Source organism: Anomaloglossus baeobatrachus, chromosome 3, assembly GCF_048569485.1.
Source record: "Anomaloglossus baeobatrachus isolate aAnoBae1 chromosome 3, aAnoBae1.hap1, whole genome shotgun sequence".
NCBI lineage: Eukaryota > Metazoa > Chordata > Amphibia > Anura > Aromobatidae > Anomaloglossus > Anomaloglossus baeobatrachus.
In genome coordinates this window covers 395172382-395244470 of record NC_134355.1, presented here as the reverse complement: position 1 = coordinate 395244470, position 72089 = coordinate 395172382, and positions in this window count along the sequence as shown.

Here is a 72089-nt window from a genome sequence, read left to right as displayed (position 1 = left end):
TTACTTTTGACCTCCTAAAATGTGGAGTGTTTGTAAAGAAATGTGTACAATTCCTACAATTTCTATCAGATATTTTTGTTCAAACCTTCAAATTAAATGTTACAATCTGCACTTGAATTCTGTTGTTCAGATTTCATTTCAAATCCAATGTGGTGGCATGCAGAGCCCAACTCGCGAAAATTGTGTCACTGTCCAAATATTTCTGGACCTAACTGTATATATATATATATATCCACATCATGACCCCATCATGGTGTATGATCCCGATCATGGATATAGCCTGGTATATATGGCCCCACCCTGGTATATATGTCCCCATCATTGCCCATTATGGTATATATGGCGCCATCATAACCTATCTTGGTATATATGCCCCATCATGGCCCTATCCTAGTATATATATAGCCCCCCATCCTGGTATATAGCACTCCATCCTCAAATATAACCCCTCATTCTGATATATAGCCACCTATCCTGGAATATAGCCCCATCATCCTATGTAGCCCATTAGCGCACCGCACACAGTAAAAAAAAAAAATGACTGTACTATGTGTTCACTTTCATAAAGAGGCATATAGAATTTTGTTTTGTATAGAGAGCTAGGATGGATGTATAGATAGCTTGATAGATGTAAAGACAGACAGGATGGATGGATAGATAGGATGTACAGATAGACAGACAGTTTTCACAGACAGACAGATAGTACAGACAGACACAGTATAGACAGAAAGATAGTATACACAGACAGACAGTATTCACAGACAGACAGATAGTATACACAGACAGACAGACAGTATACACAGACAGGCAGTATACACAGACAGACAGTATATACAGACAGACAGATAGAATGCACAGACAGACAGCTACATATTGCACACTCTACAGGACAAACATATCTTAGACATAACATATACATATAGCACATAACATATGATTCACATTATACTCACCTCCTTCTTGGCCTCCTGGAGTTCAGAGGGTCTTTAGAAGCTGCTTCTTTGTCCGCAGCAGTGCAGTCACCCCTCCCCCCTCTCTGTGTGGTGAAGACCGGAGCAGACAGGACACAGAGGAGGGGAGGACACTCTGTGCTGGAGCTTATGCACCACAGGAGCAGAAAATGACAGTGATCTGCTGCTTCTTGTGGTGCCCCATCTGCTGTCTGCCAGAAGGGGCCCTGTGCGACCGGTGGCCATGGTACCCACCTACCCTGCGCTCCCCTGGTGTCCTCCTGCGACGCTGACCAGCGTGTAAGTGGCACAGCGCATGATGTCAGTGTGATGCGTGGCCACTTACAGCAGAGTCAGTTGTCAGTGTATTCTCTGCTCCCCGTTCACATGATCGTGTGCGTGGAGAGCAATATTCATGGACTTAATCGGCAGCCAGCACATTGCAGTGCAGGGACTCGACGGAGCTGCGATGTATTAAACTTGGATGCTCAGCCTCTGACACACATCTATCTGAATCAGAGGCTGGGGCCAGTGGGCCCCCTGCACCCCTGGCCAGGTCACAGTGGTGACCTCTGCGACCGCGGTCATTACGCTTTTGGTCAGCATACTTATTGATAAACTGTGATGAAATGAAAGGACTATATTGAGATGCTTATGTATTTGATCTGGGATAGTGCTGGACACAGACAGGAAAGGGCCCCTGTGCAAAAACATTATATGGGCCCTTCTCAGTCCTAAAGCTTATCAGAATAAAGAGCTCCACCTGCTTTGGAAGTAGAAATGGCCCCCTTATCTCTTGGGCCACTATGCAGCTGCACAGGCTGCACCAATAATATGTCCACCCCGTAGCTGGGGTCAAAGAGTATTGTATGATCCTACTCAAAATTGAAAACATGATGGTGGAATTCAATCCTAATAAGGCTAGCTCTCCACATACACTTTAGATAGTTGTTGGTTAAATAATGGTTTGGTGGTAACTATCTTGCCTGACTCTCCCATACATAGGAATGCCTGCTCTGCTAATTACTCCTATGTTCTCTATGAAAAAGGTACTGTCAAACATCTCTGGTTTGAGCTTATATTAGAACAAAAGGATCGGCAAGCTAAAATAGGACATGCTGGATCCATATCTACCTCAACAACATTTGTCAGGGGAGAGTAAGAGCCCACGTACACATTAGATTGTCAGCTGAATCCAATGATTCAGGGTGGAGAGTTCGACCAATATTACTCTAATGTGTATGGGACCATTAAGTGGTGCCGCATTCCAACAGAAAAGCTGTACAACTTATAAATTCAAAGCTTGATCATGTGATATTGTTAAACTTTAGACTCGAAAGATAGATAGAGTAATGTATGCAATAAGTAAGTGTAATATGAAAGGGGTGGCAAAGTGGCTCAGTGGTTAGCACTGCAGTCCTACAGCACTATTGTCCTGGGTTCATATCCCAACCCAGGACAACATCTCCAAGGTATGTTCTCCCCGCGTTTGTGTGGGTTTCCTCTGGGTTCTCCAGTTTCCTCCCACACTCTAAAAACATACTGATAGGGAATTTAAATTGTGAGCCCCAACGGGGACAGAGTTGCCAATGTATGTAAAGTGCTGCAGAATTAGGCTTTGTGCCCACAATGCTTTTTACCTGCTTTTTCGACTGCAGCATTTAATGCCAAAATGGATGTGTTCTGCTTTTCAAGCAAAGTCTATGGGAATTTGGGTTTCTTGTCCGCACTATGCTGTTCAAAATGCTGCCTTTTTGTGGCAGAAATTTGGGAAAAAACTCTGCTTTTCAAAGAAGCAACATGTCAATTGTTTTTACCATTTGCGTTTTGAACTGCAAAGCAGAGTTTTTGCCCAAATTTCTGCCACAAAAAGGCAGCATTTTGAACAGCATAGTGTGGACAATAAACCCAAATTCCCATAGACTTTGCTTGAAAAGCAGAACACATCCATTTTGGCATTAAACGCTACAGTTGAAAAAGCAGCAAAAAAGCAGGTAAAAAGCAACGTGGGCACAAAGTCTTAATGGCACTATATAAGTGAATAATTATTATTATTATTATTATTAAATAAGAAAGTTATTTTGTAATGTTTTTTTGTACCAACATTGAAGTTTGTCTATACAAACAATTGTTCAAAGGTTATACATTTTTCAGTGTATAATGTTCACTTTGGCTTTTTTCTTTTGCTTTATTTTTGTGCCTCATAATATCTTAATTTGGAAATTCTGAATATGGAAAATGAAATTGACCACTACAAAATAATTTACAAAGAGGTAGGATTTGTAGACTGGTCAGGTATATATTGTATGAGTCACTTTAATGTCGCTTCTGAAAATTAGCTCAATCCCCTTGTCCATTTCTATTGGAAATACTACATAGCTATGTTTTATCCTCCTAGAAATGCCAGCCACTGCATCCAATTTGTAGTTTTTGTTATGTTAATCATTTCCATATCAGATTTTTCTTTGATATAGTACTTTTGAATGCAGTTGTAAATAGCCTTCTCCATTGAACAAGCTGTTCACTCTCTTAGAACAGAGCTACACTGAAAAACCCTTAAAAGAAAATAATCAAAGAACTAAGCAACAAACTACGCTGGGAAATGAAATAATAAAAGGCAACAGATGAACACCAATGAATTTAATATTTAGAGCCCATAACAAATCAGAAAATAATTCTCAAGCACAGCTGAGGCCTGAAAAAAGGATAGATTATGGTGTACAAGTGCACCATGGAGATAACAAGACTCCACTACATATGTTCATTCTGCAGTGTAGGGAGCTATAGTACAAATATATTCTACAATCCACCACCTGATAGGATTCTGGTGAAACCCCACTACAAGTAAGCATCCACTATACAGCACATTTATATGGCAGTTAAAATCATTCTTCTTATATATCTGCCATGTAGATTAAGTGTACTCTGTGAATGGCTGACCATTAACCAACACATTTCTTATTTATTACACAGATCATTAAAAAATATTGTTCCGGAATATCATGCTGAATAAAATATGGAACAATTCATTAGAGTAGGTGATCTCCTTAATCATACATTAGCATTTTTCACTGAGACTAGCTATTACAAGCTAAGGAGAATGGATGTATGGATAGTTATGCTATCTAGATTGAAGATTATTAATTGTTCTATGACTCATGCTATCCACAGTGAATGTGTTTTCATTCCTCATTTTTTCACTATCTATTAATTTATACATTGCCCTTCCTTTTTACAAGGCTTAGATGAGTCATATATAGCAGGGCCAGGAACCTATGGCTCGCGAGCCACATGTGGCTTTTTTGATGGCTGCACCTGGATCACAGACATATCTTTATTAAAAACAAAAACTGTATTTTCCAGTTTGTAAGATGCACTTTTTTTCCCCAAAAATGAGGGTGTGTGTAACAAACCACTTATGACTTACCCGGGCAGCAGTGGTGGCACAGGCCTGGCAATACTGCGGGATCATGGGGCATAGCGGCGGCAAGCCCATAATAGCCGGCAGACTATGGGCTGCTTTGAATCTCCCGCAGTTGACGAGATCGACTTTAAGAAAATGGCCATGGAGGCGGCGTGTGCACAGATAGGACTCAATGGCCATCTTCTTGAAGTTCATAGCGTCAATCTGCGCACGTGCCATGGCCATTTTTTTAAGTTGATCACATCAATGGCGGGAGATTCAAAGCAGCACACCGGCAGATCAATGGTGCCCGCCACCATGACACGAGCCCACAGCAGTATTGCCGACCCTCCATCACTGACCCTCTTGAGCCACGACGCCCCCTCTTCCGTGCTCGCAGCATCGCCTACCCTGCCTCCTGGGACCTTCTGAGCCGATCAACCACCGCTTGTCCACCCTGGTGAGTATAGCTCTCACAGAATTACATTTTAAAATATGTGGTTTTCATGGCTCTCAGCCTAAAAGGTTCCCGACCCCTGATATATAGGGTGTTGGACACACCCAATTACAATTCTACTGTCCTCTGCAAAAAGTATTACCCAACTGGCAGGGAAGAATAATATGTGCCTTGTTCATTTCTTAATCACTTAAGAGCTGAGCAATTTTAATTTTTGTGCTTTTATTTTTCCCTCGCTTTTTTCCAATTGCCCTAATTTTTTTTCCTGCTGACAAAGCCATATGAGGGTTTGTATATTGTGCGACTAGTTGTAGTTTTAAATGACACTATTCATTATATAATACTGTACTGGTAAATGGTAAAATTGTATCAAAAAACAATTCCACAATTATTGTTGGGGATTTTAATTTTATCTGCTTTTATGTTGCAGAAAAATTGATCTGGAAATAAGATTGTTCAGGTCGGCACAATTACGATGATACCAAGCTTGAATATATTTTTTTCATTAAGTGGTGAAAAATAATTCAGTAATTTGTAAAAAAAGAAAAAAAAAATTCGCTTGAGGTACCTTTCTCCGAAAACTGTAGAATTGTCTTGTTTTGATCAAAAGTGCTTTGTATGGTCTAATTTTTTGCATGGAGACCTGATGTTTAAATTGATTTTTTTAGGGAGGTTTAAACAACACTTTCATAGTTTCCTAATGCATTTTTTGTGGAGTTGCAGCAACCAAAAACCAGCAATTCTGAAATGTATTTTTTTTTTCATATTACAGTTTTTATAGATTGAGTTAATAATAATAATAATAAGTTTTATTTCTATAGCGCCAACATATTCCGCAGCGCTTTACAATTAAGAGGGGACATGTACAGACAATATGAGACAATACAAAATAACAAAATTAAGATACCAGGAGGAGTGAGGGCCCTGCTCGTAAGCTTACAGTCTATGAGGAAATAGGGAAGACACAAAAGGTGAATGGGGGGAGAAAAGCTTGTCATATATAGTCCAGCCATGGATTTAATAGGGGATTCAAAAGCAGCTGCATGAACCCGTCGGTGAGAATTTATACGGGTACAGGGGACGAGAACTGGAAGTAAATTTTTTGAAGGGCAGAAAGGGACTAGATTAGATCAGAGCAGTGAGGTGATAGGCTAGTTAATCACTTTTACGGTATATATTATTTTTATGGAAAAAAAGTGGAAATCCAGCAACTGACCTTCTAAAATTGCAACATTTTATTATCCAAATATTAAAAAAACATCCATGGACGGTAGTATAGAAACCAGATAACCAGCAGGAGTCAAAAACAGACACGTATCCTTAGTTAACATTGAATCGAAACAATGACTAAGGAATAGTATCCGAAATGCGTCTGTTTTTGACTCCTGCTGGTTATCTAGTTTTTGTACTACCGTCTATAGATGTTTTATAATATTTGGATAATAAAATTTTGCAATTTTAGAAAGTCTGTTGCTGGATTTCCACTTTTTTTCCATTTTCCTCTGTCGGGTATTACAGTGTCTGTGCAATAGATCCTCTATGGGAGAAGGTCAGCTGAGAATTTTTCTTATATTATTTTCATAGATCGAACTTTTCTCAAATTGATACCAAATATGTGTGTTTTGTTTATTTTTTTACATCTTGTTTGATAACTGCGGAAAGAGGAGTGATTCAAATTTGTACACGTTTCTTTTTTTTACTATTTTTAAAGGGTTTTTTTACTTTATTTGTTAGTCCCTTAAGGGGACTAGAACCTGTGATCGACCGATTGCTTCTACTATAGACAGCATTAACACAGCATTGATATCAGAAACACAAGAAAAAAAGAGGAGTTCATGGCTTCAAAGTTACAAATTTTTATTAAAGACCTATCAAATTTATGTAAAAAAAAATCACACAAATTACAAAGAAAAAGAAAAATTGAGACTAGCTATCAACATGAGGTGGAAAGTAAAACTGGTGTACCCAATCAGTGGTGGTATAGCTGCAGTTGTAGGGGGTCCAGAGATAAAATGTAATTATATAGTGAATCCATTAAAAATACGGGTCATAGTAGACTCCAGAGTGCAAGATTTATTTAAGGTGCATTAAAAATGGAAATAAAATTGAGCACTCATATTTAACAACTAACCCATCTGGATAATAACTCCCAACAGCATGTCCACCACAGAGAACTCCTCCAATGAACGTTTTGCATGTATATTATATCGCTTCTTCAGAGAGGTCAATCTTACTAATATTCAAGGACCTTAACTCAGAGGTCATTTCACCGCATTGGTTAGTCTTGCAGGACCTGCGGTGTGTGCTCAGTCAATAGCGGCCACTTGGTGGCACATAAACCCTGCACAGCCCCTAAACCACATTCACCTCCCGGCCATCAAAGAGAGAGGTGAGTTGTTTGCCTCCCACAGGTTGCTATGGATGACCAGACGCCCAGTGCCCTCCATTGTAGATGTGTAGAGGAGCATGGGGGGACAGAGACCAGACAAGACACAGGCATACAGCAGATAACCGGAGTCTGAGCGCAGATTCGATTCGGATCGCAAAATGAGCAAATGTCTCCTAAAAATTTCTTGCACTACATTCCATTTCTCATTGAAATAAGTGTTTAGCATCCCCCAGAAATGGAAAATCCCCAGGGTTTCAGCTACCAGTGGTAGCTGAGACCCTGGAGATTACGATTCAGGCTGATTTTTCCCAGTAACGTGATTATGGTTATACACCATATAATGGCGATCATGTTAAAATAATCATTGGTAAAAAAAATAATTTCTCTCCCATCAGACATGATCAAACATGTCAAATTTCAACACAGACCTCTAAGGGATGTCTGAGTTCAAGTTCGGTGTTTAGAGGTCAAACAGTTAGTTTTTTTTATTATTAAGAGCTAGGGAGGGCAGAGAAATCAGTGAAAAGTTAGGAAACAGTGCTCAAATGCAAGGGAATGGTAAAGAGCAGCTATAAATATTTGCCGGGTACTTAATAAATACAACTTCATCAGAGCTCAGCGCTGCGGTCAGTGTTGATGTGAGTTGTAGTACTCGGCAAATGGTAATAGTTGTTTTTTACTGTTCCCATTCATTTTAGCATTGTTTTCAAACATTTCACTATTTTCCCTGCCCTCACCAGTCCTTAATAAAATTAAAAGAAATGACATAGGGTTCCACCCTATTTTGATAACCAGTCAAAGGTAATACAGCAGCTGTGGGCTAATCAGGCTGGTAAGGGGCCAATATCTACGGCTCTTCCCTGCCTGAAAATATCAGCCCCCAGCTGTCAGTTTTACCTTGGCTGGTCATCAAAAATAAACAGAATCCCATGTCACTTTTTTAATTATTTAAATAAATAATTTTAAAAAATGGCACCGAGTCCCCCTTATTATTGATAACCATCAAGTGTAAAGCAGAAAGCTGGGAGCTGCTGGTATCAGGTTGGGAAGGCCCATGGACATTCATTAAATGCGCCAATTCTGGCACTTTGCCAAGCTCTTCCTGATTGCCCTGTAGTGGTGGCAATCAGGGTAATTGTTTGGGGTTCATGTCAGCTGTGTAATGTTAGCTGACATCAAGCCCAGGAGTTATTAATGGAGAGGCATCTATGAGACACCTCTATTAGTAACCCGGCAAGTAAAGAGTTAAAATATACACACACACACAAATAGGAAAACATATTTTATTTTACAAAATACTCCACAACTTCTTAATTCACCAATTTATTTAAAAAAAAAAAAAATTAACGGAGAAGCAGAAAGCTGGGGGTTGGTATTCTCAGGCTGGGGAGTCCCATCGTTATTGGGCCCTCCCCTGCTTAAAAGTAACACCTTGCAGCTGCCCCAGAATTGGCACATCGATTAAATGCGCTAATCCTGGCACTTACCTGGCTCCTCCAAATGAGAGCCCCCATTACAATCTGTGAAAGTAAAAAGAAATAAACACAAAAGACAGAAAAAAATTCTTTACTAAAAAAAAACACCCTCTTTCTCTAATTCATTAACATTCAAAACACCCCTGCAGGTCCGATGTAATCCACATCACAATGACCCATGACGATCCTGGCCCGCTATATCCTGAAGTCGCAGTGTGTGCAGTCACTTTAGAAAATGTGACCTAGCACTGTGGCATCCGGGACACACTGATGTAGTTGCAGCTGTGAGAGTGGTGATGTCAGCAAGTTAACCTGAGGTCCCAGTTGTCGGTTCCCATGGTACTCCAGCTGAGAAATCAGGTAAACTCACCTGAGTTAAACTCAATAAAGTCAATGAACTCACCTCATGTGAACCCATTGAACTCAATGCCTAATTATCAGATTAGGTTATGTACGCAAGTTGAATATTTGATTGCAGAAATTTCTGCTTCAAATCTGCATCTTTAGGCACAAAAGCACACCAAAAATGCAATGCAATATTGATGTCTCTTTGATTTAGAAATTTCTGCAACCAAATACTCAACGTGCACACATAGCCTCATCCAGTAGTCAGGCATTGAGATCAGAGTTCACCTGAGGTGATTTTATTGAGTTCAATGAGTTCCCTTCAGGTGAGTTTACCTTAGGTCACAGCTGGGGTACCGTGGGAACCGATAGCTTTCACCTCAGGTGAACTCACTGATGTTACCACTCTCACAGCTGCGGCTCCATCAGTATGCTCTGTACACCACAGTGATTGGTCACATTTTCTATTGTGACCATGCACCGCGACCTTAGGATGTAGCAGAGCTAGGATTGCTATGGGATGGCGTGGTGTGGATTATGCTGGACCTCCAGGAATGTAGGTTGGCTGATGTGGTACCAATATTTAGGAAAGGTAAAAAGGTGAATCCACAACTACCATCCAGTAAGTCTGACAGCATTGCCTCTTCTGGAGAATGAAGGAGCAGAGAAAAAGAAATCATAATATTTTCACTGAATTTGGCACTTAAGCAAAAATTTAGCGACTATTGGTGATTACACATCAGGACCAGCCACTTACATCAATATGAGTTAAGTTAGTGGTGTAACTTACTCCACAAATGTATACTAGCCCTAGGCTGGCAAAGTTCTCTGGCGATAGTGCACTGAGGAAAACAGATGTGTCAGATTCATTAGGTGGCTATTTCGGATTAATGAATCAGGTCAGTGTACTGCAGCAAGCACGTCATTAAGACAGGTGTGCACTACACTACTTTTAGTAAATCGCCACCATTGTTTAAAGAGAAGTGTCTCCTGCCAGAAGAGTTTAAAGAAGTTATTTATTGAACTGCTTTTTCCCTCACATGCTTGATCCTGACCTCAAAGGCAAGAAACCTGTGGAAAAAAAGCGCATAGGGTCTTACCCTGATAAACAGGGGGTATAGTGAAGAGTAATCCTACTCACCTATTAGAGTTGTGAAAGGCACAACTCCTATAACCACATATATAGATCAACGGCAGCAGTAACCCGATTGGCTGATAACAGAGAGAGATAGCGGAGATGGGTTTTTAAGAACCGCGCCAGAGATCCCAGATGTAAACTTGATCAATGTACACTTTATTTCAGCATAGGTCTACGCGTTTCAGGGGTCTCAGCCCCCTTCCTCAGGACCAGCAAGCACAAGATACATCAAATCTGCAGAGTCACATGCATACAGACAGTATATACCCAGTGGAACATCAAAGAACCGCCCTCAAAAAGAAAAAAATCGGCAGGAAAAAAACTTCAATCCCTGCAAGGAGTCACGTGGTCCAATGAAAAAACAAAAGACAATGAATTGTATCAACAGCAACAGTCTTTTCGTTAATAAAATGACCAATGTAAATCAAAAATAAAAACAATTAACATAAAACATGAATGTATCACCGATGAATAAAAAATGTATAACCATACATATATATGTGTTTAATTGTGTCCCAGTCCATATTAGAATTCACACCGCAGTGAGAGGGTATAGAACCCACACCTAATCATGGCCATCAATCTTCATGAGGACCAAGGAATGTGAAGCAGTTAGACCACACAGCCAGAACGTCGTGCGGTAAAAGTTCATGATCTAAGGAAAGTGAAGAAACCGTAGAAAAGGAAACTACTACAAAAAAATGTAAAAAATGAGAAGATCTATCCCAATATTAATTATATACGGAATAGATGATGGTGTAATGGAAAAACAACATATATATCCCATGGAATGATTTAATAGTGAGCGCAAAAATGAGTGCAATACATAAAACCAAAAAGGCATATATGCATATATGTACCCTACAAATTATCTATTAAAAAACCTATAAGTGTAGTAAACCCATATATACAGGGGTTAAAATGAAACAACAGGTTGCAACGGCCAAATGTATTGAGCCGAAGAAAAGTGTATATATCAGAGTGGATATATACACTCTGATATATACACTTGCTGGAGGGTATGAGGTTTATTCTGTTGAATAACTTCTTTACCTTTCAAGATGTATTGTACCATCAACGCTGTGGCACAGCGATGGGCTCGAGGGCTGCACCTATTTTCGCTAATTTATTCATGGGTCTGTTTGAGTTGTCACATATCTATTCCTCCGATCTGTTTAGACATGTCATCGTGTACAAAAGGTATATCGATGACCTGTTCTTTATATGGGATGATTCAGGTAAAAACCTGCACGACTTCTTGAGATGCATACTGAATAATGATTGGGGTCTTACGTTCACACCCACTATAGAAAGGGAATCTATTGATTTCTTGGATCTCACCATTGCACACGACAGAGGGACTATTCATACTAAAACTTTTTTCAAAAAGGTCGACAGCAATGGGTACATTGATTTTACAAGTAGCCACTACAACAAATGGCTTACCAATGTGCCCAGGAATCATTTTCAGAGAGTGAGGAGGAATTGCACCCTTGATAGTGACTATAAGGAACAGGCTATGATTCTTAAGGATAGGTTCCTAGATAAAAAATACCCCCCATCGCTAATCAGGAAGGCATATCAGGTGAACAAGGATCTGAGCCAGGTAGAGTTGACTACACGGATTGTTGCTTCTGGAATAAAAAATGGTCCCAATTCTGGGAATGAATTTTCCTCTCATTTCCTTACCACTTATAGTAGGGACGGTGATTTTATTAAAAACATCATCCAAAGACATTGGAATGTTCTTCGGAATGATCCATACCTGAGGGGAGTTCTGCCTACTACTCCTGGGATCACTTATCGGAGGGCGCCCACATTAAAAAACATGTTAGCCCCAAGTAGGTTAAAAGAGGAACGTCCTACCACCATGTCCTATAAACCTATAGGGGTATACAGATGTGGTATAAAGAAGTGTTTATGTTGTAATGACATACAACATGGGAGGATACATTTCGGCCTCAATCCAGGAGGGGTGGAATTTAACATTAAAAGTCACCTTACCTGTCAGACAGATCATGTTGTTTATCTAATAGAATGCGAGTGTGACAAGAGATATGGGGGCAGGACGATACAGCCGCTTCACAATCGTATCAACTCACATAGACACAACATTAAGATTGGGTTCATGTTGCATGGTCTATCTAGGCATATTAATCTGCAACATAAAAAGGCTACCAGGATTAAAGTGACCCCTATAGAGCATATTCCTCCATATGTCCATAACCGAATGGAGGTTTTAAACAGAAAAGAAACTTTTTGGATATATAAGCTTGATACTCTTAAACCAAGGGGTCTCAATGAAATCACGGATATATTTCATGAGTAATCTAGGTATTTTTATTCTAAATTATATTACTGAAAATTTTAATATTTTATTATTGGTCTTATTGTTTTGACTGTTCTTATTGTTGATGTACCTTTTATCTATATTGGCTTGATCACCGTCCATGCTATGTTATTGTCTTTTTTATTACTTAGGGGATATGTACACATAATTTATCCATATATCTAAATTATTAATTATTATTATTGTTTATTTTTATTAATGTCATGGAGGATCAGAGGCAGTTTCGTTGCCCTGATTGATTATATTGTGGTAGATTTTTTCCTTATGTTTTTATAATTTTTTTTTTTTTTTTTTTATATATATCTAAATTGGTTTTTTATCTTGGTCAGAGTTTAGTATTTTATCCAGATGGATAGTGATTCCTTCGATAGACCCCTTGCCGATTTTTTAGCAAAATTATTTTGACGGGATCTGTTGTCAGGTCCGTCAGATATAGATATATATGTGTAGTTTTGCACTGTATCTTAAATCTTAATTCTTTTCCCTTATTAGGATTCCTTTTCTTTCCAATTCCTTCTCTTCTTATTTTCTCTTTACGCTTTGAACTCTGCTCACCCTAAACTCTAGTTTATTGGTTCATTCATTGCACCGGCTTCTTGCCTTTGATCGAACGCATGCGCACCTTGGTTTTTCCCACGCTTCTGAACTCTCGTCACCCCTATCGTGCCTGTGATTATACGCATGCGCACTTGGTTTTTTTCCCACGATCCTGAACTCCAATCACCCCTACCTTTTCCTGTGGCACCCGATTCCTTTTACGGATTATTATATTCACTACACAGTTCTAATAGTAACACCATGAGTTCTTCACTCTGATATATACACTTTTCTTCGGCTCAATACATTTGGCCGTTGCAACCTGTTGTTTCATTTTAACCCCTGTATATATGGGTTTACTACACTTATAGGTTTTTTAATAGATAATTTGTAGGGTACATATATGCATATATGCCTTTTTGGTTTTATGTATTGCACTCATTTTTGCGCTCACTATTAAATCATTCCATGGGATATATATGTTGTTTTTCCATTACACCATCATCTATTCCGTATATAATTAATATTGGGATAGATCTTCTCATTTTTTACATTTTTTTTTAGTAGTTTCCTTTTCTACGGTTTCTTCACTTTCCTTAGATCATGAACTTTTACCGCACGACGTTCTGGCTGTGTGGTCTAACTGCTTCACATTCCTTGGTCCTCATGAAGATTGATGGCCATGATTAGGTGTGGGTTCTATACCCTCTCACTGCGGTGTGAATTCTAATATGGACTGGGACACAATTAAACACATATATATGTATGGTTATACATTTTTTATTCATCGGTGATACATTCATGTTTTATGTTAATTGTTTTTATTTTTGATTTACATTGGTCATTTTATTAACGAAAAGACTGTTGCTGTTGATACAATTCATTGTCTTTTGTTTTTTCATTGGACCACGTGACTCCTTGCAGGGATTGAAGTTTTTTTCCCGCCGATTTTTTTCTTTTTGAGGGCGGTTCTTTGATGTTCCACTGGGTATATACTGTCTGTATGCATGTGACTCTGCAGATTTGATGTATCTTGTGCTTGCTGGTCCTGAGGAAGGGGGCTGAGACCCCTGAAACGCGTAGACCTATGCCGAAATAAAGTGTACATTGATCAAGTTTACATCTGGGATCTCTGGCGCGGTTCTTAAAAACCCATCTCCGCTATCTCTCTCTGTTATGATCCTGACCTCAAACAGTGTTTCGACATCGGGCGAAGCTCCTTCAAGCTACTTTAAAAATGGTGTGAGAACTGTGGACAAATCCTCCTCAAGAGCCATTACTGAGATAGCAGACATACTATCATCTGTAAAATAATTGTCCTGCTAATTTTGCTGTCTTTTAGTTCATTTAAAATAACATAAAGAAGTTTATAAAATTTACAAATTTATGACAAACTCCTAATTGTTAAGAAAAAAAAAGTTAATGTTATCCAAAAACAGGCATAAAACTGCGAAGTCTTCTTTAACAAATTGTACATTTTCTACATCAATATAAAAGTGCAAATTACTGTGATAATAGCTATTACAGAAAAACACTTAGCATAATTTGAGCTGGTGTAAGGCTGAAAATAAACTGCATTGTGTGTAATGTTGATAGTAATTGGGAAATAAATGTAGAAATGATTTCTCATTGCCTGGAGCATAGCATTAGCTTTTAAGTATGCAAAAGCATTAATAATTTCTTTATCAATCCAGAGGAAAACCTTAATCAACAGAGCTTCATGCTACAGCTAGCCTACCATTTTTCCAAGTAAAGACTACCAGAGCAAATGTATGAAAAAAGCAACCTCAAGGCCAGGGCTCAAAATGAGATCGGTATATAATGTGTTTCTGTTTTTTCATCACAGATATTTGGAGTGCTCAGAGAAAGCTCCAGAAATGAAGGAGTATAAGTACTGCTTCATTTCAGTGTTTTTATTATGTGGTTTATCACATTCTCCTTAGAAAATGATGGCACTGGTTACACTTCTTGATTATCTAGATTGTAGGAGTTGTGACCTGTCATATATTTGTCATTGGAAAGTAGCAGTGTGTGTGTGTCTTTATTTCTGAAAGGGATCTTGGAAGGAAGACATACTTATGACTGTTCACACTACTTAATGATAAAATATGGGGAAGATTATAGTGATTATTCTTCTTTTTAAAAGGTTTTTCTGCAGCACCAGACTGGAGATTTTTGTGCTCATTTTAACCCCTTAGATGCCACCGTCAGTAGTGACCAAGGCATTTTAGTTGCCAGATAGAAGAAGGAGTAATCATGGGCTACCAATGGGGTAGCCTAACATCCATGGTCTAGCGCAGGCTAGCTTGTTTGTCAATTATATGCGCCTGTGAAGCTCTGCCATTGACAAAACTTCATAATAAAGTGAAGATGAGAAGATCTGATATGAGTTGAATGAGCCAAATCTATAAAGAGACATCAGATAGTAAAAAATGGAGGATATAGTAAAAAGAACAGCAACCAATAATCACCTAATAACTCACCTCCACTACTCATTGTCCCCAATATGGTCCTTAGCATCTCTTCTTACCATTGTTGCACAACAAATCCCTGGGAGACTCCATGCCATGCTGGTACTTCTGGCCACAACTAGGCCTGGGATAATTCTGAGCATACAAAGCCTAGAATGCATGTTGTAAGGTTGAGGCGCACATCTTGACATAGTCACTTTGCTGCAACCTTTCAAAGTGCATGCGCAGAGAAAACCTGGGACAGGTTGCAACCAGATTATCTGGCAGAAACCTGGTGCTGCAGTGTATGATGGAGGCAAGAAAATGCACCAAGGAAAATAAGGGAGAGATTATGGAGCTGAGGTGGCCGGCAGATAAGGAGTAAAGTGAGTGTTCCTTCTGCTGGACCTTTTGCTGGCCCTTTCTTTTTCTGAACCAGTTGCCATCTTGCTGAATTGGCTTGGTATTAATTGAAAAAATATCTGCATTCTGGAGAATGTAGAGTTTTGTAAAATTTAAGTAGGATTCAATTCCACACCAATAAATTAGCCCAATTATTTACTAGAATGGTGATAAAATGACAATATACTGCAACACATAAGTATTGGAGTGTACTGTGCAAGCAATTACTGGCTCAAGTGTGATGCCCTGGCAAAACCAGGTAGTCACAAAAGTGTACATCCTCCTTGTCACCACCAAAAACCCACAGTCAGGCACAACACACAGCCATAAAAGCCTAGCCACCCCCTCATGATAATAAGCACACACCAGTGGGTGGGATCAGGCAGATGAGAACACCCACCTAGGGGTCATAAGGTGTCAGAGGCGGGAACACGTCAGTTGGAGTTTAGGTCAGAGTTTAAGTGGAGTTGAAGTTCTGGTGTGGAAGTGGAGACTGCAGACAGCAGCGTAGTCAAGGGTAGGGGCCCTTGGACTACCCGGCTAGGTGGCAGACAGTGAGCAGGGCCACAGGCGACGGAGATCCGGTCACGGGGAGACCTAAAGTGGACTGGGGCAGGGTCATAGCCCGCCGGTGCCAACAGCAGTGAATCCGGTCTGAAGGCCGTGCACAGTCGATGTGCCTGGACCCTAGGACGAGGAAGGTTGCAAGCCCCCTTGTTAATTCACCAGCAAAGGATGAGGTTTCAGGTCTTGTTCTCCCGATCCCAGAGAGCAAAACGGAAGCCCAATGCAGGGGATAGGGTGTCCGTCAGAACCCACAGAATTCCCAAGGGTCAGGTTTTGCGGGCTATAGCTCCAAAACACATACAAAACCGGGAGTGGACTTCTCTGTTCCATGCGAAGTCGTCTAAAAAGAGAGACAAACAAAGAGTGCAGGAGGACGGGACACCTGTTCACTAACCAGGGTGTGGGACCCGAATACACCCTCCAACGGCAGCCAGTCACTGGCAACTTGGTTTACTACTGGACTTGTGTGCAATTACTGAACTGTGAGTACACCATTGACCCCTGGTCCAATCCGGCATACCACCTCCAGCAGTCATCACTCCCGTGTACCGATACAGGGCCCCGGGACTACACCTTCCCTACCCGTGGAGGGGATCCCATCTAGCTGCCCTGTTCCACCAGCCCCGGGAGCCCCATCGCCAGGCAGCGGCGGTGTCACCATCCCTCACCACGACCCACGGGTGGTGTCACAGACAAAATCCCATGTAAATACCCCCTTTACGACGGTTGTGAGGACGGACGGCTGTGCGAGCCCGTGTCCGGTCATCACTCGAGCCGCAGCAGTAACTAAGATCCGAGCAGCCCCAGAAGCAGCAGCACTCCCCACCCGCAACACAAGTTCCCAGGAGATTAAGAAAAGGTTAAAAAGAGTTTAAAACTTTTTAAAAAACATTACACCTTCTCAACCTTTCATGTACCAATATGTCATGGTTGGGAAGGTGTTGATGATTTATGAAACATAGGTACGTCATGGTGATCATGCAGACACTGTGTCAGAGGGCACAGTGCTCACTTGGAGGTATCTACTGTTTCTGACAGTAGGGCACCAGCACTTGTTGCCACGGGGGATTTTGCAGCCCCCACAACTACGGTTGCTGCAATTGACTGTTCTATTCTGTGATTTAAATGCTTCGGCAAAATAAATTGCCTGAAACATTGAAATCCAGCTATGATCGGTGCTAGAACAGCACTAATTATAGGCTGGAGCTAGGCGACAGCAGCATCACCTCCCAGTGACTGCTCTGGGCTCCCTCATTCTAGCTTGGAGACGTGTGCAGAGTGGTCACTGTGTCATTCTGCTGCAGATCTGTTGGGCCTTTTGGTGCCATATATGATTTTTAGACTGTGCTACCACTTCCTTATGCTGTTGATAGTGCTGACTCGACAAGAAGAAAGAAGAAAGATCTTCCTTTCTTGTTCCTGACCTGTTACTGTGTCCTGCTTTTTCCAGTCCACCTAAATCCCACCCAAATCCCTATTTCCCCCTTTTCCTCGCTTCCCTCCCTTCCTAAACCCTACCTGACCCATAAACACCTTCTGCCTCTAAGTGCTGATTAGTACTTGATTGCTTGATTTTTGGCAGTTTTTTTCCTTTGCACAAGCTCCATACATGTGTCCTGCAAGTGCCGAATAATGATCAGTGATGCACTTCACTAATCCATGCTCAATTTTGGCCAGGACTTTTTTTTAAAGGGAACCGGTCACCAGATTTGTCCCCTATAAGCTGCGCCCACCACCATGAAAGCCTTATATGCAGCATTCTAGAATATTGTGTATAAGTGACCAAGCCAATCTGTATAACATAAAACAGCTTTTATTATACTCAGTCTAACATCATCCCCCATATCTATTCCTGCAGATGCACAGTTCTTGCTGCCCTTCTGTGGGCAGAGCAAAATATTATAATCTGCAGGTCTGGGCAACGGTCAAAGAATCCTTCAGCAGGGCAGAGAGTAGTGCGAGTGCGCAGGAGCGCAATGGAGGATTCCGTGTGGATGACATAGGATGTGTCATGCACATGAAGCATGGAAGGAGGATGGGGATTGTAAGACAATAGGAGGCGCCAAACAGAGACTAGTGAGGCCCATCAGACTGGACCCACTGCAGGTTAGTATAATAAAATATTTTCTTTATGTTGTACAGATCAGCTTGGACATTTGTATAAAGAATTCTAGAATGCTGTATATTAGGGCTTACGAGTGGTGGGTGCAGCTTATAGGGGACAAATCTATTGACAGGTACCTTTTAACTGTCCATTTTTCCCCCTTTTGTACCATGTTATGGCAATCGGCCAATTAATATGGCATGACCAGTGAAATACATAGACACGATGTCGACAGAGGGAATAAAGGAAGATTATGTCAGCATGATTCCTCAATAGGGCAGTGCCAGAAGGTCATATTTATTGAAAAGCTTTAATATACAATTTAATACACTCCAACATTATTGACTGCTTTTCAATCCTTACTCAGTGATTGGTTCATAAATAGTGATGGGAGGACCGGAATTAATCCTGAATCTCTGCCCAGACACCAATCCCCATATAAGTCTATAGGACCCGAATATTGTGCCTTAACCCCTTTACCCCAGAGCATGGTTTTCACTTTAATGACCAGGCCATTTTTTGCAATTATGACCAGCGTCATTTTGACAGATTATAACTCTGGAACACTTCAACAGATCCTGGCGATTTTGATATTGTTTTCTCGTGACATATAATACTTTATATTAGTGGTAAACTTATGACGATATATTTTGCGTTTATTTGTGAAAATATTGGAAATTTGACGAAAATTTAAAAAAAGTGAAAATTTTATGCCCATAAATCCGAGAGGTATGTCACACAAAATAGTTACTAAATAACATTTCCCACATGTCTACTTTACATCGCCACAATTTTTGAAACATACTTTTTTTTGTTAGGAAGTTAGAAGGGTTCAAAGTTCATCAGCAATTTCTCATTGTTCCAACAAAATTTACAAATCCATTCCTCTAGGGACACATCACATTTGAAGTGACTTTGAGAGGCCTAGGTGACCGAAAAAACCCAAAAGTAACACCTTTATAAAAATTGCACCACTCACACTGCTGAAAACCACATCTAAGACGTTTATTAACCCTTTAGGTGCTTCACAGGAACCAAAGCCATGTGGAAGGAAAAAATGAAAACTTCACCTTTTTATACGAAAATGTTACTTTAGCCATAACATTTTTCATTTTCACAAGGGTATCAGTTAAAAATGCACCATCAAATTTATTGTACAATTTCTCGTCAGCACAAAGATACCTCATATGTGGTAAAATTCTACTATTTGGGGTGCACGGCAGGGCTTGGAAGGGTAGGAGCGCCGTTCGAATTTTTGAAAGCAAAATTAGCTGGAAACATTAGTGGACACCATGTCATGTTTGGATACCCCCTGAGATGTCTAAACAGTAGAAACCCCCCACAAGTGACCCCATTTTGGAAACTAGAGCCCTCAATAAATTTTTTTCAGATGCGTTGTGAGCACCATGAACCCCCAGGTGCTTCACAGTTTTTCCTTAAATAAAAAAAAAATAAATTTTTTCCACAAAAATGTTTTTTGAACTCACTTTTTTTATTTTCACAAGGGTAACAAGAGAAAATGGACCCCACAGATTGTTGTGTAATTGCTCCTGAGTACGCTAATACCCCATATGCGGTGGAAAACTACTGTCTGGACGCACGACAGGGCTTGGAAGGGAAGGAGTGCCATTTGACTGTTTGAACACAAAATAGTAGTAAACAGCGAATACTACGGTATATTTTTACTCTCCCTAATCTTGCTTATCTACTCTAAATTATTTTTATTTGATTGTTAGTTTACTGTACTTTTTTTTTTTTTACAACTGGATAAGTGATGTTTTCTTCTGCTTGTGGAGTGCGCATCTCCCCTCTTGTGTAGTTGCCTTTCGAATCAAGGTGTCAGCATGGCCGTCCGTCATCCAGACTCCGTCCTAAGATTTCGTTGGGCGCCAACTGATAAGGCCGGCCATAAATTTACAGTGATGCAATCTAATCATGCATCTATCTTAACCCTGTCTGCATTCCAAATTATGAGTCATTTGGTAGTAGCATGCATACTATTCTTTCATACACAGACCAGAGACATGACATGGATCTGCCTAGAAAATAATGACTGTTTAATACGTAAGTGGACAATACATTTAAAGGGAATTATTGGCTAGGAGCCAATAATACGTAGCACATCTCCTATTGGGTAATCTGTCATAGAGCTTATTCTGTGATAGGGAATATACTGTAATGTGCTTGGTTCCTCATTTATTTAAGCTATGTCAGCATGATTCACTTGTCACAAGACTCAGACTGTCTGAGTCTTATGTCTGCCAAAGAGATATATGTGTGGTACAGTTGAAACACCATCTTAAATCCTGTTTTTTTTGGATATCTTCATATAACTCTTATATACTCATAATAGTTCATAATCTTGTCCATAACAATGAGAGTCACCGATCAGTTTCAATGGTTGAAGCAAGCACACACGAATGTGGTGCTAAAAGGGGGGAGTTAAGCACAGAAAAAAAATAAATAAAAAATGAAAAAAGCCCTGTCCAAAAGTGAGCACAGATGCTGATCAGTGATGTGGGTCACTATTCAGTGTTCACTGCTATAGTAAGCATGCACAGATGTGGTGCAAAATGGGGGATAACGCAAAAAAAGGGAAAAAAGTCCAGGCCAAAAGTGGCATGGACGCTGATCAGTGAAGTTTTATGGCTGTGTATCAAAATAAGAGGCATCCCATGTGGATTTTTTTAATTATTTAAATTAATAATGCTTAAAAAATGGTGTGCGGTTCCCCCCAACTTTGATACCCAGCAGTGATAAAGCCAACAGCTGGGGGCTAGTATTCTCAGGCTGGGGAGACCCATGGCTATTGGACCCCCTAACTAAAAATAGCAGTCTGCAGCCACCCAGAATTGCCACATCCACCAAATGTAGCAATCCTGACACGTTGTCTGGATCATCCCGTTTGCCCTAGTGTGGTGGCAATTGGGGCAACATACTTGGCTAATGACAGCTCACAAATGCCACTAAGCCCAAGATTAGTAATGGATGGCGTCTAAGAGACTTTCCCATTACTAATCTGTAAGTGAAAAGAAATAAACACAAATACCAAAACAATCCTTTATATGCAATAAAATACAAAAAAAAACCCTCTTTATCCAATTTATTAACCCCCAACACCAAGTTTTTAAGCCCAAACACCCACCACATGAGGTCCCACAATGATTCCCGGTCTGCTACATGCTGAAGTCACAGCACGCGGGCACAGAACATGTCCGCACACTGTGCCTTCAAGCAGAGACTGACTGAGTTGCAGCTGTGAGCAGCGATATCACTCAATTTACCTGCAGTCACAGGTGGAGGTTCCCACAGTACCCCACCTGTGACTGCAGGTAAAGTGATCTCAGATGACCTCTTTGAACTCAGTAACCTCACTTCAAGTGAACTAAGATCATAGACCTGCATCTCCTACCAGAAAACCCCCATTTTTTTTGCCAAGAGATGCAGATTTGCTGAAATTTATACACCATATTCCTACACCAAATCTGCATCTTCTGACAAAAAAACACATCAAAACATGCAGTTTTTTAACATGTACACATAACTTTTTATTCCAGAAGACTTTTTATAGTGTCTATGGATGTATCTGAGGAACTTTTTCAGGAGCCAAACTAACTCTGATTGTATCTGCAGAATTTACAGGAGTCAAAATCCCCAATTACCAGTGATTAGTAAAATCACAATTTCAAGTCCTAGAAAAATTCCCAAAACAATTGCCAGGATACCATTATTACTGGATTAACAAAATGATTACCTAACTTAGAATAATCACAATAATATAATCTTACCTGAATTCAGATGTAGTCGGTTCCTAATTTTCCTTAGACTATAAGAAGGAACCTTTCACTGTCCTTCAGTCTAGCATAACTGGCCTCTTATGGTGCCAATTGAGGGGGAGAACTTAATTAAGAAGTCTTCAGAATTCCCCCTGCATGTATCACTACTTAGCACTGGGGGAAGAGATATTAGGTTCCCCCGGACAAAGCACCATTGTTACATAGGTTGAAAAAAGATCTAGTTTAAACTTCCTCCACTAATTATGTATTTTTGTCACTAAATCATTAACAGCTGACAGTGTTTTGTGTACTGAGGAAATCATCCAGCCCTTTTTTAAAAGCTGTTATAGTATCCGCCATTACTATCTCTTGGGTTAGGACATTCCACAATCTGACTGCTCTAACTGTAAAGAACCCTTTCCTATTTAGCTGCCAGAATCGCTTTTCTTCCACTCCCAGTGTATGCCCCCTGGTCCTTAGTATTGTCTTTGGAGTAAGTCATGTGCAAATTATTTGTAGTGACCACATATGTATTTTGCATAGAAATGAGATCTCTTATGAGACATTTTTTTTTCTAAGCTAAACAAATCCAACTTTTTCAACCTCTCATCATATATTGCAATAATCTAGTTACCCGCCTTTCAACTGACTATAACTTCTAAATATTATTTTTAAAATATGGAGCCTAAAACTGGATCCCATATTCCAGATGTGGAACAAGTCCTTCTCCTGTTCTGGAGTCCTGTTCTGGAGTCCTGTTCTGTAGTTTACTTCCATTTAATGTATACGCAGCTATAGGATTACTCCATCCTAGGTTCATTACTTTACTTTTATCAACATTAAATCTCATTTGCCAAGTATCTGCCCATTCTGACATCTTATCCAGATCTTTTTGTATCTAATAAGAAAATTCCTTCCTAGATTCAGTTTCTGGTTATTTCTTACGGAGAATTTTAGTTACAAGCTTGACCATAGATATTATCGCACTTTAAATAGGAAATGACCGTATTTATTTCTTAACAGAAAGTTACTTAACACTACAAGACTTTTATTGATTATATGAATAAATATAATAATTATATATATTACAAACTTCCATAATATTCTCCCCTTTTATAAATGTCAATATAATTTCTCTATACATCTTTATATTCCAGGGTTCTCACTTCCCTTTTACAGTTTTGATTATATTGGGGGAAGGTATAATGTTTGGAATCCTTATAATCGTGTTCCATGGGCTCCATTCCTTGATATATATAGTCCTTGTTATGGCAGAGTCAATTAGTCTTTGAGCAAACGTCTATAACAAAGTCCTGCTTCAGATAAGTCAGCCAAACTATCGACCCTGACTTGTTTTTCATAGTATGTTTTCTCTGAAATGCTGCAGTTTCAGAATAAAACATGCATGACTGCAATGGTGTAGTAAGTGTCTGACTCATGCTGCCCTTGGATCATTGAGCATGAATCTGATGACTATACTCTCCATTCAAAGCTTGAAGTGGCTAAAAACACATATATGATTTCAGAAGATTGATGGACTATAGTATGTATGCCTTCAATGCAGCTTTAGAGATGACATCCATTAGCTTTCAAAGGAATAGATCGTTCAAGATATTTGAAAACAAGATGTAAATATAACAACAGAAAAGGATGTCAGGAAATGTTCAGGTCTTTTATTTTTAATTTTTATTTGATAAATCATTATAGTATACATGAAAATAAGCAACTTGGTAATATATCTTAGAAGTAGAAGAAATTAGTTTTTTTAATCTGTTTGACTAATCTTTCACTCTTATTTCATGGCTAATTCATAGAGTTAGGAGAAGACAATTGGTACTTATAAAATTCTGTGGAGGGGAGGAACTACAGGCAGATAAAGACAACCTAAGACAACAGATTTTTCTAATAAGATATAAAATAAAATGTCTTATTTTCAGGTATCCTATTGGATTAATAAGGGCTAAATCCTTTTAACAGTTTTTACCACCGTCTGTGTCACTTGTGGCTACTGACTATGCTGGAAACTACACCACATACAGTATTTTTGTAATTAGTAATTCGTTATAGCTTAATATAGTTTTTAATAATTTATTTGAACAATGCTTTTGAATTTTTTTAATAAATAACTACAGTTTAAAAATGCATAGCTATTAGTGATGAGTGAATATATTCAGCATTATTCATTACTCGCATGAATATTAAGGTATTCTGAATATTTGTTACTCATCAAGTATTTTGGTATTTGCCTTGTGAGCTTCAAGTCCCCTCCCCATATAGTTGGTGCCTGATTTTCAGCTACAGAACATGGGGGGATTGTCTGCCAATCACAGTAATGATGTAGCCATTTTTGCTACTGGTATTGCTGTGATTTGCAGGCACAGTGAAATAAATGACGTGCGGTCCCCATCCTATTTGTGATAATCAGCACCGATAAAGGAGACAGTTGGAGACTGATATTCTCAGGCTGGAAAGGTCCATAGATTTTGGCTCTTCCATGCCTTAAAATGGCAGCCTTGAGCCACCCCACCATTGGCACAGCCATAAGATACGCCAATTATGGCACTTTACCTGGCTCATCCTTATTGCCCTGTAGTGGTGGCAAATGGGGTTCACAGTGGGGTTGATGTCATCTGTGATTTGTCAAAAATCACAGCTGCCATCAAGCCCTGGGTTGGTAATGGAGAAGTGTCTATGAGAGCTTCCCCCATTACCCTGTAAGTAACAAGATAAAAACCACAAACACACAAAATACATTATTTTAAATAGTTAAAAAAAACACTCTCTTTCACCAATTTATTAATCTCAAAAGCACCGCCACGGGTCTGAAGTAATCCACAGGATCCCATATATCCAGAAGCTGCAGTGATGGAAAACGCAAACAATCACTGAGTCTTTTGGGATACAATGAAAACAGCGGGAGACCCAGCTGTGAACTCTGGTGACCTGACTAACATCACCGCTTCTCACAGCCAGGCACCCCCATCATACCAAGTGTAAACACCGGTGAATTAGCTGCTGGATTGCTGGACCGCTGGATTATGGAATATGGTGACACAGCAGTCTGGCAATCTGTTCACTCAATTCACTGAGGATGTGCTAATTGTGGGGCAGGTGCGGGTTGCTATTTTTAGACTTGGAAGGGCCCAAAAAACATGGATCATCCCAGCCTGAAAATACCAGTCCCCAGCCGTCTACTTTATATGTGCTGGTTATCAAAAATGGGCATGAGCCCAAGTAATTTTTTCAATTTATTTAAATAATTTAAAAAAACATGATGGGAGAGCAAGCCTAAATAAAGCACACAGCTGGGGACTGTAGTCCAGAGCTGTCTACTTTATCTACTCTGGTTATCACAAATAGGGGGACTGTAAGTCAAAGTGGTGTAATACTCTGGCAACATTGGTCCCAGAAGTGATGTGTTTCAGAGATGCATCCCGGCATCTTTAACATATTGTTCCATTCAATTTCAATAACTCGCGAGACATCATAGGGAGGGGGCGCTGGAAAGTTATTCCAATTTCCCATTGACTTGCATTAGATTGGTTATTCATAATGAATACATGAATAGTACGAAAAATTGAAGATGAATCATTTGAATCTGAATATTTCACTATTTGCCCATCAGTAATAATTATATGCTAACTGGATGACTATAAAATTGCCGGTAGTTAAAAACAAGGTATGATATACAATCTTTTCAGATGATATAATCCATTTACAACAAATTGAATTTTTGCAAATCACAATATTGAGAATAGCTATTAAAGCTATGAACTGAATGACTTTGTGCGGTACTTGAAATTATGAGCTAAGCCCTTTTCTGATATACAATTTAATGTCAGTATAAACTATCAAGTACCAGGTAGAGAGACTAAAACTGTGTTCTGTCTGGCCACTATGTGTTGGACATACTGTAGACCTACTGAGCACACTGTATTTTATAGAATCATAGAATGTTACAGTTGGAAGGGACCTTCTGGGTCATCGTGTCCATCCCCCTGCTCAATGCAGGACCGCATATGACCTTATCTTGCCACCATTCCATTTAACTATATTGAACTGTACGGCATTTGTGACGGATTCGGCATTGCGGCAGAATACCGCTGATGTGCGTGTAGCCTAACAGGTAATTTTTTCTCTGTTACATCATGTCTATGTAGCAAAGCCAATAACCTATTAATCAACAATAAGTGAGTGACACTAGGCATTCATCTTAAATATATTTGCATATACCTTCAAAATGTGATTTCACTGCATTTGGCAAACATAAAAGTATCCATTGTCTTTTCTTTTAAAGAATATAAAGACACCTTGAATCATTTACAGGTATTATGTATCTTCTTCAAATGAAGATGGGGTTTATGAATCATCTATCAACAACATAATTAAAAAATGTTTTAAAAAAAAAAAGTATTGTCCCATAGTGACCATTAAATCTTATTTATTTTGGAGGGTTTTTTATCACTCCTAAATGGATAAAGTCCAGAGATCAGGTGCCATACACAAATAATCTCATCATTTATTTTTCATAGTATTACAACATGATGCATTTTGCATGTAGTTCCAAACCACATGATTTATATTCATGTTGAAAAGTTAATCAAGCTTTGCACAAAGCGTCATTTATAAAATGACACAAAGGAATCTGAGTGGCTCTCACACATAAATACTAGTGTTAGCAGAAAAGAGTAATTAATAATGCATTTCATCTTTTCAGTGTACTATGCAAAAAGGTGAAAGCTAACTATTGTTCAAATGTACTTGAAATGCTAATAAGGTTGTGAAGGGTTTATAAATTAAGCAAAGGAAGTGTTGGAGCTGATTCAATAAGCTTACTATTGCCACTCAGTCATTTGTGAGCATCTTCAGAAGGTTTATGTTTAACTTTCTTAGCATTTATTACCTATTACGCTTAACAATGAAAAAATGTAACAAGTAGACATGGCTAAAAGGTAAAAGCAAAAATAAAACCATTCATCTTAAATATATTTATTTTTACCATATACTGTGGCAGAGGTGTAGCTGGGAGTTCGACTCGGGGGGTGGCTAAACTTCTGATTGAGCCCCTAACCAAGTAACCATGTTTATCCCTCTGTTACAGTCTATGTCCCTCTATCCCACACCACCTGCACCCATTTGTCATATCCTGCACCCCCTGTCACAGCCTTTCCCCTCTATCCCACACAGCCTGCACTCCACTCTTAGTCTACGCTCCTCTATCCCATACAGCCTACACCTTCTGTCACAACTTGCACAGCCTGCACCCTTCTCTTAGTCTACACCCCTCTATCCCATACAGCCTGCACCTTCTGTCACAACTTGCACCCCTCTATCCCACACAGCTTGCACCCCTGTCACAACATGCACCCCCATAACAGCCTGTTCCCCTCAATCCCACACAGTATTCACCCCTCTATCAAACACAGTTTGCGCCCATCTATCCCACACTGCCTGCACACCTCTATCCCACAAAGCCTGCACCCCTCTATCCCACACAGCCTGTGCCCCTCTATCCCACACAGCATACGCTCCTCTATCCCACGCATCCCACACAGCCAGCGCCCCTCTCTCACAGTCTGCACCCCTTTGTCACAGTCTGCCCCCTTCTGTCACAGCCTGCACCCCTCTATCCCACACAGTCTGTGCCCCTCCACTCCACACAGCTTTCACCTCTCTGTCAGTCTGCTCCCCCTTAACAGTCTGCACCCCTTTGTCACAGCCTGTGCCCCTCTGTTACAGCCTTCACCCCTCTGTCACAGCCTGTGGCTTTTTGTCACAGCCTGCACCCCTATGTCACAGTCAGCACTTTTTTGTAACAGTCTGCACCCCTCTGTCACAGCTTGCACCCCTCTCATATAGACAGCACCTCTCTGACCCCTCTGACATAGCCTGCACCTCTGTCACAGTCTGCACTCCTGTCACAGTCTGCACCCCTCTGTCACACCCTACACCCCTCTGTCACTGCCTCCGCCCCTATGTTACAGCCTGCGCCCCTCTGTCAGAGTATGTACCCCTCTGACATAGTCTGCACTTCTGTCACAATCTGCACAGTCTGCACTTCTGTCACAGTCTGCCCCTCTCTGTCACACCCTGCACCCACCATGTCCCCCTCTTCCTTCATTACCTGTCAAATGAGTCCTCATCATTTACAGCTTTGCCTTTATCTCCCGGCTACTCCCACACATGTCATCACAGGTCCAACCCCAATAGCAGATATTTTCTTCCGTCTAGGCCAGGAGCAGATTAGAGCTTACCTGCCTCTGTAGCATGCTGATGTATTAAACCCCCTCTCCTCTCCCTCTTAAAAAATTGGCAGATTTTCTAGTTGGCAAAGAAAAACTAGTGTCTTAATATGGCCCTGGGTGTCAGTAGCTCCAGGTGGGCCCCTCTAGGTCATGGGCCCGGGGCAACAGCTCCCTCTGCCCCCCCCAGTAGTTACGCTACTGTACTGTGGTTAAGAGCTTAAATGCTCTGGTCTCTATGGACCGTGGTACCTAAGTGGTTAAACCATTATGATTGGAGTTTTTTCCAGTATGTATCAGTATAACAATATAACCCTGAGTGTGCTTAATATACTCTTATGCAAAATGTTATGTACATATATGTCACATATCAAGAATGAGTTAATAACTGGTATGGAAGACAATTTGGAAAATTTTCCACCTCCCTCCACTGGTTTAATTTATACTCAGGAGTGGACAATGACATCAGAGATGTCCCTGTAAAAGAAGTATATATGGTCACAAAATCCACAGCATTTTTGCTACAAAAATCTGTTTGTTTTTTTTTCAACTGTGGAATAAATTTGGAGCCAATCAGACACCTTCCCAGTGTCACTGTATAATGCATATGTATATGCCAGTATTTCTCAGCACTGTGGACACCATTAATCCTGATAAACAGAATGGAGAAGTTTTTTATGGTAGGTGCACTTCAATTGTGACAGAGAATCCAAAACAAAATCCAAAAAATCCCATTGTATGATTTTTGAATAATTAATTTGAATTTCATTGCATGAAATAAGTATTTGATACAGTAGAAAAACCAAACTTAACATTTGGTACAGAAACCTTTTATTTTCCATTACAGAGGTCAGATGTTTCCTTTAGTTCTTGATTAAGTCTGCATACACTGCAGTAGGGATTTTGGCCCATTACTCCATAAAGATCAAATCAAGATCTTTCAGGTTTTGGGGCTGTGACTGGGCAACATTGAGTTTCAGCTCCCTCCAAAGATTTTCTACTTGGTTCAGGTCTGGAGACTGGCTAAGCCACTCCAGGACCTTGAAATGCTTCTTATGGAGCCACTCCTTAGTTGCACTGGCTGTGTGTCTCGGGTCATTGTGATGCTGGAAAATGCAGCCAAGACCCATCATCAATGCGCTTTCTGAGGAAAGGAGGTTGTTGGTCAAAATCTAGCGAAACATGACTCCATCCATCCTCACTTCAATACAGTGCAATCATCTTGTCACCTTTCCAGAAAAGTACCCCCTAAGTATGATGTTTCAACCTCCATGCTTCACGGTTGGGAAGGTGTTCTTGAGGTTATACTCATCCTTCTTTTTCCTCCAAACACGATGATTGGAGTTAGTACCAAAAAGTGAACTTCAAATGGGTTTGGATATGTGCTAGCTTGAGCAGGGGGATCTTGCATGCCCTGCAGGATTTTAATCCATGATTGTGTAATGTGTTACTAATAATGATGGGCAGACCCGGACTCTAAAAGTCTGGATCCGCACGGTTTCAAAGGTGCCCAGGTGCTGGACCCGGGCCCGGGATTCTGGGTGTTTGATCTGGATCTGGCACTCGAGAAATTAAAGAAAATAAAGGAAAATAAAGAAAATAAGAATGAAGCAAGCACTTCATCCTTACCGAGACTCCGTTGCTGGCTGTAAACTGCTCCCTCATGGGTGTATGCTGCTCTTGCTGCCTCCCTGGGCCGCTCACTATTGCTCATCCATATGCACTGCTTTCCCCACCCACTGGCTGTCCTGGCATCTGTGATTGGTTGCAGTCAGACGTGGCCCCAGCCTGTGTGACAGCATCTGACTGCAACCAATCACAGGCGTTGTCTGCGGGTCAGTACCATGGTATAAAAGTAAATAAATAAATAAAAAAATAAAACAATGGACATAGGTTCCCCCCATATTATGATACCCAGCACAGATAAAGCATATGGCTACAGGGTGAAGCCCCTAGTTCTGCATTTTGATACCCAGCCATGATAAACCCTGACAGCTGGGGTCTGGTATTCTCAGACTGGGGAAGCCTATAGTTATTAGGCCCCCCAGCCTAAAAATAGCAACCTGTGGCTGCCCGAGATTATTGCATTAAATGGCTCAGCGCTTTACCCAGCTCTTCCCAATTGCATCGGTGCGGTGACAATGTGATGAGATGGGATGGGGTTTATGAGAACCCCATCACTAATCCTATAAGTAAAAAGAAATACACAAACACTGAGAAAAAATCCTTTATTTGGAATAAAATGCAAAAATCACCCTCTTTCACCAATTTCTTAACCCCACCACACTCCTGCAGGTCCGACATAATCCACACGAGGTCTAACGATGGATCTGGCTCTGCTACATTCGAGCCTGGAGAGATTGAAAACATGTCAGATCTCACCGGTCTCCAGGAAACACTAACAAGAAGGACCTGGCTTGCAGCAGTGATGTCACTGAATTCACCAGAGGTCATACCCAGGTTCCCACGGTATGACCACTGGTGACCTGAAGCACTCTGGCTTAAAGTATGCCCTGCACCCCACCAGCCATTTAACACTGACAGTGCTGGCCGGAGTCAGGGAGTGCAGCCTGCACCCCCCCTGCCAGCACTGTCACTGTTAAAATGCTGCACATCTATTCATGAACCAGATATTCAGGATGAGCAGATCTCTGCACCCGCAATGTTTCGTCCTCTGCTCATCCTGAGTCTCAGGGATCATGATTCATGAACCAGGAGGCTTATGATCAGCAGATCTCTGTGCCTGCAATGTTTGCTCCTCTGCTCATCCTGAAGATGTACCAGGTGGCTCAGAATGAGCAGAGGAGGAAACATCGATGGCGCAGAGATCTACTCACCCCCCCATCTAGGGGTCTTACCTCCAGACCCCCAATTCTATTATAAACAACTCTATGCCCACGTGGACTTAGAAAAAGAATGTCTATTACGTCTGGAAAACATCGGGCTGCATTTTGAACACGCACCCCCATCACGTGACAAATTACGTCATACCTGGAAGAAGCCCGTACATTTTAGCATCTACCTTTTATTTTTAGTGCACGATATAGATGCACACAGCCCCGGAAGTGAAAGTGTGACCTGGAAGCAGCTTGTCGCCATGACATCGGTGAGTACACCTCACACGCTCCTATTCCCCCATCCCTTCCACCAACAGTTTTAATTGCTGAATTCTGGTTCCCAAAGACTTATATGGGTACCAGATTCCGGACCAGAACCGGATTTTTAAAGCTGTGAGGAGCTACAGTTCATTGAGCAAACCTTGAATGAAAACGTACTGTGACATACTGAAGCAGAGGTTGATACTCTACCTTCAGAAACTGGGCTACGGGGCAGAATTCCAGCATGATGACCCCAAACACACCTCCAAGGTGATCGCTACCTTGCTAAAGAAACTTAGTGTAAAGGTGCTGGACTATCCAAGCATGTCTCAAGAGCTAAACTCTATTAAGCATCTGTGGAGCATCCTCAAATGGAAGGTGGAGGAGCGCAAGGTCTCTAATATCCACCAGCTCTGTGATGTAATCATGGAGCAGTGGAAGAAGGTTCCAGTGGCTCCTGTGAAGCGCTAGTGAACTTAATGCCCAAAAAGGTTAAAAGACAGCATTTGAAAATAATGGTGGAAAACATAAAATATTGACACTTTGTGCACAATTTGGCCATTTTCACTTAGAGAGGTACTAACATTTTTGCCACTGATTTAGACATTACTGGCTGTGTGTTGTGTTATTTAGCAAGAAAACTACATTTACACTGGTATAAACAAGGAACAATGACTACTTTACATTGTACCAAAGTGTCTTCTGTGTTGCCCCGTAAAAAGATATAATAAAACATTTTGAAAAATGTGAAAGGTGTACACACTTTTATTATACACTTTTGTTATACACTGTACATAAAGCTGTAGAAAAAAGTGATTCTCCAGCATCACATTCCATTATAATAAAAACAGCTTTTATTTCCTCATGTTAAAATCAACAACATGCACCTTGTGCTTCTTTGAACATGGAGGCAACCTCCTTGCATCCTTGCATGAATGAAGGATCTACGTGATTCAGGAATTGGGTGAGCTGAAATATTTCACATTTTCTTGTACATAAAGCAAAACCGTACAAAACAAGGGTTAAAGAACACACAAGTTCAGTTGTAAGTCTTATAATCTTAGAATCAAAATGGTGATAGATAATGTTCTGATGAATGGATGGTTGGCTTCTAGGCAACAAGAACATGATGAACTATAGATGTTGTATGACATTGTAGATTTTTAAATCACACTATCAGACAGATAAGGTGAAAGAAAGATGAACGGTAGTGCAAAGAACTATCCTATCCATTTCATCTTCTGTCAGCACTGAGAGAAACTGAATAATGTGAATATGAAATATAGGACAGACCTTCACTGGTGTAACATCTCTACCAAATAAGAACCCAATGCACACAACAACAGTATGAGAAATTTAGACATTAGCTTTCCTCTTAGAGAAAAGTCTAACCATACAAAATTCATCTGTATAGTGGAATGGCCTGTAGATAGAAAGGCATGCTTGCTTCAGACATATCAAGATACCAGTGACAAACTTATAAATCCAATAACACAACTCTAAATATTTCTTTATGATAAGCATAGAACAGTTATAAGCCCCAAAAAGACAGCTATACCAAAAAAATGTGCAACCCAAAATGTCACTTTCCTTTAACGCTACAGATTAAAAAGCTGTACTGTATTTTCTATGCCCAGTGCTTCATTGACAAAGCAACCCTTGGTTCTTCACCTAAGGACCCCTTCACACGTCAGTGAAAAACACATATTTTTCACTGATGTGATAAAGGTACATATGTCCCTCTGTGTACCATAATTTTGGCACACGTGATCTTTTGGTGTTATCTGTGATAATACACAGAGATAAGGTACTTATACTCACCTGTCTATGCTGCTGCTGTCCGTGGTGCTGAAGTCTCCTGCGATGCTGTGTCCAGCTGCTGCTGTCTCCCCGCTGCAGCTACTACCGGGTCGGCTGTGCAGTGAATATGCATGAGCATAATTAGCCAGCCTGGAAGCAGGAGACAGCAGCCACTGAAGACAGCATTGCTGGAGACGGGTAAGTTTAACAAGCTTTTTATTTTAAATGTACGTGTCTTTCTGGTACATGTTTCACAGATCACACGTGGTCCGTGGGACATCAGTGATGCAAAAAAAACCCAGACTCATCTCCGTGAGGAACATATGGACATGCGTGTATGCGGCACAGAAATACATCAGTGAGAAATCACTGATGTGTGTGCAGACCCATTTATTTTAATGGGTCTGTGTATGTCTGTGATTCTGGTACATATAAAAACTGCAAGATATGTACCGTAATCACTGACGTGTGAAGGGGGCCTAAGGATTTTCACAAGCTTAGAAAACAATTATATCATGGGCTAAAACAAATTATAGAGGTCACAAAATTCTGAGATGACTTCAATATTCACTATTATTAGATTTAAGTGAATAATTTTGATGTGAATAAAATTTGTGTTAAATTTGTTAAAATTCGCAAGGTCCAGAGAAACAGCAAAGACCAAGGGGGATTAAGAATATTTAAAGACACAAAGGGAAGTGCCAAACCTTGTGATCTTCTACAGCCGGACACCATAAGACTGGCTGTCAAGCGTTACACACCAGTGACAGTACCTCCTTCTACGAGTTGTCTCCGGACACTCAGGATCAGGTTTATCCAGATGAGAAGCATGAAATGAATGAACCAACCTTGGGGTTTTAACATCCAATGCTGGAACCCACATCCTTTCTTTTGGACCAAAACCAAATCCAGTACACCAAGTATTGAAGGGAACTATGGTCCATTATTTATAGCCAATGGCAGGAGAGATCCTGATGGATGAAAATGAATTACCTTGAAACGTATGCAAACACTACAAGCAGACACATAGTGAGCCATATCCTGAGGCAACATCGTCCACCAAAAACGACTAGAAAGGAGGTTCGAGGTTGCATTAGTTCCTGGATGACTCGTATGTACAGTATTGTGATGTTCCCCAATTATTTTGTGGCACAAATTAGGTGACACAAATAACCTCCCTGAAGGGCAAGAGACCGGGGCATCACCCTAAGTCGCCAACACCTTTCCCTCCAGGTCTGGGCACAAGGCTGAGACAACCACTCCCTTTTGCCAGATGGGTACAGGGTTCACAGAATCACTACCACTAGGGAAGCTCTGGGATAATGCATCTGCTTTGATGTTTGAACATTCTATGCAAGCTTGAACAACTAATCTATATATATATAATTGTCTTATTCTATCTGTCTGTCTGTCTGTCTTGCTCCAAAATGACATCATTACACAACCGTCGCCACAGCGCGTTCGCTAAAGAGCCTGCGACTAACGGCTCAGCCAAGGCTCCCTGCACACGTAACCAGGGTACACATCGGGTTACTAAGAAAAGTGCTTTGCTTAGTTACCCGATATTTACCCTGGCTACATGTGCAAGGAGCCAGCGCTGAGCGGTGTACGCTGGTAACCAAGGTAAATATCGGGTAACCAAGCAAAGCGCTTTGCTTAGTTACCCGATATTTACCCTGGCAACGTGTGCAAGGAGCCTAGCTGAACAGCCCGAACTACAGGCCGACAGGACGACGCCCGACACTTTTCCCTGCTCAGCTCCGCCCCCCTGCACTCCGCCCTCCACATGTATACACTGAACACACACACACCTGGATAGTTACCTGTCCCCAGCCATGCAGTCCCTGGCACTGACATCCTCAGCGCCATGGGCCCGCTCGGCTCCACCAACCCCACACTCCGCCCCCACACACATTAGGCCGCTTTCACACTTGCGTTGTGAGGCATCCATCACAGTGCGTTGTGTGACGCATGTGACGGATGCGTTGCAAATACAGTGGAACCTCGCTTGACGAGTAACCCACTTAATGAGAATTTCGCTTAACAAGCAAAGCTTTCTGTAAATTTGTAACTCTATTTACGAGAAAGCTACGCTGTACAAGCAAAATACTCACCGCACACACTTCCGGTTCCGTACATCCATTGCGCTCTGACCCGCTCTTACAGTCCACACAAACACACACATGTACGCACAAAACACACACAAACACGCACGCACGCACACACATACAGTATTATGCTCACCTTACCTTCCGTTCCATCGCCGGCCTCCTGGGTCTTGTAGTTAACCGGTGCATCGCAACGAGGGAGGAATCCTCACGGCGAACTACAAGGTCTACAGGACCCAGGAGGCCGGTGATGGAACAGAAGGTAAAGTGAGTATAATATATGTACCTTCCATTCCATCGCCGGCCTCCTGGGTCCTGTAGTTCGCTGCTCCAAGCTGTGTATCGGTAACCATCGACGATGAGGCAGGAACTTCCGCTGTCAGACACTACTTAAAGGCAGCGCGCTGACCAATCAGAGGCTCCTGCCTTTGACGTCAGTGCTCTGGGTGCGGAAGTTCCTCCCTCGTCGTCATGGTTACCCGATACACAGCCCATGCTAGAGAACAGCAAGTCCTAGCAGGCCGGTGAGGGAACGGAAGGTAAGGTGAGCATATAATATGTGCGTGTGAGTTTGTGTGTGTTTGTGTGAGTTTGTGCATGTGCGGAATAACACAATCGGGGACAAGGATGGGACATTTAACAAGTTGTGTAACGAATTGTCTGCATTGCAATGATTTCCTATGGGGAATTTTGCTTTGCTTAACAAGTAACTTGGTTAACAAGCACACTCCCAGAATGGATTGTTCTCGTTAACCAAGGTTCCACTGTAGTGTGCTAATAAAGTAACGGATTCCTGTAAATGAACGTTTTGCGTTTTGGCTTTTTTCTGTTTTTTTTTTAATGTTTCGCCGGGAAAAGGAGATTTGCGGTCGGGAGGAGAGAGGGGTAACCACAAATCCCCTGAGTGACTACAGTGAGCCACACGATCAGCTGTGCCGTCACTCAGGTGTCCGCGGGTCACCTGAATGAGGGCACAGCTGATCGCGTGGTTCACTTTAGTTGGTGTGTGGAGCTGATAGAGCGGTTCTACTGCCGCTCCTGTCAGCTTCATATAGCAGACCTGAAAGCATCGTGGGACCTCTGTGGATTACGTCGGACTTGGAGGGGTATTTGGGGGTTTAATAAAGTGGTGAAAGAGGGGTTTTTCGTCTTTTATTCCAAATAAAGGATTTTTTCAAGTGTATGTGTTTATTTTCTTTAACTTACAGGTTAATCATGGAGGGTATCTCGGGGAGACACCTGCCATGATTAACCTAGGACTTGGGCTGCTGCCATTAACTCCTTATTACCTCAATTGCCACCGCACCAGGGCAATTCAGGATGAGCCGGGTAGAGTCCCGGGACTGTCGCATCTAATTGATGTGGCAATTCCAGGCGGCTGCTGGCTGATATTGTTAGGCTGGGGGTCTCCCCATAACGTGGGGCTCCCCTTCCTGAGAAAACCAGCCTTCAGCTGTTTGGCTTTATCTTGGCTGGTATCAAAATTGGGGGGGACCGCACGTCATATTTTTAAAATAATTTATTTTACTGAGCGATAAAGACCCACCCACCGGCGGCTGTGATTGGTTGCAGTGAGACAGCTGTCAGTCAGTATGGGGGCGGGTCTGACTGCAACCAATCATAGGCGTCGGTGGGCAGGGGAAGCAGGGAATACCAGATTGAATAATGGAATTTTCAAAAGAGGAAAAGCCGCCGGAGATTTGTGACAGCCGTGCAGCGCCGCGCCCGTGATCGGTGAGTATGAGAGAGGGGGGGGAGAGAGCCCAGGAGTGATTTTAAATGATTTAGAAAGTTCTGCCGGACATGCTGAGCGTAGTGCATTGCGGCGGAATCCGCCCCCATAGACAATCATTAGACACCTTGGCGGATTCAAACGGAATCCATCAAGGTGCGATATTTTAACGACCCAAAAAACGCTACATGCAGCGTTCCCTCCGCCCGACGCTGTATCAAATTAACGACGAATAAAAACCTCCAAAAGTTAAGCAAAAACTCACAGACTAATGGCATAAGATGTAAACTGCCCAGGCCAAAAAGACTAATGCACTGCCAGGATGCAGCAAGACCTCCATTAAATGGAGACATCACAGATGCAAAGGGAGATGGTAGTAAAATTGCACACTTGTGGCTTGCATAGGTCACTGTTCACACATGCAGGTACACAGTATCTGGTATGCAGCCTATTAGTTACTTCCATCACAATCGATGCAAGCGGGCTACGCCAGTACTAGAGATGAGCGAACCGGTCGTGGTTCGGCTCGAGTTCGGTTCGTCGAACGGAGGTCTCGTTCGAGTTCAGTTCGTCGAACGTTCGACGAACCGAACTCGAACCGCATAGGAAACAATGGCAGGCAATCACAAACACATAAAAACACCTAGAAAACACCCTCAAAGGTGTCCAAAAGGTGACAAACAACTCACAACACAATACAAACACATGGGAAAGTGACAAGGACATATACTCATAAGAAAACAAAAGAGCAGGACAAGGAAAAAGAGGAGGAGACACAGATATATGAGTATATGCAATGAAACGTCGATGCCATTACTGTGCAACTTGAGCCCTGCTCATTTTAGGATTCCAATTTGGATAAATTGCCTGAGCTTGCCACGTATGCCTTGGGGATCTTGTCGTGTCCTGCAGCCAGCGTTCTCTCGGAACCTATCTTCAGTGCTGCTGGGGGTCTGCTGGCAGATAAGCACACGTGTCTGTCCACTGACAATGTGGACATGGCTCTCAGAGGACTTTTCTTCCCCTGGCTCATCCAGGGGAGGTGAAAGGCACGCGTATTTTTGAGAGTGCTTCATGCAAAGCATCTTTTTCTTTTTCAAAAGGGGGGTCAACTGATGCCAGTCAAGTGGGGTGTGTGTGGCCCAATTAGTGGCAACAAGGGAAACTGTGGTTGGAGTCCCCTCGCTGTGTTTGTAAAAGAACCAAGATGAACAAGTCATGGCTCTCAGAGGACTTTTCTTCCCCTGGGTCATCCAGGGGAGGTAAAAGGCACGCGTATTTTTGAGAGTGCTTCATGCCAAGCATCTTTTTCTTTTTCAAAAGGGGGGTCAACTGATGCCAGTCAAGTGGGGTGTGTGTGGCCCAATTAGTGGCAACGAGGGAAACTGTGGTTGGAGTCCCCTCGCTGTGTTTGTAAAAGAACCAAGATGAACAAGTCATGGCTCTCAGAGGACTTTTCTTCCCCTGGGTCATCCAGGGGAGGTGAAAGGCACGCGTATTTTTGAGAGTGCTTCATGCAAAGCATCTTTTTCTTTTTCAAAAGGGGGGTCAACTGATGCCAGTCAAGTGGGGTATGTGTGGCCCAATTAGTGGCAACGAGGGAGACTGTGGTTGGAGTCTCCTCGCTGTGTTTGTAAAAGAACCAAGATGAACAAGTCATGGCTCTCAGAGGACTTTTCTTCCCCTGGGTCATCCAGGGGAGGTGAAAGGCACGTGTATTTTTCAGAGTGCTTCATGCAAAGCATCTTTTTCTTTTTTAAAAGGGGGGTCAACTGATGCCAGTCAAGTGGGGTGTGTGTGGCCCAATTAGTGGAAACGAGGGAGACTGTGGTTGGAGTCCCCTTGCTGTGTTTTACATGATTTTCGAAGGGCATGACATGCCTAAGAGGTTAAGTTTCATCATCTATAACTTGTTGGCAACAGAAAGGCTGCCTTTACACCCTTTTGAGACTGAGGATTTTCGAGACCTTATGCCCATTGCAGTGCCCCAAGAGCCGATGGCCAGTCGTCACTCCTCCAAGAAAGGCGTGCCCGCGCTACCACAGCAGGTCGCACACAACCTCACCGATTCCTTGAGAAACTCTGTGTGTGACAGGGTGCATTTCACCACAGATACTTGGACCAGTAAGCATGAACAGGGGAGTTACATGTTGCGGACTGGGCACTGGGTAACTATGGTGAGAGATGGAGAAGGGTTTGCTGTACAAGTCTTGCCGTCCCTACGACTTGTGTGTCAATCCTTCCTCTCTATGTACAAGTTCCTCCACTGCTTCTGCCTCCTCAACCTTGTGTGGGTCCTCCACCTCGGCCCAAACCCTGTGTGGTCAGGCCACCCTTCCTTGTAACTGCGCACAAGGAATCCCACACAAATCCTTACTATGCTGGCAGCACAGCTCAACAGCATGATGCGGTCGACTCTTTACTTAAAAATGTCTGGGAAATGTAAGTCACACCGCTGAGGAGTTGTGGACGGTAAGCTCTGGAGAGTGAGACCGAGTTTCATCAATGGTTGTCTCCACTCAACCAGCAGCCAGGGAAGGTCGGGTGCAACAATGATGCAAACCAGTCTGCGACCCTTCTTTAGGGCAATGTGACACACGTGCCTTGTATGGCTCATGTGTTGAACCTGGTTGTCCAGCAATTTTTAAAACACTATCCCGGCCTACATGGCCTTCTGCAGAGGGCACGGTGTAACGCCTGCCTGGATCGACACACTCAGATGGGCTGTAAAGGATAGGCTAGAGGCAAGCCACTCACCAAGCTGGACACCCAGAACCCTGAAACCCTTTAACCCCTAAACAGTGATTTGGAATTACACAGGGCCCAAGTTGATCAATACCTGTGGAAGGCTGCAGTTCCAGAGAATAGTAGTCATGCAGGGTCAAAAACATTAATTGAGGAAGAGGAACCGAATGGGATGGCCAGGACTTAATCAGAAAACAAGCAGAGGTGAAATGCGGATCGGCCAACGAGGTACATAAACGGTAAGCAGGAAAAGTAGTCAGGTAACAAGCACACAAAATCATAAAACTGAACTTGGGGTAACAGTAACAAGAGGTTCATAGCTTTGTCTGGCAGTGGTCTGCAGACAGGAGTGGCCTAAAAAAGGGTGTGGTGTCTTCCCATTGGTTGTAGCTGAATGATGGTACTTCATCTGTGAGATACCCACCACCTACATTCAGCCTGTGGTTCTGTATCTGTCAAGGTAACGCAACCCAGTGGGTGACCATAACCTGCGTCCACCTGCGCCGCTGGCATCGACTCCTTTCCCACCATCAGCACTATGCACGAAAGGAACACGTTGTCACCTGGCGACCGGAGTACAAATTGATTGAGTGGACTACGTTGGTGACTTAACAGCCGTGTGCGGCAATGATGCAAACCTGTCTGCGGCCCTTCGGCAGGGCAAAATGACACACGTGCCTTGTATGGCTCACGTGTTGAATCTGATTCTCCAGCAATTTTTAAAATACCATCCCGGCCTACATGGCCTTGTGCAGCGGGCACGCTGCTATGTGCTCACTTTCATCCTTCGCACCCAGCAGCTCAACAACTTTCATCGCTCCTGAAGTCTTAGGGTCTGGCGGTTAAACGCCGGAAATGCGATGTTCCGACACGCAGGAATTGGAATCTGCACATGTTGCAGCGTCTGTGGCAACACCGCAGAGCCCTGCTGAAATACGGTCTGACGTATTCCCTGGGCTAACTTGATCCAGAGGTGGAGCAGATCACGCTGCTGGAGTGGTGTCAGATCAAGGACCTATGCACCCTTCTACACAGTTTACAAATGTCGACGAAGATGTTTAGCACTGGCGATGCCATTCTCAGCGTGACAATTCTGGTCATCTACAAGATGGAGCACACTGTAAGCATTATTCGGAGTCAGGTGTTGGTCCAAGAGGAAGGGGAGGAAGTACAGGAGGAGTCATATGCAGAAGGGATAATAAGATCTACAAGGTCCAGACGGTGAGCGGCACCTAGGCGGCAGTCATTGTGGGGGAGAGGGATTAACAAGGGCGCATAGTATCAGCAAAAATTGTTGAGGAAGGTGCAGGAGCCCATGAAGAAATGGAGGACGAACTGGTGATGGGCATGGAAGACTCAGCAGATGAGTGAGAGCTTGCTCACATTTCGGTTGTGTGAGGTTGGGGGGAGAGGGCAGAGGAAGGAGGCACGATTCTCACCTCTCTGCCACCAACACACCAAGGACTTGGTCCTCCTGGATGCACAAGACACATGAGCACCTTCTTTCTGCACTACCTACAACATGACCCTCGGATTGTACGAATTCGAAGTAATGCTAACTACTGGGTTGCCACACTGTTAGATCCCTGGTACAAGACAAAATTTGGCGAAATAATTCCTGCCATAGAAAGGGACGCATGTATACAGGAGTATCTGCAGAAGGTGGTACGGATTCTTAGATCTGCTTTTCCAGTAAACACCAGTGCTGCACAGAGTGAATCTCAACGCTTTGTCATGGATAGGAGGAAATTGTCTTTTACTTGTCCACATCTGAGTGACCGAGGGCTGGCTGCTGTGCTGAGATAGCATTGAGTACGGTGTCCCTGCAGAGTTGCACTTTTGGTCATATACCAAATGAGTTGAAAAAGGACAGATGCTGGTGGAAAGGGGAACAGTTGTGTTGGAAAGGGGAAAAAAGTTTTTGTCCGTGGGTTTGGTGGTTAAGCAAAAGTAACATTTGCTGAAGAAACACCATCTGTTACGGTGGGACTGGCAGATTTGGATAAGGTGGTATATACTAAGTTACCGCTATATAACGAAAATTAATAAGAAAAGAAAGAGAAAGGTATATATCCCCATCAGCAGTCAATGTCCACCGTGCTCCCAGATGGAAAAGGAGAGGTTGGCAACTGGAAGGTTAGGTGGAGGATACAGATCTGTGTGGCTATGAAACTAATAGTTGCCTGAACCGAGTTAGACGCCACTGGGATCTGGAGACTGGGAGCACTGTTAGCGTCACAGGGTCCACACGCCCACTCAGCCCTGGAACTCCCTGTTAACATCACAGGGGCCATTGAGTACGCTGACCGTGTGCATTGGGGCCACACCTGTGGACAGCAGGCGCATCAGCAGCAGCAGGCCTGTTAATGCCACTGGGCTGCACAAGCAGGACTTGTAGGACAGGAGCTGGTCTTAACCGTTCTGCGTTACCAACTGTGGTGGCGGCCTGCATCGACGCCCTATCCCTGCCTACCTCTGGCCTAAAGCCGCAATGGGTTCAACACATGGAGGTGTGCTCTTTCGGAGCATAATAGAAGACTGCGCACCTCCTTGTTGGCTCCAGCCCGTTTTATAACCTGGGTCCGCCCCAAATCAGGGTGGACCACAATGCACCTCCTGAAGACAAAAGCAGAGTGACACGTCATGAGTGGCATAACTAGCGTCCTATTTGGAACCGCAACTTCAATAATGACCTCATGGCTGCCACGACACAAACACCTCACCAGTCATCGTCTGACCATCAATAATGAGGTGACAAGTCATAGGGGCGGGCCTCTGCAAGCCATTTGGGAGTGGCCTGGAAACATCGTCAGGACACCTGATGCCCTGTGGTCTATATGGGCCCCCCCCATGAAGGGCAGTGCCAAAGAGTTCATTACCGGACCTAGTCTCTGATGCAGTAAGTGCCTGAGCATGCTCAGTAGCATGAAATACAGTCTCCGAAAAAAGACTATCAGCTTTAGCATGGTGTCTAGGCACAACACAGGACTTAGACCCGGCACAGAGTGCAAGTACCTGTGCAAAGAGGCTTTTCGCACTAAGTGTGGGAGCATGCGCTGTATCCCGAAATGAAGACTTAGCCTCAGGAATGGCACAGTCAGGCTGAGCATACTCACTAGGTGAAACACTGTAGTTAGGCTGCAGCTGGGGTAAATCGGCACACACATGCGCACTAGCTGCCTCTCCACACTTAGACGTGGAGGAGAAATTGCTCTTCGGGTGTGGACTTGGAGATGCTGTCTATGAACAGAAGGAAAAGATAAAATAAGCGTCACTTTCTATCCCTCCGAATGATCAAATGCAGCAAGGAATTCCCTGAGTTTGCTATAAAATTAGCGTAGCAAAATGTGCATGAGGGTGTCATGCAGAGGTGCTGCAAATAGATTTGCACCAGTGGGACACTAATGGAAGTCCAACAGTCACTTCTTGTATGCCACTAAATGGCTGCATTTTTTGCTATCATTATAGCTTATTAAAAACAGAGCAGGAGGGTGTCATGCACAGGTGCTAGAAATAGCTTGGCACCAGTGTGACAATAATGAAATACAACAGCCAGTTCTTGTATGCCACTAAATGGCAGCATTTTTTGCTATCATTATAGTTTATTAAAAACAGAGCAGGAGAGTGTCATGCACAGGTGCTAGAAATAGCTTGGCACCAGTGGGACAATAATGAAATACAACAGCCAGTTCTTGTATGCCACTAAATGGCAGCATTTTTTGCAATCATTATAGCTTATTAAAAACAGAGCAGGAGGGTGTCATGCAGAGGTGCTGCACATAGATTTGCACCAGTGGGGCACTAATGGAGTACAACAGCTAGTTCTTGTATGCCACTAAATGGCAGCATTTTTTGCTATCATTATAGCTTATTAAAAACAGAGCAGGAGGGTGTCATGCAGAGGTGCTGCACATAGATTTGCACCAGTGGGGCACTAATGGAGTACAACAGCCAGTTCTTGTATGCCACTAAATGGCAGCATTTTTTGCTATCATTATAGCTTATTAAAAACAGAGCAGGAGAGTGTTCTGCACAAGTGCTAGAAATAGCTTGGCACCAGTGGGACAATAATGAAATACAACAGCCAGTTCTTGTATGCCACTAAATGGCAGCATTTTTTGCTATCATTATAGCTTATTAAAAACAGAGCAGGAGGGTGTCCTGCACAGGTGCTAGAAATAGCTTTGCACCAGTGGGACAATAATGAAATACAACAGCCAGTTCTTGTATGCCACTAAATGGCAGCATTTTTTGCTATCATTATAGCTTATTAAAAACAGAGCAGGAGGGTGTCCTGCACAGGTGCTAGAAATAGCTTGGCACCAGTGGGACAATAATGGAGTACAACAGCCAGTTCTTGTATGCCACTAAATGGCAGCATTTTTTGCTATCATCATAGCTTATTAAAAACAGAGCAGGAGGGTGTCCTGCACAGGTGCTAAAAAAAGCTTGGCACCAGTGGGACAATAATGAAATACAACAGCCAGTTCTTCTATGCCACTAAATGGCAGCATTTTTTGCTATCATTATAGCTTATTAAAAACAGAGCAGGAGGTTGTCCTGCACAGGTGCTAGAAATAGCTTGGCACCAGTGGGACAATAATGAAATACAACAGCCAGTTCTTGTATGCCACTAAATGGCAGCATTTTTTGCTATCATTATAGTTTATTAAAAACAGAGCAGGAGAGTGTCATGCACAGGTGCTAGAAATAGCTTGGCACCAGTGGGACAATAATGAAATACAACAGCCAGTTCTTGTATGCCACTAAATGGCAGCATTTTTTGCAATCATTATAGCTTATTAAAAACCGAGCAGGAGGGTGTCATGCAGAGGTGCTGCACATAGATTTGCACCAGTGGGGCACAAATGTAGTACAACAGTCAGTTCTTGTATGCCACTAAATGACAGCATTTTTTGCTATCATTATAGCTTATTAAAAACAGAGCAGGAGGGTGTCCTGCACAGGTGCTAGAAATAGCTTGGCACCAGTGGGACAATAATGAAATACAACAGCCAGTTCTTGTATGCCACTAAATGGCAGCATTTTTTGCTATCATTATAGCTTATTAAAAACAGAGCAGGAGAGTGTCCTGCACAAGTGCTAGAAATAGCTTGGCACCAGTGGGACAATAATGAAATACAACAGCCAGTTCTTGTATGCCACTAAATGGCAGCATTTTTTGCTATCATTATAGCTTATTAAAAACAGAGCAGGAGGGTGTCCTGCACAGGTGCTAGAAATAGCTTGGCACCAGTGGGACAATAATGAAATACAACAGCCAGTTCTTGTATGCCACTAAATGGCAGCATTTTTTGTTATCATCATAGCTTATTAAAAACAGAGCAGGAGGGTGTCCTGCACAGGTGCTATAAAAAGCTTGGCACCAGTGGGACAATAATGAAATACAACAGCCAGTTCTTGTATGCCACTAAATGGCAGCATTTAATGCTATCATTATAGCTTATTAAAAACAGAGCAGGAGGTTGTCCTGCAGAGGTGCTAGAAATAGCTTGGCACCAGTGGGACAATAATGAAATACAACAGCCAGTTCTTGTATGCCACTAAATGGCAGCATTTTTTGCTATCACTATAGCTTATTAAAAACAGAGCAGGAGGGTGTCCTGCACAGGTGCTAGAAATAGCTTGGCACCAGTGGGACAATAATAAAATACAACAGCCAGTTCTTGTATGCCACTAAATAGCAGCATTTTTTGCTATCATTATAACTTATTAAAAACAGAGCAGGAGGGTGTCCTGCAGAGGTGCTGCACATAGATTTGCAACAGCGGGGCAATAATTGAGTACAACAGCCAGTTCTTGTATGCCACTAAATGGCAGCATTTTCTGCTATCATTATAGCTTATTAAAAACAGAGCAGGAGGGTGGCATGTAGAGGTGCTGCACATAGATTTGCACCAGTGGGGCACTAATGTAGTACAACAGCCAGTTCTTGTATGCCACTAAATGGCAGCATTTTTTGCTATCATTATAGCTTATTAAAAACAGAGCAGGAGGGTGTCATGCAGAGGTGCTGCACATAGATTTGCACCAGTGGGGCACTAATGGAGTACAACAGCCAGTTCTTGTATGCCACTAAATGACAGCATTTTTTGCTATCATTATAGCTTATTAAAAAAAAGAGCAGGAGGGTGCCCTGCACAGGTGCTAGAAATAGCTTGGCACCAGTGGGGCAATAATGAAATACAACAGCCAGTTCTTGTATGCCACTAAATGGCAGCATTTTTTGCTATCATTATAGCTTATTAAAAACAGAGCAGGAGAGTGTCCTGCACAGGTGCTAGAAATAGCTTGGCACCAGTGGGACAATAATGAAATACAACAGCCAGTTCTTGTATGCCACTAAATGGCAGCATTTTTTGCTATCATTATAGCTTATTAAAAACAGAGCAGGAGAGTGTCCCGCACAAGTGCTAGAAATAGCTTGGCACCAGTGGGACAATAATGAAATACAACAGCCAGTTCTTGTATGCCACTAAATGGCAGCATTTTTTGCTATCATTATAGCTTATTAAAAACAGAGCAGAGAGTGTCCTGCACAGGTGCTAGAAATAGCTTGGCACCAGTGGGACAATAATTAAATACAACAGCCAGTTCTTGTATGCCACTAAATGGCAGCATATTTTGCTATCATTGTAGCTTATTAAAAACAGATCAGGATGGTGTCCTGCACAGGTGCGAGAAATAGCTTGGCACCCGTGGGACAATAATGAAATACAACAGCCAGTTCTTGTATGCCACTAAATGGCAGCATTTTTTGCTATCATTATAGCTTATTAAAAACAGAGCAGGAGGGTGTCCTGCACAGCTGCTAGAAATAGATTGGCACCAGTGGGACAATAATGAAATACAACAGCCAGTTCTTGTATGCCACTAAATGGCTGCATTTTTTGCTATCATTATAGCTTATTAAAAACAGAGCAGTAGGGTGTCCTGCACAGGTGCTAGAAATAGCTTGGCACCAGTGGGACAATAATGAAATACAACAGCCAGTTCTTGTATGCCACTAAATGGCAGCATTTTTTGCTATCATTATAGCTTATTAAAAACAGAGCAGGAGGGTGTCCGGCAGAGGTGCTGCACATAGATTTGCAACAGCGGGGCAATAATGGAGTACAACAGCCAGTTCTTGTATGCCACTAAATGGCAGCATTTTTTGCTATCATTATAGCTTATTAAAAACAGAGCAGGAGAGTGTCCTGCACAAGTGCTAGAAATAGCTTGGCACCAGTGGGACAATAATGAAATACAACAGCCAGTTCTTGTATGCCACTAAATGGCAGCATTTTTTGCTATCATTATAGCTTATTAAAAACAGAGCAGGAGGGTGTCCTGCACAGGTGCTAGAAATAGCTTGGCACCAGTGGGACAATAATGAAATACAACAGCCAGTTCTTGTATGCCACTAAATGGCAGCATTTTTTGCTATCATCATAGCTTATTAAAAACAGAGCAGGAGGGTGTCCTGCACAGGTGCTATAAAAAGCTTGGCACCAGTGGGACAATAATGAAATACAACAGCCAGTTCTTGTATGCCACTAAAGGGCACCATTTTTTGCTATCATTATAGCTTATTAAAAACAGAGCAGGAGGTTGTCCTGCACAGGTGCTAGAAATAGCTTGGCACCAGTGGGACAATAATGAAATACAACAGCCAGTTCTTGTATGCCACTAAATGGCAGCATTTTTTGCTATCACTATAGCTTATTAAAAACAGAGCAGGAGGGTGTCCTGCACAGGTGCTAGAAATAGCTTGGCACCAGTGGGACAATAATAAAATACAACAGCCAGTTCTTGTATGCCACTAAATAGCAGCATTTTTTGCTATCATTATAGCTTATTAAAAACAGAGCAGGAGGGTGTCCTGCAGAGGTGCTGCACATAGATTTGCAACAGCGGGGCAATAATGGAGTACAACAGCCAGTTCTTGTATGCCACTAAATGGCAGCATTTTCTGCTATCATTATAGCTTATTAAAAACAGAGCAGGAGGGTGGCATGCAGAGGTGCTGCACATAGATTTGCACCAGTGGGGCACTAATGTAGTACAACAGCCAGTTCTTGTATGCCACTAAATGGCAGCATTTTTTGCTATCATTATAGCTTATTAAAAACAGAGCAGGAGGGTGTCATGCAGAGTTGCTGCACATAGATTTGCACCAGTGGGGCACTAATGGAGTACAACAGCCAGTTCTTGTATGCCACTAAATGACAGCATTTTTTGCTATCATTATAGCTTATTAAAAACAGAGCAGGAGGGTGCCCTGCACAGGTGCTAGAAATAGCTTGGCACCAGTGGGGCAATAATGAAATACAACAGCCAGTTCTTGTATGCCACTAAATGGCAGCATTTTTTGCTATCATTATAGCGTATTAAAAACAGAGCAGGACAGTGTCCTGCACAGGTGCTAGAAATAGCTTGGCACCAGTGGGACAATAATTAAATACAACAGCCAGTTCTTGTATGCCACTAAATGGCAGCATATTTTGCTATCATTGTAGCTTATTAAAAACAGATCAGGATGGTGTCCTGCACAGGTGCTAGAAATAGCTTGGCACCAGTGGGACAATAATGAAATACAACAGCCAGTTCTTGTATGCCACTAAATGGCAGCATTTTTTGCTATCATTATAGCTTATTAAAAACAGATCAGGATGGTGTCCTGCACAGGTGCTAGAAATAGCTTGGCACCAGTGGGACAATAATGAAATACAACAGCCAGTTCTTGTATGCCACTAAATGGCTGCATTTTTTCCTATCATTATAGCTTATTAAAAACAGAGCAGTAGGGTGTCCTGCACAGGTGCTAGAAATAGCTTGGCACCAGTGGGACAATAATGAAATACAACAGCCAGTTCTTGTATGCCACTAAATGGCAGCATTTTTTGCTATCATTATAGCTTATTAAAAACAGAGCAGGAGGGTGTCCGGCAGAGGTGCTGCACATAGATTTGCAACAGCGGGGCAATAATGGAGTACAACAGCCAGTTCTTGTATGCCACTAAATGGCAGCATTTTTTGCTATCATTATAGCTTATTAAAAACAGAGCAGGAGGGTGTCATGCAGAGGTGCTGCACATAGATTTGCACCAGTGGAGCACTAATGTAGTACAACAGCCAGTTCTTGTATGCCACTAAATGGCAGCATTTTTGCTATCATTATAGCTTATTAAAAACAGCAGGAGGGTGTCATGCAGAGGTGCTGCACATAGATTTGCACCAGTGGGGCACTAATGTAGTACAACAGCCAGTTCTTGTATGCCACTAAATGGCAGCATTTTTTGCTATCATTATAGCTGATTAAAAACAGAGCAGGAGGGTGTCCTGCAGAGGTGCTAGAAATAGCTTGGCACCAGTGGGACAATAATGAAATACAACAGCCAGTTCTTGTATGCCACTAAATGGCTGCATTTTTTGCTATCATTATAGCTTATTAAAAACAGAGCAGGAGGGTGTCCTGCACAGGTGCTAGAAATAGCTTGGCACCAGTGGGACAATAATGAAATACAACAGCCAGTTCTTGTATGCCACTAAATGGCAGCATTTTTTGCTATCATTATAGCTTATTAAAAACAGAGCAGGAGGGTGTCCGGCAGAGGTGCTGCACATAGATTTGCAACAGCGGGGCAATAATGGAGTACAACAGCCAGTTCTTGTATGCCACTAAATGGCAGCATTTTTTGCTATCATTATAGCTTATTAAAAACAGAGCAGGAGAGTGTCCTGCACAAGTGCTAGAAATAGCTTGGCACCAGTGGGACAATAATGAAATACAACAGCCAGTTCTTGTATGCCACTAAATGGCAGCATTTTTTGCTATCATTATAGCTTATTAAAAACAGAGCAGGAGGGTGTCCTGCACAGGTGCTAGAAATAGCTTGGCACCAGTGGGACAATAATGAAATACAACAGCCAGTTCTTGTATGCCACTAAATGGCAGCATTTTTTGCTATCATCATAGCTTATTAAAAACAGAGCAGGAGGGTGTCCTGCACAGGTGCTATAAAAAGCTTGGCACCAGTGGGACAATAATGAAATACAACAGCCAGTTCTTGTATGCCACTAAAGGGCACCATTTTTTGCTATCATTATAGCTTATTAAAAACAGAGCAGGAGGTTGTCCTGCACAGGTGCTAGAAATAGCTTGGCACCAGTGGGACAATAATGAAATACAACAGCCAGTTCTTGTATGCCACTAAATGGCAGCATTTTTTGCTATCACTATAGCTTATTAAAAACAGAGCAGGAGGGTGTCCTGCACAGGTGCTAGAAATAGCTTGGCACCAGTGGGACAATAATAAAATACAACAGCCAGTTCTTGTATGCCACTAAATAGCAGCATTTTTTGCTATCATTATAGCTTATTAAAAACAGAGCAGGAGGGTGTCCTGCAGAGGTGCTGCACATAGATTTGCAACAGCGGGGCAATAATGGAGTACAACAGCCAGTTCTTGTATGCCACTAAATGGCAGCATTTTCTGCTATCATTATAGCTTATTAAAAACAGAGCAGGAGGGTGGCATGCAGAGGTGCTGCACATAGATTTGCACCAGTGGGGCACTAATGTAGTACAACAGCCAGTTCTTGTATGCCACTAAATGGCAGCATTTTTTGCTATCATTATAGCTTATTAAAAACAGAGCAGGAGGGTGTCATGCAGAGGTGCTGCACATAGATTTGCACCAGTGGGGCACTAACGGAGTACAACAGCCAGTTCTTGTATGCCACTAAATGACAGCATTTTTTGCTATCATTATAGCTTATTAAAAACAGAGCAGGAGGGTGCCCTGCACAGGTGCTAGAAATAGCTTGGCACCAGTGGGGCAATAATGAAATACAACAGCCAGTTCTTGTATGCCACTAAATGGCAGCATTTTTTGCTATCATTATAGCGTATTAAAAACAGAGCAGGACAGTGTCCTGCACAGGTGCTAGAAATAGCTTGGCACCAGTGGGACAATAATGAAATACAACAGCCAGTTCTTGTATGCCACTAAATGGCAGCATTTTTTGCTATCATTATAGCTTATTAAAAACAGAGCAGGAAAGTGTCCCGCACAAGTGCTAGAAATAGCTTGGCACCAGTGGGACAATAATGAAATACAACAGCCAGTTCTTGTATGCCACTAAATGGCAGCATTTTTTGCTATCATTATAGCTTATTAAAAACAGAGCAGAGAGTGTCCTGCACAGGTGCTAGAAATAGCTTGGCACCAGTGGGACAATAATTAAATACAACAGCCAGTTCTTGTATGCCACTAAATGGCAGCATATTTTGCTATCATTGTAGCTTATTAAAAACAGATCAGGATGGTGTCCTGCACAGGTGCTAGAAATAGCTTGGCACCAGTGGGACAATAATGAAATACAACAGCCAGTTCTTGTATGCCACTAAATGGCAGCATTTTTTGCTATCATTATAGCTTATTAAAAACAGAGCAGGAGGGTGTCCTGCACAGGTGCAAGAAATAGATTGGCACCAGTGGGACAATAATGAAATACAACAGCCAGTTCTTGTATGCCACTAAATGGCTGCATTTTTTCCTATCATTATAGCTTATTAAAAACAGAGCAGTAGGGTGTCCTGCACAGGTGCTAGAAATAGCTTGGCACCAGTGGGACAATAATGAAATACAACAGCCAGTTCTTGTATGCCACTAAATGGCAGCATTTTTTGCTATCATTATAGCTTATTAAAAACAGAGCAGGAGGGTGTCCGGCAGAGGTGCTGCACATAGATTTGCAACAGCGGGGCAATAATGGAGTACAACAGCCAGTTCTTGTATGCCACTAAATGGCAGCATTTTTTGCTATCATTATAGCTTATTAAAAACAGAGCAGGAGGGTGTCATGCAGAGGTGCTGCACATAGATTTGCACCAGTGGAGCACTAATGTAGTACAACAGCCAGTTCTTGTATGCCACTAAATGGCAGCATTTTTGCTATCATTATAGCTTATTAAAAACAGCAGGAGGGTGTCATGCAGAGGTGCTGCACATAGATTTGCACCAGTGGGGCACTAATGTAGTACAACAGCCAGTTCTTGTATGCCACTAAATGGCAGCATTTTTTGCTATCATTATAGCTGATTAAAAACAGAGCAGGAGGGTGTCCTGCAGAGGTGCTAGAAATAGCTTGGCACCAGTGGGACAATAATGAAATACAACAGCCAGTTCTTGTATGCCACTAAATGGCTGCATTTTTTGCTATCATTATAGCTTATTAAAAACAGAGCAGGAGGGTGTCCTGCACAGGTGCTAGAAATAGCTTGGCACCAGTGGGACAATAATGAAATACAACAGCCAGTTCTTGTATGCCACTAAATGGCAGCATTTTTTGCTATCATTATAGCTTATTAAAAACAGAGCAGGAGAGTGTCCTGCACAGGTGCTAGAAATAGCTTGGCACCAGTGGGACAATAATGAAATACAACAGCCAGTTCTTGTATGCCACTAAATGGCAGCATTTTTTGCTATCATTATAGCTTATTAAAAACAGAGCAGGAGAGTGTCCCGCACAAGTGCTAGAAATAGCTTGGCACCAGTGGGACAATAATGAAATACAACAGCCAGTTCTTGTATGCCACTAAATGGCAGCATTTTTTGCTATCATTATAGCTTATTAAAAACAGAGCAGGAGAGTGTCCCGCACAAGTGCTAGAAATAGCTTGGCACCAGTGGGACAATAATGAAATACAACAGCCAGTTCTTGTATGCCACTAAATGGCAGCATTTTTTGCTATCATTATAGCTTATTAAAAACAGAGCAGAGAGTGTCCTGCACAGGTGCTAGAAATAGCTTGGCACCAGTGGGACAATAATTAAATACAACAGCCAGTTCTTGTATGCCACTAAATGGCAGCATTTTTTGCTATCATTATAGCTTATTAAAAACAGAGCAGGAGGGTGTCCTGCACAGGTGCTAGAAATAGCTTGGCACCAGTGGGACAATAATGAAATACAACAGCCAGTTCTTGTATGCCACTAAATGGCAGCATTTTTTGCTATCATCATAGCTTATTAAAAACAGAGCAGGAGGGTGTCCTGCACAGGTGCTATAAAAAGCTTGGCACCAGTGGGACAATAATGAAATACAACAGCCAGTTCTTGTATGCCACTAAATGGCACCATTTTTTGCTATCATTATAGCTTATTAAAAACAGAGCAGGAGGTAATCCTGCACAGGTGCTAGAAATAGCTTGGCACCAGTGGGACAATAATGAAATACAACAGCCAGTTCTTGTATGCCACTAAATGGCAGCATTTTTTGCTATCACTATAGCTTATTAAAAACAGAGCAGGAGGGTGTCCTGCACAGGTGCTAGAAATAGCTTGGCACCAGTGGGACAATAATAAAATACAACAGCCAGTTCTTGTATGCCACTAAATGGCTGCATTTTTTGCTATCATTATAGCTTATTAAAAACAGAGCAGTAGGGTGTCCTGCACAGGTGCTAGAAATAGCTTGGCACCAGTGGGACAATAATGAAATACAACAGCCAGTTCTTGTATGCCACTAAATGGCAGCATTTTTTGCTATTATTATAGCTTATTAAAAACAGAGCAGGAGGGTGTCCGGCAGAGGTGCTGCACATAGATTTGCAACAGCGGGGAAATAATGGAGTACAACAGCCAGTTCTTGTATGCCACTAAATGGCAGCATTTTTTGCTATCATTATAGCTTATTAAAAACAGAGCAGGAGGGTGTCATGCAGAGGTGCTGCACATAGATTTGCACCAGTGGGGCACTAATGTAGTACAACAGCCAGTTCTTGTATGCCACTAAATGGCAGCATTTTTTGCTATCATTATAGCTGATTAAAAACAGAGCAGGAGGGTGTCCTGCACAGGTGCTAGAAATAGCTTGGCACCAGTGGGACAATAATGAAATACAACAGCCAGTTCTTGTATGCCACTAAATGGCAGCATTTTTTGCTATCATTATAGCTTATTAAAAACAGAGCAGGAGGGTGTCTGGCAGAGGTGCTGCACATAGATTTGCAACAGCGGGGCAATAATGGAGTACAACAGCCAGTTCTTGTATGCCACTAAATGGCAGCATTTTCTGCTATCATTATAGCTTATTAAAAACAGAGCAGGAGGGTGTCATGCAGAGGTGCTGCACATAGATTTGCACCAGTGGAGCACTAATGTAGTACAACAGCCAGTTCTTGTATGCCACTAAATGGCAGCATTTTTTGCTATCATTATAGCTTATTAAAAACAGAGCAGGAGGGTGTCATGCAGAGGTGCTGCACATAGATTTGCACCAGTGGGGCACTAATGGAGTACAACAGCCAGTTCTTGTATGCCACTAAATGGCAGCATTTTTTCCTATCATTATAGCTGATTAAAAACAGAGCAGGAGGGTGTCCTGCACAGGTGCTAGAAATAGCTTGGCACCAGTGGGACAATAATGAAATACAACAGCCAGTTCTTGTATGCCACTAAATGGCAGCATTTTTTGCTATCATTATAGCTTATTAAAAACAGAGCAGGAGGGTGTCCTGCACAGGTTCTAGAAATAGCTTGGCACCAGTGGGACAATAATGAAATACAACAGCCAGTTCTTGTATGCCACTAAATGGCAGCATTTTTTGCTATCATTATAGCTTATTAAAAACAGAGCAGGAGAGTGTCCTGCACAGGTGCTAGAAATAGCTTGGCACCAGTGGGACAATAATGAAATACAACAGCCAGTTCTTTTATGCCACTAAATGGCAGCATTTTTGCTATCATTAAAGCTTATTAAAAACAGAGCAGGAGGGTGTCCTGCACAGGTGCTATAAATAGCTTGGCACCAGTGGGACAATAATGAAATACAACAGCCAGTTCTTATATGCCACTAAATGGCAGCATTTTTTGCTATCATTATAGCTTATTAAAAACAGAGCAGGAGAGTGTCCTGCACAGGTGCTAGAAATAGCTTGGCACCAGTGGGACAATAATGAAATACAACAGCCAGTTCTTGTATGCCACTAAATGGCAGCATTTTTTGCTATCATTATAGCTTATTAAAAACAGAGCAGGAGGGTGTCCTGCACAGGTGCTAGAAATAGCTTGGCACCAGTGGGACAATAATGAAATACAACAGCCAGTTCTTGTATGCCACTAAATGGCAGCATTTTTTGCTATCATTATAGCTTATTAAAAACAGAGCAGGAGGGTGTCCTGCACAGGTTCTAGAAATAGCTTGGCACCAGTGGGACAATAATGAAATACAACAGCCAGTTCTTGTATGCCACTAAATGGCAGCATTTTTTGCTATCATTATAGCTTATTAAAAACAGAGCAGGAGAGTGTCCTGCACAGGTGCTAGAAATAGCTTGGCACCAGTGGGACAATAATGAAATACAACAGCCAGTTCTTGTATGCCACTAAATGGCAGCATTTTTTGCTATCATTATAGCTTATTAAAAACAGAGCAGGAGGGTGTCCTGCACAGGTGCTAGAAATAGCTTGGCACCAGTGGGACAATAATGAAATACAACAGCCAGTTCTTGTATGCCACTAAATGGCAGCATTTTTTGCTATCATCATAGCTTATTAAAAACAGAGCAGGAGGGTGTCCTGCACATGTGCTATAAAAAGCTTGGCACCAGTGGGACAATAATGAAATACAACAGCCAGTTCTTGTATGCCACTAAATGGCAGCATTTTTTGCTATCACTATAGCTTATTAAAAACAGAGCAGGAGGGTGTCCTGCACAGGTGCTAGAAATAGCTTGGCACCAGTGGGACAATAATAAAATACAACAGCCAGTTCTTGTATGCCACTAAATAGCAGCATTTTTTGCTATCATTATAGCTTATTAAAAACAGAGCAGGAGGGTATCCTGCAGAGGTGCTGCACATAGATTTGCAACAGCGGGGCAATAATGGAGTACAACAGCCAGTTCTATGATGCCACTAAATGGCAGCGTTTTCTGCTATCATTATAGCTTATTAAAAACAGAGCAGGACGGTGGCATGCAGAGGTGCTGCACATAGATTTGCACCAGTGGGGCACTAATGTAGTACAACAGCCAGTTCTTGTATGCCACTAAATGGCAGCATTTTTTGCTATCATTATAGCTTATTAAAAACAGAGCAGGAGGGTGTCATGCAGATGTGCTGCACATAGATTTGCACCAGTGGGGCACTAATGGAGTACAACAGCCAGTTCTTGTATGCCACTAAATGACAGCATTTTTTGCTATCATTATAGCTTAATAAAAACAGAGCAGGAGGGTGTCCTGCACAGGTGCTAGAAATAGCTTGGCACCAGTGGGGCAATAATGAAATACAACAGCCAGTTCTTGTATGCCACTAAATGGCAGAATTTTTTGCTATCATTATAGCTTATTAAAAACAGAGCAGGAGAGTGTCCTGCACAGGTGCTAGAAATAGCTTGGCACCAGTGGGACAATAATGAAATACAACAGCCAGTTCTTGTATGCCACTAAATGGCAGCATTTTTGCTATCATTATAGCTTATTAAAAACAGAGCAGGAGAGTGTCCCGCACAAGTGCAAGAAATAGCTTGGCACCAGTGGGACAATAATGAAATACAACAGCCAGTTCTTGTATGCCACTAAATGGCAGCATTTTTTGCTATCATTATAGCTTATTAAAAACAGAGCAGGAGAGTGTCCTGCACAGGTGCTAGAAATAGCTTGGCACCAGTGGGACAATAATGAAATACAACAGCCAGTTCTTGTATGCCACTAAATGGCAGCATATTTTGCTATCATTGTAGCTTATTAAAAACAGACCAGGAGGGTGTCCTGCACAGGTGCTAGAAATAGCTTGGCACCAGTGGGACAATAATGAAATACAACAGCCAGTTCTTGTATGCCACTAAATGGCAGCATTTTTTGCTATCATTATAGCTTATTAAAAACAGAGCAGGAGGGTGTCCTGCACAGGTGCTAGAAATAGATTGGCACCAGTGGGACAATAATGAAATACAACAGCCAGTTCTTGTATGCCACTAAATGGCTGCATTTTTTGCTATCATTATAGCTTATTAAAAACAGAGCAGTAGGGTGTCCTGCACAGGTGCTAGAAATAGCTTGGCACCAGTGGGACAATAATGAAATACAACAGCCAGTTCTTGTATGCCACTAAATGGCAGCATTTTTTGCTATCATTATAGCTTATTAAAAACAGAGCAGGAGGGTGTCCGGCAGAGGTGCTGCACATAGATTTGCAACAGCGGGGCAATAATGGAGTACAACAGCCAGTTCTTGTATGCCACTAAATGGCAGCATTTTTTGCTATCATTACAGCTTATTAAAAACAGAGCAGGAGGGTGTCCTGCACAGGTGCTAGAAATAGATTGGCACCAGTGGGACAATAATGAAATACAACAGCCAGATCTTGTATGCCACTAAATGGCTGCATTTTTTGCTATCATTATAGCTTATTAAAAACAGAGCAGGAGGGTGTCCTGCACAGGTGCTAGAAATAGCTTGGCACCAGTGGGACAATAATGAAATACAACAGCCAGTTCTTGTATGCCACTAAATGGCAGCATTTTTTGCTATCATTATAGCTTATTAAAAACAGAGCAGGAGGGTGTCTGGCAGAGGTGCTGCACATAGATTTGCAACAGCGGGGCAATAATGGAGTACAACAGCCAGTTCTTGTATGCCACTAAATGGCAGCATTTTCTGCTATCATTATAGCTTATTAAAAACAGAGCAGGAGGGTGTCATGCAGAGGTGCTGCACATAGATTTGCACCAGTGGAGCACTAATGTAGTACAACAGCCAGTTCTTGTATGCCACTAAATGGCAGCATTTTTTGCTATCATTATAGCTTATTAAAAACAGAGCAGGAGGGTGTCATGCAGAGGTGCTGCACATAGATTTGCACCAGTGGGGCACTAATGGAGTACAACAGCCAGTTCTTGTATGCCACTAAATGGCAGCATTTTTTGCTATCATTATAGCTGATTAAAAACAGAGCAGGAGGGTGTCCTGCACAGGTGCTAGAAATAGCTTGGCACCAGTGGGACAATAATGAAATACAACAGCCAGTTCTTGTATGCCACTAAATGGCAGCATTTTTTGCTATCATTATAGCTTAATAAAAACAGAGCAGGAGGGTGTCCTGCACAGGTGCTAGAAATTGCTTGGCACCAGTGGGACAATAATGAAATACAACAGCCAGTTCTTGTATGCCACTAAATGGCAGCATTTTTTGCTATCATTATAGCTTATTAAAAACAGAGCAGGAGGGTGTCCGGCAGAGGTGCTGCACATAGATTTGCAACAGCGGGGCAATAATGGAGTACAACAGCCAGTTCTTGTATGCCACTAAATGGCAGCATTTTTTGCTATCATTACAGCTTATTAAAAACAGAGCAGGAGGGTGTCCTGCACAGGGGCTAGAAATAGATTGGCACCAGTGGGACAATAATGAAATACAACAGCCAGATCTTGTATGCCACTAAATGGCTGCATTTTTTGCTATCATTATAGCTTATTAAAAACAGAGCAGGAGGGTGTCCTGCACAGGTGCTAGAAATAGCTTGGCACCAGTGGGACAATAATGAAATACAACAGCCAGTTCTTGTATGCCACTAAATGGCAGCATTTTTTGCTATCATTATAGCTTATTAAAAACAGAGCAGGAGGGTGTCTGGCAGAGGTGCTGCACATAGATTTGCAACAGCGGGGCAGTAATGGAGTACAACAGCCAGTTCTTGTATGCCACTAAATGGCAGCATTTTCTGCTATCATTATAGCTTATTAAAAACAGAGCAGGAGGGTGTCATGCAGAGGTGCTGCACATAGATTTGCACCAGTGGAGCACTAATGTAGTACAACAGCCAGTTCTTGTATGCCACTAAATGGCAGCATTTTTTGCTATCATTATAGCTTATTAAAAACAGAGCAGGAGGGTGTCATGCAGAGGTGCTGCACATAGATTTGCACCAGTGGGGCACTAATGGAGTACAACAGCCAGTTCTTGTATGCCACTAAATGGCAGCATTTTTTGCTATCATTATAGCTGATTAAAAACAGAGCAGGAGGGTGTCCTGCACAGGTGCTAGAAATAGCTTGGCACCAGTGGGACAATAATGAAATACAACAGCCAGTTCTTGTATGCCACTAAATGGCAGCATTTTTTGCTATCATTATAGCTTAATAAAAACAGAGCAGGAGGGTGTCCTGCACAGGTGCTAGAAATTGCTTGGCACCAGTGGGACAATAATGAAATACAACAGCCAGTTCTTGTATGCCACTAAATGGCAGCATTTTTTGCTATCATTATAGCTTATTAAAAACAGAGCAGGACAGTGTCCTGCACAGGTGCTAGAAATAGCTTGGCACCAGTGGGACAATAATGAAATACAACAGCCAGTTCTTGTATGCCACTAAATGGCAGCAATTTTTGAAATCATTATAGCTTATTAAAAACAGAGCAGGAGGGTGTCCTGCACAGGTGCTAGAAATAGATTGGCACCAGTGGGACAATAATGAAATACAACAGCCAGTTCTTGTATGCCACTAAATGGCAGCATTTTTTTGCTATCATTGTAGCTTATTAAAAACAGAGCAGGAGGGTGTCCTGCACAGGTGCTAGAAATAGCTTGGCACCAGTGGGACAATAATGAAATACAACAGCCAGTTCTTGTATGCCACTAAATGACAGCATTTTTTACTATCATTATAGCTTATTAAAAACAGAGCAGGAGACTGTCATGCACAGGTGCTGCACATAGATTTGCACCAGTGGGGCACTAATGGAGTACAACAGCCAGTTCTTGTATGCCACTAAATGGCAGCATTTTTTGCTATCATTATAGCTTATTAAAAACAGAGCAGGAGGGTGTTATGCAGAGGTGATGCACATAAATTTGCACCAGTGGGGCACTAATGGAGTACAACAGCCACTTCTTGTATGCCACTAAGTTTACTCAATTTTTGGTATTATAATGTCTTAGTAACAATGAGTTTGTGTGTGCAATGCAGGCAGACGTGCTGCAAATATCTTTGCACTAGTGGGACAATACAGAAGTCCAACAGCCAGTTCTTGTATGCCACTAAATGGCAGCATTTTTTGCTATCATTATAGCTTATTAAAAACAGAGCAGGAGGGTGTCATGCAGGGGTGCTGCACATAGATTTGCACCAGTGGGGCACTAATGGAGTACAACAGCCATTTCTTGTATGCCACTAAGTTTACTCAATTTTTGGTATTATAGTGTCTTAATAACAATGAGTTTGAGTGTGCAATGCAGGCAGACGTGCTGCAAATATCTATGCACTAGTGGGACAATACAGAAGTCCAACAGCCACCTTTAGGATGCCACTAAGTTCACTCAGTGTTTGCTAGTATAATGGCTTAGTAACAATGAGTTTGAGTGTGCAATGCAGGCAGAGGTGCTGCAAATATCTTGGCACTAGTGGGACAATACAGAAGTCCAACAGCCAGTTCTTGTATGCCACTAAATGGCAGCATTTTTTGCTATCATTATAGCTTATTAATAACAGAGCAGGAGGGTGTCATGCAGAGGTGCTGCACATAGATTTGCACCAGTGGGACACTAATGGAGTACAACAGCCAGTTCTTGTATGCCACTAAATGGCAGCATTTTTTGCTATCATTAAAGCTTATTAAAAACATAGCAGGAGGGTGTCATGCAGAGGTGCTGCACATAGATTTGCACCAGTGGGGCACTAATGGATTACAACAGCCACTTCTTGTATGCCACTAAGTTTACTCAATTTTTGGTATTATAATGTCTTAGTAACAATGAGTTTGAGTGTGCAATGCAGGCAGACGTGCTGCAAATATCTTTGCACTAGTGGGACAATACAGAAGTCCAACAGCCATGTTTAGGATGCCACTAAGTTCACTCAGTGTTTGCTAGTATAATGGCTTAGTAACAATGAGTTTGAGTGTGCAATGCAGGCAGACGTGCTGCAAATATCTTTGCACTAGTGGGACAATACAGAAGTCCAACAGCCACTTTTAGGTTGCCACTAAGTTCCCTCAGTGTTTGCTAGTATAATGGCTTAGTAACAATGAGTTTGAGTGTGCAATGCAGGCAGATGTGCTGCAAATATCTTTGCACTAGTGGGACAACACAGAAGTCCAACTGCCACGTTTAGGATGCCACTAAGTTCACTCAGTGTTTGCTAGTATAATGGCTTAGTAACAATGAGTTTGAGTGTGCAAAGGGCAGGAGGGTACAGTGGCAGGGTTGTGGGTCTCTGGGTAGAGGAAAGGAAGCCTGCCTTTCTATCCCTCCTAATGAGGAAATGCAGCGAGGAAATCCCTGACCTTAGCTACACAGACGCTGTCATCTTGTGTAGCTGTTAAACTCTGTTTTCACGGACCTGTCACCTATGGCTCTGACCCTGCCGGTATTAGCCCTTAAAAGGACTGATAGAAAGTGCTATCCCTATGCTTTACAGCGCTGTGTTAAGCGTACACAGCAGTATCGGAGATAGGCGCTGCGCCAGCGGTGACTGACACCAAGGACGCAAAAGAGATAATGGCGTCCGGACGGGCAGATACTCGTTTTTATAATGCAGGGACATGTGACATGGACATCCTATCACACATGTCGTTGCTTCTCTGGCTAAAATTCCACTTAGCTGTGTGTGTGTCTGGGATTGGCTGACATGCTGGCCCGCCCCACTACATGCGCGCGCTTAGGGAAGGAAGACAAGGAAAAAAAAAAAAATGGCGATCGCCATTATCCATACAGCAGTGATCTGAATGCGCTTTTCCCGCACACTATACACTGAAATTTCATAATAGTGTGAGTCACAGAGTGACTTACACTATTACAACGGAAAGCCAGCTAGTAATTAGCTGGTCTTTTTGCTGCTAGAACCGTTCTCAAACGTATCTAGAACTATCGAGCTTTAGCAAAAAGCTCGAGTTCTAGTTCTATCTAGAACAGCCCCCAAAATCACTCGAACTGCGAACTGGAGAACCTCGAACCGCGAACCGCGCTCAACTCTAGCCAGTACTAAATATGTGTTTCATGCAGGGACAGTGAGTATAATAGGCATCCTGTATAAAATATTCTGTGCAAAAGAATAAATAAATATATGAGATATTGGTAGGTAATATGGCCATAGTATGGAAGCCCACAATCCGCGTCACGGATACTCATGTTTGTGGGTCCCTACACTAATATATCATATATGTACAGAATATTTTATACAGGATGCAGCCAGGCCTCTTAATGTTAGGCCTTGCATATTATACTCACTGTCCCTGCATGGAACACATATTTAGTACTGGCGTAGCCCGCTTTCATCGAATGTGATGAGGCGTAACTAATAGGCTGCTTACCAGATACTGTGTACCTGCATGTGTGAACAGTGACCTATGCAAGCCACAAGTGTGCAATTTTACTACCATCTCCCTTTTCACCTGTGATGTCTCCATTTAGTGGAGGTCTTGCTGCATCCTGGCAGTGCATTAGTCTTTTTGGCCTGGGCAGTTTACATCTTCTGCCATTAGTCTGTGAGTTGTTTTTTTTCATCAAATTAACGACGCAGCGTCATCCAGCGGATGGAACGCAGACATTTGCATTACAGTGCGTCGTCAATACAAGTCTATGGAGAATAGTGCAATGCGTTAACAGACTGCGCTATTCTCCATAGCGGCGGATGGCGCTGAACGCAAGTGTGAAAGCGCCCAAACACACACACACACACACCTGGAAAGTTACCTGTCCCCAACCATACAGTCCCCGGCACTGACGTCCTCAGCGCCATGGCAACGCTCGGCTCCACCCACCTCGCACTCCACCCCCCACATACATTACCCCGCAGGATGGGGGCACATGTCAGGATGGTGGCTGCACCCCGATGGGGGCACATACCAGCATTGGGCCACATCACAGCATCAGCATATTTTTAGTGGCCTTCTTTCATTACAAGCCATGGACATCATTAAACATTAGACTCATCTATTAAAACTATTCCTTCTGTTATTTGTCATTTGAAAACCAATAAACAATTATAAGAATACTAAATTAAACCTAACCCTTCCAGTCCATTCATTACCTTATTATTCAATCTGCTAACCTACATACACATTCTAGACTACCCGATACGTTAGAATCGGGCCACCTTCTAGTTTAAATATAAGATCCTCACCTGCTTCACAGCATATCGTAAAATCTAAATCCCCAAGGAGAATAATATCGATAGCATATGAAACATTGTTGCTCTAAGTACATTGGCAACATAATGGAGCCTGTTAAAGAAAAAGAGTGGAAGTGGATGTAAGAAGAATATTACATACTTACATAGGTTGAAAAAAGACCTAGGTCAATCTAGTTCAATCTTCCTTCACCAACTAAATCAATTATAACCAATAATGTTGTGTGTACTGAGAAAATCATCCAGCCCTTTTTGGAAAATTGTTATATCTGCCACTACTATTTCTTGTGGTGGGGCATTCCACAATCTGACTGCTCTAACTGTAAAGTTCCCTTTACTATTTAGTTGCCAGAATTGCCTTTCTTCTACTCGCAGTGAGTGTCCCCTGGTCTTTGGTATTGTCTTTGGAAGAAATAAGTCATATGCCAGTCCTCAGTATTGTCCACACATGTATTTATACATATAAATGAGATCTCCTCTCATATGTCTTTTTTTCTAAGTTAAACAAATCCAACTTTTTCAACCTCTAATCCTATGTGAGGCCTTCCATTCCTTGTAATAGTCTAGTTGCCCGCCTTTGAACTGACTCTAACTTCTGAATGTCCTTTTTAAAATGTGGAGACCAAAACTGGATCCGATATTCCAGATGTGGCCTTACAAGTGATTTATAGAGAGGTAACAATACGTTGGGATCACGGGATCTAATCTCTCTTTTTATATAACCTAAAATCTTGTTTCCTTTGGCATCTTCTGCTTGACATTGCGTACTGCTTCTCAGCTTATTTGTAATAACAATACCCAAGTCCTTCTCCTGTTCTGTAGTCCCGAGTTTACTTCCATTTAATGTATAGGCAGCTACAGGATGACTCTATCCTAGGTGCATTACTTAACATTTATCAACACTAAGTTTCATTTGCCAAGTTATCCAGATCGTTATGTAATATTGAAGGTCCGTTTTTAATACCCTACATAGTTTGATGTCGTCAGCAAAGACTAACACTTTACTATCAATCCTATCCACAAGGTCATTAATAAAGAGATTTAAAAGAAGCGGTCGTAGCACAGATCCCTGCGGCACCCCACTGCTGACTATAGCTCAATTAGAGAACACACAGTGCCTACAAGTAGTATTCAACCCCCTACAGATTTAGCAGGTTTACACATTCGGAATTAACTTGGCATTGTGACATTTGGACTGTAGATCAGCCTGGAAGTGTGAAATGCACTGCAGCAAAAAAGAGTGTTATTTCGTTTTTTGGTTTGTTTTTTTTAAATTGTGAAAAGTTTATTCAGAGGGTCATTTATTATTCAACCCCTCAATCCACCAGAATTCTGTTTGGTTCCCCTAAAGTATTAAGAAGTATTTCAGGCACAAAGAACAATGAGCATCACATGTTTGGATTAATTATCTCTTTTTCCAGCCTTTTCTTACTAATTAAGACCCTCCCCAAACTTGTGAACAGCACTCATACTTGGTCAACATGGGAAAGACAAAGGAGCATTCCAAGGCCATCAGAGACAAGATCGTGGAAGGTCACAAGGCTGGCAAGGGGTACAAAACCCTTTCCAAGGAGTTGGGCCTACCTGTCTCCATTGTTGGGAGCATTATCCGGAAGTGGAAGGCTTATGGAACTACTGTTAGCCTTCCACGGCCTGGACAGCCTTTGAAAGTTTCCACCCATGCCGAGGCCAGGCTTGTCCGAAGAGTCAAGGCTAACCCAAGGACAACAAGGAAGGAGCTCCGGGAAGATCTCATGGCAGTGGGGACATTGGTTTCAGTCAATACCATAAGTAACGTACTCCACCGCAATGGTCTCCGTTCCAGACGAGCCCGTAAGGGACCTTTACTTTCAAAGCGTCATGTCAAGGCTCGTCTACAGTTTGCTCATGTCATGATCACTTGGAAGACTCTGAGACAGACTGGTTCAAGGTTCTCTGGTCTGATGAGACCAAGATCGAGATCTTTGGTGCCAACCACACACGTGACGTTTGGAGACTGGATGGCACTGCATACGACCCCAAGAATACCATGCCTACAGTCAAGCATGGTGGTGGCAGCATCATGCTGTGGGGCTGTTTCTCAGCCAAGGGGCCTGGCCATCTGGTCCGCATCCATGGAAAGATGGATAGCACGGCCTACCTGGAGAGTTTGGCCAAGAACCTCCGCTCCTCCATCAAGGATCTTAAGATGGGTCGTCATTTCATCTTCCAACAAGACAACGACCCAAAGCACACAGCCAAGAAAATCAAGGCCTGGTTCAAGAGGGAAAAAATCAAGGTGTTGCAGTGGTCTAGTCAGTCTCCTGACCTTAACCCAATTGAAAACTTGTGGAAGGAGCTCAAGATTAAAGACCACATGAGACACCCAAAGAACCTAGATAACTTGGAGAAGATCTGCATGGAGGAGTGGGCCAAGATAACTCCAGAGACCTGTGCCGGCCTGATCAGGTCTTATAAAAGACGATTATTAGCTGTAATTGTAAACAAGGGTTATTCCACAAAATATTAAACCTAGGGGTTGAATAATAATTGACCCACACTTTTATGTTGAACATTTATTAAAATTTAACTGAGCAACATAACTTGTTGGTTTGTAAGATTTATGCATCTGTTAATAAATCCTGCTCTTGTTTGAAGTTTGCAGGCTCTAACTTATTTGCATCTTATCAAACCTGCTAAATCTGCAGGGGGTTGAATACTACTTGTAGGCACTGTATCACTTATGACTACTCTTTGTTTCCTATCTTTTAGCCAATTCCTTACCCAGTTGCATATAGTTTCCCCTAGTCCTTGCTTCGGGAGCTTAATTACAAGGCTATTATGTGGTACAGTATCAAATGCCTTTTCAAATCCAAGTAAATCCCATCAGCCGCATTACCAATATCCAGGTTTGCTCTTACCGCCTCATAGAAACCCAACATGTTGATTAGACACGACTTATCTTTCATGCATCCATACTGGTTATCAGTTATTATATTATTCTGTCCAATATATTGCTGCCAGTCCTCTCTTAAATGCCCTCAAAAACCTTGCACACTACTGGTGTCAGACTTACTATGGCTGATAGGGTCACGCCTTTGACCTTCACCTGGACAGCCTACTGCTAGAGTTACAGTTTTGCAATGTCAGTGCAAAATGGAAAGTTAGGCTGCCAGTTAAATAGGGTTTGTCCGATAACGAAGGAAATTAGCACCAGGTGCAAGATTAACACCAATAACTTGCAGGTATCTAAAAGTGTTCTCTAATTTTGATCAGTGTTCTTTCACATTTATCTCATTCACATTTTTATTGTGTGCTTTAATTTATGAAATACACTTAAAATACAGCTAGTTTGCTCATGTTAGGATATAATCACATACCACTACACAATGACCTTAACATTTAGTAAATTGTGTATTGTTCTCTAATTTTGATCTCCAGTGTATGTAGAAATTTGTGGATATATAGACATATGTAGAAATCCGGGAAAAAATATTGGACTCTCCATGAGTTTTATCCCTGAATATGGCACACAGAACTCTAAAAGTACTATGGACAATGGGCCCGAAAACAGATGCAAAGTGACTCAAGTGCACTGAAGTAATAAATCTTAAACACATGTTATAGGTTTGTGGGGCATTGTAAGAATTCTAGAAAGAGGTAATAGGACTAGAAAGAATATATGAGTGCTAAGGGATCCTAAGTGGGGTTGTTGGATATGTTGGGGAATTAACAGATATAGCTGGAGAAAAATTGTCTATTGCTAAAATACTTTATAGAATCAAGAAGATTAATGTGAAAAATTGGTTACAGGAGGAATCATCTAGATTAGTATATATAGAAATTCCTAAATATGACTAGACAGCTTGAAAGGAAAATATATATGAAGAGAAAAGCTCATAGAAAGTTTGAAAAACAATAAGAAAAGGCCAAAATGTCCTGGCATTGTTTCAGATAGTGTTGAGCGAGTAGTTAACTATTTGTACTCGCTATGCTGTTAGCGAGTACTGTCTGCTACTCACATATTCGTTACAAGTAGTGGGCGCAAAGTAAGTTAATGGGAAATACTTGCTAAGTAGCGAGTAAGCCGAAAGCCGTACTTTTCGTGCGAGTAGCAAATAGCATGACTTTCAGGTTACTCGTTACATTGCGAATATTTCCCATTGACTTACATTGCTCCCGCTACATGAAACAAATATCCAAGTAGCGGACAGTACTCGCTAACAGCATAGCGAGTACGAATAGTTAACTACTCGCTCAACACTAGTTTCAGACAAGACTAAGGATGGAAAGGGGTGAATAAGATATAGATGGTGGAAAAATGGATGTGGTACAGGTGTGATTTGAAGAAATATCCAAGTGGGATACTTAAATGGTAGAAAAGTAAAAATGCTCTCCAAATTTACAAAAGTGTAAGAAAATTGATTTCATGGAAGAAGTCTTATTAGGAGAGGGGAGGGGTGGTTTGATACTGGCGGTTAAAAGGGGCACAGAAGGAGGGATTCTTGTTTTTCATAAGTGAATATCTGATATAACAAAATAGAAGAAATCTATTTTGTAAAGATTCTATCTTTTGTACAGATGTCGGGTTATTGAACCGTAATAAAAAGTGATCTGATTAAAATAAAGAAGCTATTGTTAATTGAACAGCAATCTTGCCAAGCTTTCCAATAAACATTCTGTGTGAACTTCTTTTGTCTTCCATTTTTGCCTAGTATGTATTATCTACACTAAGCTTCTATACATCACAATACGTAGTTGCCGGCAGAAGTCAGTGAGGTCCTTATGACACCAAGGTCTGTCACCTTTATCTTCCTTTTACTTTTTGCCAAGTAGTAAAGTTCCTTTTATTGAACAATCTAGATTTATATCCAGTTGAAATCTTATAAATCAGTTTAGATGATCATTTAGGAGGAAAGAGATGAGGAAAAAAGTCCCTGCAGTAAGAACAGACTTACTGACAGATTCTGTTAATTCTGGAGTGCAACGCCTTAAAGAAAAGTAAAATAAAACTAAAATTTGAAACTTTGTTAAATATGTAATTAGAATTTTTTTCAAAAATCATCTAATTTAGCGATGAAAACTTTGGCCTTGTAAGAAATGGAGTCATAAGTCGGCATCTCCACTATCTCAACTTTTACAGCTTTGTGAGACTTCCTGCGTCTAAGCTAGGAGAAGTCATAGGAGGAAAACTGTTGGAGAGATTTACTAATTAAAATGAACCAGAATTCTGCCTCAAACTGAAAGATTTGCGGTGCAGATCCCATGTGTAACCGTTAATAAGGGTTTTGGATACTTTGTGCACATTACTAGAAACATCTTACATTAAAGCACCACTGCAGCATTTTTTTCACTTTATTGCACCACTGGAAGGCCGCTTTAAAATAAAAGGCTTTGGAAGTAACCCAGCGTGCTTCCACGTGATAAACTTCCTAGGCTTATATAACAGCTTTGAAGACATACACCTGGGCCTTGGTATTAAGGCTTTTAGCTTGTTTGTGTACAGCAACCTTTTGGCGATCCTTAGGAAGTCTCTTGCTTGCCTGTGGCTTAGAGTAGCTTTTCAACCTTTCTGAGGCTTACAGTTCCACAGCTACCTAATTAACTGTGGTTTCCAGAATTGAGACTTACTTACATGCAGTTCCCAGGATGTCTTCCTGGCTGCATGCAGCTTAGAGTTCCCAAGTTACCTACCTGACTGTGGTTTTTAGTATCACTACCTACTTGCTTGTGGTATCACACAATATACCTGTGGTTTCCAAGACATCTTCCTGGCTGTCTGTGGTTTCGGTGGTATTCAGACTTTCTAGTTTCTCTAGAGTTCTATCTGCTACCTCTTTCCATTCTTCTAGGACCTCTTCTACTTTTCTGCCTGCAGTTTTTAAGACATCTGTGTCTCCTGGCAGTGTGTGGCTTCCATGGTATTTTGACTTTCCACTTAAAATGGAGTTTTGTCTGCTACATGTCAACTGTTTCCAGGACATCTTCCTGGCTGTTTGTGACTTCCAGTTCCACAGTTACCTACCTACCTTCAGTTTCCAGTATCACACTACTTGCCCCTGGTTTCAAGCATCAACCATCTACTTTACATCACCAGTTCATCTGATGTGTTTGTCCTGTGTGCTTCACTCATCAGTCAGCTTATGGATCTGCAGAAGGTTTATCAGAGGAAGAATGAAGTGTGCACTGAAAAGAACATGCTGTCTACTTTGAATCATCGCACTATAATTGCTTCCCCTGGAACTCGGCAAATACAGTATGTGGAGGGTGTAATCATGTATAATAACAGACTGTCTTCTGTGAAAAAAATGAAGCTTGTGCAACATTTAAGTTAAAGGGAACCTGTCAAAGGCAATATGCACCCAGAACGACAAGCAGTTGTGGGTTCATATTGCTATTCCCTGCCTAACTGTCCCTGTATACACTAGCATAGATAAAGGGATCTTTAGAAAAAGTATTTCTAAAGATCTTTTATTGTATGCTAATGAGCGTGGGGACTAGTTCCTAGGGCATTGCTTCCCTTGCTAGTCAGCCCCATTAGCATGTTATCACGCCCCTGTGGGTGTGCTAACATGTTAATGAATGCGCAGCTCAGAGGATGATCTCACTCACCTCTACGCTGTCATTGCAGCCTGATGCTGGATTTCGGCTCGGTGCGCATGACCCTGGGGTTTCGGTCATGTGCACTATGAAGCCGGGTGTACGCCTCCCGGCTTCAAACTGAAGTAGTGACTGTTACGAGGGGGACCCGGGGAAGCGTGCCAAGATGGTATATGGACAGCTTCCGCCGGTCAAGGTCCACTGTGCGGTGTAAGGGACCGCTGCTATGGTGGGAGAAGAGTGAGCGGGTTGCTGCTAGCGATCGTCTGGAATGTCACAGACGATCTGCGTACACCTGTCCGCTCTAACCCGTGAGGGTTGTATGGCACGGGGCTCACAACTCGGTGTACCTGTTGCACGGGGACGCACAGAGGTGCCTACGCACGTGTGCCAGCGGGAGTCACAGGAATATGGCACGAGGGTAGCACAGAGGTGCCCACGCACGTGTGCTTCAGAAACCAGGTGAGTCCGACAGAGATTCAAGGAGCTCACCTGGGACAGGAACACAGCCTGTTAAACGGAATACTGCCGGAGCAGCAAGGCAGGGGCGAGACCTGCAAAATACAATGTCCGTACAGTGGCGTGGCAGCACGCTGCCAGACATCCAAACATAGAAGGACGGTCGCGCGCCGCCATGATGGCAGGAGGGGTTTTTATGGAGATGTAGCTCCAGCCAAGGGCGGGCGCGAGACGGATGTGACCCAATCATGATCTGTGACGTCCTGGCCCGGCCAGTCAGGATTCAGCACATCACCAGCCTCGTTATCTGGCCGTGTGATACCAGTGAGCGAATCAGAAGACGTCACGTGGGGCACATGCTCAACCTCCTGCCTCTGGGTCATAAAGGCGGGATCTTCGGTTTCACAATGTGCAGAGCTAAGGGAAGTCTTGCTGCTTCCCTGAGCATCTATCCTTTGCACACTGTGCAACCACTCCGACCCTCTGCGATGCTGAGCAGGAGGACATGTGGCAGGCAAGGGATGGGAGACCACTCCATTCCCTACAAGGAGTAAACCACTAGGTGTCACCCTTCTGCTGCATCTAGGAGGAGGAAACTCCTGCAGTCTCCCAGGCCTTTGGCGCTGCTGAGCAAGAGGGCTCGCGGCAGACAAGGAATGGGGAACCACCTCATTCCTTGCAAGAGGAGAGCCATGAGATGTAACAAGTGACCATGACCGAAAGTCTGGGATCATGCACACTGAGCCGAAATCCAGTGTTGGGTGGCGATGGCAACAGACAGGTGAGTGAGATCATCCTCTGACGCTGCACATTCATTAGCATGTTAGCACGCCCACAGGGGTCTACTAACATGCCAATGAGGCAGACTAGCAAGGGAAGTAACGCCCAGGGGACTAGTCCCTCGCTCATTATCATACAATAAAAGATCTTTAGAAATACTTTTTCTAAAGATCCCTTTATCTATGCTAGTGTATACAGGGATTTGAAATTTGCACCCAGAACTGCTCGTTGCTCTGGGTGCAATTGGACCGGACAGGTTCCCTTAACCAGGGAATGATTTCAAGCAATCATCTAAGCCCACCAAATCTTGGTTTCAGATGTTCTGGAAGATCAATAAAGATTCTACAAACCTCATAAAAAAATCTTTGGTGTTATTTGAAGATGGCAGTTGCAGCACGCTAACCCAACTATAGTGTACTGGAGAACATTGTCCATGAGAATTGAATTAGGATTCCTCCTGGATTCCTGAACATTACTAGAAGATTTTACAAGTAATAAATGCGCTTGTCATGATTAGGATGAATAAATATGAGGTAGCATCACATACATTACTTTCTTCTGACAACTGGTTCCCAGAAAATAGAATCTCACCAGATTTTGCGCTCTTTGGTAGTGAGAGTAAAACTTGCATCCCTTTTAAAGGGAGTTCTCTTTTATTAACAACATTTATTTGAGGGTTACTTGAGGGTTTCTTGAGAGATGCTATACTGGAGTATCTCAAGAAAAATAACCTTATGACAGAGTATCAACATGGGTTTATGAGGGATCGATCCTGTCAAACTAATTTGATCAGCTTCTATGAAGAGGTAAGTTCAAGCCTGGACCAGGGAAATGCAGTGGATGTTGTGTATATGGACTTTTCAAAAGCTTTTGATACGGTGCCACACAAAAGGTTGGTACATAAAATGAGAATAATGGGGATAGGGGAAAATATGTGTAACTGGGTTAAAAACTGGCTCAGTGATAGGAAACAAAGGGTGGTTATTAATGGTACGTACTCGGACTGGGTCTCAGTTCATAGTGGGGTACCACAGGGGTCAGTATTGGGCCCGCTTCTTTT